The sequence below is a fragment of the Bos indicus genome, chromosome 16, assembly GCF_029378745.1.
Source record: "Bos indicus isolate NIAB-ARS_2022 breed Sahiwal x Tharparkar chromosome 16, NIAB-ARS_B.indTharparkar_mat_pri_1.0, whole genome shotgun sequence".
Taxonomy (NCBI): Eukaryota; Metazoa; Chordata; class Mammalia; order Artiodactyla; family Bovidae; genus Bos; species Bos indicus.
This window is the reverse complement of record NC_091775.1, coordinates 55,138,348-55,210,436: the sequence shown is the minus strand read 5'-3', so window position 1 is coordinate 55,210,436 and position 72,089 is coordinate 55,138,348. Positions and strand designations below refer to the sequence as shown.

The 72,089-nt window shown below is 41.8% G+C and overlaps 3 protein-coding genes across 3 annotated transcripts in view; 2 read left to right on the top strand and 1 right to left on the bottom strand.

The window, feature by feature from the left end:
- LOC139176280 (PRAME family member 8-like) overlaps positions 1 to 2,121 on the top strand; it is a 2,724-nt gene extending 603 nt beyond the window's left edge. Inside the window, exons 2-4 of the mRNA XM_070767683.1 lie at positions 148 to 720; positions 1,026 to 1,137; positions 1,444 to 2,121. Coding sequence (XP_070623784.1) covers positions 148 to 720; positions 1,026 to 1,137; positions 1,444 to 2,121 — 1,363 coding nt within the window. The remainder of the gene's footprint in view (positions 1 to 147; positions 721 to 1,025; positions 1,138 to 1,443) is intronic.
- A 17,536-nt stretch (positions 2,122 to 19,657) lies between these two features.
- On the top strand, positions 19,658 to 22,408 carry LOC109570179 (PRAME family member 8-like). Its single transcript, XM_019975969.2, has 3 exons — positions 19,658 to 19,944; positions 20,361 to 20,936; positions 21,835 to 22,408. Exons 1-3 carry the CDS (start codon positions 19,658 to 19,660, stop codon positions 22,406 to 22,408), a joined length of 1,437 nt encoding a protein of 478 aa, XP_019831528.2.
- Positions 22,409 to 49,195: 26,787 nt separating this feature from the next.
- On the bottom strand, positions 49,196 to 66,180 carry LOC109570178 (PRAME family member 8-like). The gene is given in 4 exon segments (XM_070767682.1): positions 49,196 to 49,371; positions 63,139 to 63,653; positions 64,901 to 65,473; positions 65,894 to 66,180. Coding segments are annotated over 4 exon segments (1,551 nt in total).
- Between the last annotated feature and the right edge of the window lie 5,909 nt (positions 66,181 to 72,089).

Sequence of the window (72,089 nt, the reverse complement as noted above, 5' to 3'; positions counted from 1 at the left end):
AAGATTAAGTTACAGCACAGGTAGGCAGTGTGTTTTCCCAATGGGAGGCTGTGGTTTTGTTTTTTTCGGTTTCTGTTTGTTTGTTTGTTTCTGACGGTGTGGATCGTACTACATCATTACCAATCTCCTTCTTCCTTCTTCTCCCAGGAGGTGCAAACTGCGGGTGCTAGATTTACGAAAGACGGGCCAGAACTTCTGGAGCATGTGGTCTGGAGCCAGCAGTTATGGGTGCTCAGGCTCACGGATGGCAGCAGTGGCTGAGCCCAGGTCAATGACGAGGCAGCCCTCGACTCCACTGAAGGTTTTTCTAGACCTGTGCCTGAAGAAAAGGACCCTGGACAACTTCCTCACCTACTTCCTTCGGTGGGTGGAGCAGAGAAAGTCTTCCATCCACCTATGTTGCAAGAAGCTGAAGATCGTCTCCATGCCAATGGACAAGATCGTGAAGGTCCTGAGCGCGGTGCAGCTGGACTGTATCCAGGAGGTGCAAGTGAGTTGCACCTGGAGTCTGTCCACCCTGGCCACACTCGCCCCTTTCCTGGGTGAGATGAGTAACTTGCAGAGACTCCATCTCTCCCACGTCCACGTGTCTGCCTTCAAGAAGCAGGAGCACGATCACGTTGTGCAAATCACCTCCCAGTTCCGGAGGCTGGGCCACCTCCGGGACCTCCATCTGGAGTCTCCTTCCTTCCTTGAAGGCTGCCTGGACCAGATGCTCAGGTGAGTGTGGTAACCTTAAACACAACATTAGAACGTCCAAAGGACCGTCTCTCACGGTGCTCTGTCCTGGGGTGTGGTGTCCCACAACCCCGCAAGTCAAGGGAGGGGGTGAAGCTGATCGAGTGGGGCCCGTGAGGTGGTAGAGAGTATTATCTGGGGGTGTTGGCCTCCCAGAGTCGGTAATTTCCTCCTAACTCGGAGGCATCTATGTTATCATGGTAAACATAGGGAAGCGAACAGGACACTGAAGTGGGGAAACGACATCAGATCAGAGCATCCCTGAAGAGAAGCTCCATGCTCCCCAGGTCGGTGCCCTCAGTGAACCCTGTTGTAAAGGCCCTGTCTGTAAGAGATGGTGTGGTGCTCTACAGTTGGTTCCTGAGGCACGTCTCCCTAGAGCCTGGCCTGGCCAGAGATGTAGGATCTGGGGCTCCACCTGGGGCTGAAGGAAGCCTTACCCGAAACCATTTTTCGATCTCCTTCTCACGCTAATATTCGATAATGTCCACACTCGATGGAGGTGCTCTATGGCTCTCCTCACAGCATGTTCTTGCGATGCCATGATCTTCACTCGTCCTCAGAAGGAAGTGGAGCACGTGGTACTCCGCTCCATAGATGAGGAGAGAGTGTCTTTGAGACACTGTGCAGGGATTCGGTGCCACAGTGAGGCTGAGAGCCCTCAGACTAGAATGAGACGGGGCAAATCGGCATGTTGACCCTCAGTGGATGGTCAGACTCATATCAGTCTTTGTAGCAACCTTTTGTCTATCAGCTGTATGCAACCTGGCACCCGGTTCCCAAGAACTAATTGCTTGGTTTCTCCCCAGGTGCCTGAGGTCCCCCTTGGACAGCCTGTCAATAACCAAGTGCCGGCTTACAGAATCAGACTTGACCCACGTGTCCCAGAGCCCAGACATCAGTCAGCTCAAGAGCCTGGATCTCAGCGGTGTCCCCATGACTGACTTTCGGCCTGAGCTCCTCCAAGTTCTGCTGGAGAAAGTCGCAGCCACCCTCCAGGAAGTGGACTTGGACGCGTGTGGGATCACGGACTCCCAGCTGGAGGCCTTCCTGCCTGCCCTGAGCCGCTGCTCCCAGCTCAGGGCCGTCAGCCTGTGTGGGAACCTCCTGTCCACGGCCGTCCTGGAGAAGCTGCTGCGACACACCGCTGTGCTGCCCTGTTTAAGGCAAGAGCGTTATCCCGCCCCTCAGGAGAGTTACAGACCTCGGGGTGTTCTCCTGGAAGCGAGACTTGCCCGGCTTCGGGCTCAGCTGTTGGAGATTCTCAGAGACTTGGGACGTCCCAGGATCATCTGGATAAGCCTCAGCCCCTGTCCTCGCTGTGGGGAGGATGTATGCCATCACATGGAGCCCATTGTATACAGCTGTCCTGCCCCTGCCTAGGGGGTGGCCTGTATCAGAAGCTTTCTTCTGTGCACCTTGCAACTGAAATCTAGAACTTGAGGACTTCATGAAAGGAACACCGACTAAGGTTTTAGACATCTTAATGCGATTTAGAAAATAAAGGGCGATAGTGGAGTTGGTACAGGTTTGCAGGCGGAATGTAGATTCTGGAAGAGGATGGGACTTTCATGGACGTGTGCCTCTAGAATCTGATATGACCTGGGTGGTTACAGGCTGGAGACCCACGTGTTAGATTTTTCCCTGGGGAGATTGTTGTAAAGCAATGGTCAGGAAATATCATAAGACACCCCTTGTATATGGAGTCTACAAAGAAATGATACAAATGAACTTACTTGCAAAACAGTCTCACAGACTTAGAAAACGAACTCATGGGTTGCCTAGGGGAAAGGATGGCAGGGGACTTTAGGAAGTTCATGTACCTACAGCTATGTAGAATGATAACCAATAGGAACTATTGTATAGTACATGGAGCTCTGCTCAGTGTTATGTGCCAGCCTGGATTGAAGGGGGGGTTTGAGGGATACATGTATGTATATGGCTGTGTCCTTTCACTGTTCATCTGAAACTATCACAACATTGTTAATAGGCTATACCCCAATACAAAATGTTTTTGGTGCTAAAAACATAAAAATACAATTCAAAAAAATTAAAAAAAAAAAGAAATTGTTAGGAATAAAGAAATCCTCTTGGTGAGTTAAACAGGAAAGAAATTTAAAATGAGACTGGATAAATGTATAGATGTGACATTTATTTTGTTGTAAAAGAACATAATGTGACATTGTCCAATAAAAAATAATTAACAGAAATAAATAAAGAGACAATCATGGAAAATCAACTGCTGTCCTCCATGATGTATTATTCTGTGTTCAATTTATGACTCCGTTATCTCCAGCTACTGATAAAATTAGGCACACTGTTGTCCGTGATTCAAAACCTTACCATTCCTATAATTTCTTTATTCTGTCTGGGGCATCTCCTGTGTTTGTGTGTGTGTTTGTATATGTGTGTGTGTGTGTGGTTAGTCACCTAGTCATGTTTGGCTCTCTGGAATCCCATGGACTGTAGCCCGCCAGGCTCTTCTATGCATGGGATTCTCCAGGCAAGAATACTGCAGTGGGTAGCCATTCCCTTCTCCAGGGTGTCTTCCTGACTCAGGGATCAAACCTTGGACTCCTGCATTGTGGGCAGATTTTGTACTGTCTGAGCCACCATGTAAGCCTTGTGGGGCAATTCTCACTTCTGTGCTTATTTCTTTGGCTGTTTAGTGCATTAATAACACAAACGGGAACACAAAGTGTATCCATTGACCCACTGGAATGAAGAGCTCTTGGCAGGGCTCTCACTGATGACTCAGGCCATGACCTGGGGCATGGGTATTCTTCATGCTTGTACCAGTGGATGTGTACATTGCAGTCGCTTGCGTTTCTGTATGTTTCACTGCCAAAGGCAAGCTCCTCAGTTCTGCAAGATGTTTTCCACACTGCCAATAAGGTTGAATCTGGTTCCTACCATTCCATGCTTGTCATGGGTGAGTAGTGGTCCTCATGGATATAATCTAGTTGTGGCCAGGCATCCAAATTCCTTTTAGTAAATTGCTAAAAGAGCAAAAACATTTAACGTGCATTTATTATTTCCATACCACATTCCATATATATATACCATTTTGGGTGATTGGTCATATTGGAATAAATTGATAATTCACATTACAATTCCAGTCCTTCCCTAACAGAAAGGTCAAAGATAGCTTGTCTGGATATCAGAATGTTCAAATATACAACAAATATATGTTATGTATTACATATACCTCACAGTTGGCTCTCCCTATCCTCAGCTTTATCGTCCTCAGATTCAACCAACTACATATGATGCAGACTAAATTCACTGTTAAAAATATCCTTGTCTAAGTGACCCTGAGCAGTTCAACCATGGGTTGTTCAAGATTCACCTGTTATACAGACAGGTGAAGAGAGGCTGATTACAGCCTCTGATTACAGAGGCTGAACAGTCTCACTGTCTGCTGTTTGTTGCTTAGAGAACTAGGATAGATTATGGTAAAATTCAGACATTAAGGTTGAAAATCAGGGAAATGATGGTGTAGCTCTAAGTTAAGGCTCAAGGACAGAGATTTAGGGCACCACTTGTATATGTCCTGGAGTTTCAAGGTTCAGGAACCAGAAACTCCAGTATTCATGGCCAAGAAGAGAGAGAGGGAGAGCAATTGCCCTTGTTCCATTCAGGCCCCCAGAGGATAAGACAATGCCCTCCCACACTGGTGAGGGCTGATCTCTTAACTCAGTCTACTGATTCCAATGCTAATCTTCTCTAGGAATTCCCTTGCAGATTCCCTCAGAATGAATGTTTGACCCGAGATCTGGGCATCTCATCTCACAGTGAAGTTGACACATAAATTTAATCCTCACAGTGCGTCTAAACAGAATGAAGCCAAATAAAGTTTCACTGAGAAGCATTCAGAGGCTGCAATTGTTTATTCTGTGGAGGAAGGGGATATAGGGATGAAATATAGCTCTTAGGCAGATCTTTGTTTCCCCCACAATGAATAGAACGATGCACACACAGTTTATGAGATTTTTAGTAGGATCCAGTGAGATATTGCTTGTTGAGGGATTGGCTCTAGAGTTATTTAGAAAGATCTCCTTATCATGAAAGAACTCCATGACTCTTTCCCCTCCCCAATCCATCTTCTCCTTCCTAGTGAATAGCATAAGTCTTTATCCCTCTATTGCTCACAACAGGGAGGAAAGCAAAACCCAGGGACAGAAATTGGACTCACATATTTCAGGGGGTCACCAATGAATCAGGGTTCACCTAGGCTGTTCCAGTAGCCAGTACAGGGAAACTGGGTGTGGGAGGAAATAAGAGAGACTGGATTCATCTTCAGTGATAGACATTCTGAGCCTTAGATCTCCTAGGTCACACGCTGGTAGATCAGGCCAGAGGACAGAAATCAATTTCCTAATCAGGACTGTATACTTTAGAATTTTTAATAACTCTTGCTATCCTGGAGCTTCCCTGGTGGGCCAGTGGGTACAACTCCATGCTCCCAATGCAGGAGGCCCGAGTTCAATCACTGATCAAGGAACTATATCCCATATCCTGCAACTAAGCATTTACCTGCCACAACTAAATAATCCCTCAGGGGCGCAAGGGAGATCAACGATCCTACATGCATGATTAAGACCCAGTGCAGTCCAATAATCAAAATAATAAATATTAAAAAACAATTATGCTGTCCCGTAAATGCCACTTGAGTACAAATCCTTGCACAGTGATGTAATCCTCCAATCTAGCAGATGTCGCCATTCCCTGCGGTGATTGCTGAGGAGCTGAGAATGAAAGAAGCAGCCATCTGTCATGTCTGCCACTGCCTAAGGTGAACAAGGAGACAGGATTTGGCCCCAGAGAGCTGAGGTGCACATGAAAGGAATGGATTTAGTGAGCCCAGAGGCTTGCATCTTTCCATACATACAAAACTAAATTTAACTTGATACCTGACTTTTCTTACCTCACAGTAATCTTTGATATTCAGACTGCCTGCTCCCTTTGTTACAAACTTGTATATAGCCTGACTCTCCTTCCTTCCTCCTTGGAGTAGTTTTCTCAGAGTTTCTGAGATGCTGTCTCCCCAGCTTCGGTCCTAAACATTTCCACCAAATAAAATAACTCTCTGCTTTCAGGTGGTGACTAATGTTTTAGCTGACAGTTTCCATGTAACCCCTGGAACTCAGGTGAATGGGAAAAGGACACTGTGGATTGGGAAAATGTCTTGGAAGAGCATGTAAAATGATAAGAAATACAGAACCTAAAATAGGACAAATGTTTTATTTGGTGAATTTACAGAAGATTTTAGCCAGAAAGGTGGCTTCTCATAAGGGGAGCTAGAGTACATAAGGTCATTTGCTGGAAAAAAATTCAGAAAATATCAAAAGATTACTGCATATTATAAAAATGATACATTTCAAATTAATGCTTTTCATGCTTTTTAAAATTGTTATTTATTTTTATAATTTTATTTTACCTTTTTTTGGTGGGGGGGGGCTCTGCTGGGTCTTCCTTGCTGATCACAGCTTTTCTCTTGTTCTGGTGAGCAGTGGTTACTCTCTAGTTGAAGTGCATTGGTTTCTCATTTTGGTGGCTTCTCTTATTGCAGAGCACGGGCTCCAGTGCATGTGGGCTTCAGTAGTCATGGGTCCCAGTCTCTAGTCGAGTGCTCAGTGTTTGTGGGGCATGGGTTTATTTGCTACACAGCATGTAGGATCTTCCTGGACCAAGGATCCAACCTGTATCCCTTGCACTACCAGGTGAATTCTTAGCCACTGAACTTCCAGGGAAGTTCCTTCTCATGGTTTTTTATGTATGGAAAGAGTCTGGACTTATTGAAGTCATCCATACGATATGCATCTTAACTACTTCAGGAAACCATCCTGTTTTCTCCTTCTTGAATTACGTCAGGGCAGACTATCTTGAGGGAAGGGGAACTGCAGTGGATAATGGCCTTTTGGCTGCAACACCCTTTGTTTACTGAAATGTCAAGTGAAATATTGTCCCCAAGAAAAAGCTTAAGAGAAGATTGGAAGTGGAACTGAGTTGTTGTTCAGTCAGTCAGTTGTGACTGACTCTTTGTGACCCCACGGACTGCAGCACACCAGCCTTCCCTGTCCTTCACTATTTCCCAAAGTGTGCTCAAACTCATGTCCATTGAGTTGGTGATGCCATCCAACCATCTCATCCTTTGTCACCCTCTTCTCCTCCTGCCCTCGATCCATCCCAAAAGACCCCATCAGGGTCTTTTCCCATGAGTTAGCTCTTCCCATCAGGTGGTCAAAATATTGGGGCTTCCATTTCAGCATCAGTCATTCCAATGAACATTCAGGACTTATTTCCTTTGGATTGACTGGTTTGATCTCCTTGCCATCGAAGGGACTCTCAAGGGTCTTCTCCAACACTACAGTTCCAAAGCATCAATTCTTTGGCGCTCAGCCTTCTTTTATGGTCCAACTCTCACATCTGTACATAACTACTGGAAAACCATAGCTTGACTCTATGGAACTTTGTCAGCAAGGTGTGCTTTTTGATATGCTGTCTAGGTTCTTCATAGCTTTTCTTCCAAGGAACAAGCCTCTTTTAATTTCATGACTGCAGTCACCATTCACAATGATTTTGGAGCCCAAGAAAATAAAATCTGTCACTAGTTCCATTTTTTCCCCATCTATTTGCCATGAAGTGATGGGACATAATGCCACAATTGCAGTTTTTTAAGTGTGTTTTATGCCAGCCTTGCCACTCTCTTCTTTCACCTTTATCTAGAGGCTCTTTAGTTCCTATACACTTTCTGCCATTAAGGTGTTATGATCTGCATATCTGAAGTTATTGTTATTTGTCCTAGCAATCTTTATTCCATCTTGACCTTCAACAAGCCTGAAATTTCCCATGATGTACTCTGTGTGTAGATTAAATAAGTAGTATGTCAATATATAGCCTTGACGTACTCCTTTCCCAATTTTGAACCACTCTGTTGTTCCGTGTCTAGTTCTAAATGCTGCTTCTTGACCTGCATTCAGATATCTGAGAAGGCAGGGTAGGTGGTACGGTATTCCTATTTCTTTAAGAATTTTCCACACAGTTTGCTGTGATCCACACAATCAAAGTCTCCCTCATAGTCAATGAAGCATAAGGAGATTTTTAAAAAATTCCCTCAATTTTCCTATGATCCACCGTTTGTTGGCAATTTTATGTCTGGTTCCTCTGCCTTTTCTAAATCCAGCTTATACAACTGCAAGTTCTTGGTATATGTACTGTTGAAGCCTAGCTTGAAGGATTTTGAGAACTAGCTTGCTAACATGTGAAATGAGTGTGATTGAGCAATAGTTCGAACATTCTTTGGCATTGCCTTTCTTTGGGATTGGAAAGAAAACTGACATTCTCCAATCCTGTGGCCGCTGCTGAGTTTTCCAAATTTTCTGGCATATTGAGTGCAGCACTTTAATAGCATCATCTTTTTGGATTTTTAAATAGCTCAGCTGGAATTCCATCACTTCCAGTAGCTTTGCTTTAGTAACACTTCCTAAAGGCCACTTGAATTCACACTCCGGGATGTCTGGCTCTAGGTGAGCCATCACACCATCATGGTTATGGGTCACTAAGACCTTTTTGTACAGTTTCTCTGTGTATTCTTGCCACCTCTTCTTAATATTTTCTGCTTCTGTTAGATTCATACCATTTCTTTCCTTCCCTGTGCCCATCTCTGTATGAAATGTTTCTCTAATTTTCTTATAGAGATTTCTAGTCTTTCCCATTCTCTTGTTTTCCTCTATTTCTTTGCATTGTTCACTTAAGAAGGCTTTCTTTTCTTTCCTTGCTATTCTTTGAAACTCTGCATTCAGATGGGTTTACATTTTCCTTTCCTCTTTGCCTTTTGCTTTTTTTCTTTTCTCAGCTTCCTCAGACAACTACTTTGCCTTTTTGCATTTCTTTTTCTTGGGAATGGTTTTGATCACTGCCTCCTGGTCAATGTTAGGAACACTGAATGAAGGGGTTCTCTGGGCTCAGTACACATTCTATTGCTTAGCTTTAAATCCATCTACTCCTTTCAAGGCAGTTGACAAGGTGGAGGGACAGTGGTTGGGGGTGGAGGTGAGATAAGTGGTTGTCAGAGCCTATGACTGTCTGCACATCCCCCAGATGTGGTAGGGGATGGGGAAGGTTTTCATTAAACACCAATGTTGGTCCTTCTGTGTTTCTGAATGAGTAGATCTGAGGAAAAGCTGAGAATCACTTCTTTTAAAAATTCTCAAGTGATGCTGATGCTGCTGGTCAGGGGACTAGTCATTGGGAACCACTGCAGTAAGTAGAACTACTACACTTTTATTTTATCTGCCTAGTTTTTGGAATAACAGATTCTGAAGAGAAAGCAACATGGTAAATACCTGAACCTCATGCTTGTTCATTCTCCCTTTTATAAGAGAGGAAATTATGACTCCAGTATTTTATTACAAAGCTCACAGTGGTCAGTCGACACACTGGAGGGCGCTGGGACAGCACAGTTTGATATTCAGAAGCACTGACAACAGAACTTCAAGTTCCACCATCAGTAGGCTGTGTGCCTTGGGAGAAGTTACTGCTCTCCATTGAGTCTCTCTCTCACTGTATTGAATGAGTACCATATAATCCCTAACTCATAAAAACGCACTGAGCCAAGTGCATGATGCAGAATAAATTCTCCATAGATGGCAGGGCTGTTGTTTGACCTAAAGGCTGCAAACATAATCAAGACCATAACCAAGGCCACAGTGACTATCAGAACCTGAGGCAGAATCTCACAGGTCAGTCATTCCCTCTGCCAAGGTGTGATGCTTTGATTACAGAAGCCAGCACTTTAAAGGTCACCTTGGGTGTCTCTGCCTGGAGTTCAGCCTATTGGCTGGGACAAGCCTGTCCTCTGGTGGTCAGTTTGACGATTCTTTCCATTGGCTGTGGCTTCATACTCAGGATTTCTTTGATTGGCACTAACTCCATGGAGCAGAGGAGAAAGAAAATCCAGATCAGATTTCCCCATTCAATGACTTTCTTTTTTTTTCTTGAAAAATTTCTGGGGTCTTTAGTTGATCATAGGTATAGGAATGCTCAGAGAATGGTAAACTCTGTTGACTTACAAACCCTTTGGAGCTCCCTGGGAGTTTCCAGTAACTTTCTGGCAGCTCATTTCATGCCCTGGGTCTCTGGTTCTTTATTGGAAAAATAAATTGTTTTTGAGGTTCTTGTGACAATGTAGGTGCCCTGGGTCCCTCCTGAATCTGCCTTTATGTTGTTGTTGTTTTTAAAAATGCTTGATTTGAACTCCCATAGCTATTGGAAAAGAATCTTGGGTAAATGTGGTTTGTGAAACCCAAGATCCCAACTCACACCAGAGGGTCGTCCCCTCCATTGCCCACTGAAGTTATGGGGAAAACAGTATTATTCTCTTCCTGTTACAACACCCCAGCTTCAGGTCAAATTGTCTGGCATTTTTCTCCATGAGAAAGGAACCCCACATTCCCCAGGATCAGGTTGGGTGAGTGAAGGATGACAGAGGAGCAGGGAGATCTGGAGGGCATGGGACCCCACATCAGTGAGCTGCTTTTTAATTAATGCCAAGTGATGCCGTTTAGGAAATTGGGACCAGTGTTGCTACATTTTTCTTTAAATGTTTTTCCACCAAGGGACAGTGCAGAGGAAATTTAGTATAAAACTTTTTTTTTTCTTTGTCTCTGACAACAAACTTTCTTTGTTAAAACATTGTGTGTGGGATATATTTGGGAACCCTATAGCCTCTGATATGAGAAAAGTGTTCAGCAAAGAACTCTTAAAAAAAAAAAAAAACTCTAATATGACCCACAATGACCCTCAAAAAATCAGAAGGGAAAATGCATGTCTTTGTTGTTCTAGACCTGAGACCTACATTGGTTTGTGTGCCTGGTTTTGATGATGTTGGCATTGAAATTGCCTTTGCACCTCCACAATCCTGCTATGCCAGGTATAAAGTTGAAATTTTGAAAGAGGAATTTACCATTAGCTCTTGAATGAGTATGCATATAATTTTACATCAATAGGATTTTGTTGCAAGTGCTATTTGGTACTTGATATTTCTTTTTACTTAATGTTGTAACCATATCAAGTCTAATATGACCTAACAGACTCCTGTCCGTCTCTCCCATCAGAAAGCTTCCATAAGCCTCTTATCCTTATCCATCAGCGGGCAGACAGAATGAAAACCACAATCACAGAAAATTAATCAAACTGATCACAAGGGCCCCAGCCTTCTCTAACTCAATGAAATTATGAGCCATGCTGTGTGGGGCCACCCAAGGCAGATGGGTCATAGTGGAGAGTTTTGATAAAACGTGGTCCACTGGAAAAGGGAATGGCAAACCACTTCAGTATTCCTGCATTGATAACCCCATTAACAGTATGAAAAGACAAAGAAAAAAAAAAATGACACTGAAAGATGATCTCTCCAGGTCAGTAGGTGCCCAAAATGCTACTGGAGAAGAGCAGAAAAAATAATTCCAGAAAGAAAGACAGAGCCAAAGCAAAAACAATGCGCAGTTGTGGATGTGACTGGTGATGGAAGTAAAGTCCAATGCTATAAAGAACAATATTGCATAGGAACATGGAATGTTAGGTCCATGAATCAAGGTAAATTGGAAGTGTTAAAACAGGAGATGACAAGAGTGAACATCGACATTTTAGGAATCAGTGAACTAAAATGTACTGGAATGGGCAAATTTAATGCAGATGACCATTACAGCTACTACTGTGGGCAAGAATACCTTACAAGAAATGGAGTAGTCCTCATAGTCCACAAAAGAGTCTGAAATCCAGTACTTGAGTGCAATCTCAAAAATGACAGAATAATCTCTATTAGTTTCCAACGCAAACCATCTAAGATCACAGTAATTAAAGTCTATGTCCCAACCACTAATGTCAAAGAAGTTGAAGTTGAAAAGTTACATGAAGACCTACAACCTTCTAGAACTAACACCAAAAAAGATGTCTTTTTCATCATAGAGGGCTAAAATGCAAAAGTAGGAAGTCAAGAGATACCCGGAGTAACAGCAACTTTGGCCTTGGAGTACAAAATGAAGCAGGGGAAAGGTTAACAGGGTTTTGCCAAGAGAACACACTGGTCATAGCAAACACCCTTTTCCAACCACACAAGAGACGACTCTACACATGGACATCACCAGATGGTCAATACCGAAATCAGATTGATTATATTCTTTGCAGCCGAAGATGGAGAAGCTCTATACAGTCAGTGAAAACAAGACCAGGAGCTGACTATGGCTCAGATCATGAACTTCTTATTGCCAAATTCAGACTTAAATTGGAGAAAGTATGGAAAACCACTAGACCATTCAGGTATGACCTAAATCAAATCCCTTACGATTATACAGTGAAAGTGACAAATACATTCAAGGGATTACATCTGATAGAGTCCCTGAAGAACTATGGATGGAGGCTTGTGACATTGTACAGGAGGCAGGGATCAAGACCACTCCCAAGAAAAAGAAATGCAAAAAAGCAAAATGGTTGTCTGAGGTGGCCTTAAAAATAGCTGAGAAAATAAGAAGTGAAAAACAAAGGAGAAAAGGAAAGATATAAGCATCTGAATTCAGAGTTCCCAAAGAATAGCAAGGAGAGATAAGAAAGTCTTCCTCAGTGATCAGAGCAAAAAAATAGAGGAAAACAATAGAATGGGAAAGACTAGAGATCTCTTCAAGAAAATTAGAGATACCAAGGGAACATTTCATGTAAAGATGGGCACAATAAAGGACAGAAATGGTATGGACCTAACAGAAGCAGAAGATATTAAGAAGAGGTGGCAAGAATACACAGAAGAACTATACAAAAAATATCTTCAGGACCCAGATAACTACAATGGTATGATCACTCACCTAGAGACAGATACCCTTGAGTGCACACTCAAGTGGGCCTTAGGAAGCGTCACAATGAACAAAGCTAGTGGAGGTGATGGAATTCCAGTTGACCTATTTGAAATCCTAAATGATGATTCTGTGAAGTGCTGCACTCAATTTGCCAGAAAATTTGGAAAACTCAGCAGTGGCCACAGGACTGGAAAAGTTCAGTTTTCCTTCCAATCCCAAAGAAAGGCAATGCCAAAGAATGTTCAAACTGCTGCACAATTGCATTCATCTTACACACTAGCAAAGTAATTCTCAAAATTCTCCAAGCCAGGCTTCAACAGTATGTGAACTGTGAACTTCCAGATGTTCAAGCTAGATTTAGAAAAGGCAGAGGAACCAAAGCTCAAATTGCCAACATCCATTTATCATAGAAAAAGTGAGAGAGTCCCAGAAAAACTACTTCCACTTTATTGACTATGCCAAAGCCTTTGACTGTGTGGATCACAACAAACTGTGGAAAATTCTGAAAGAGATGGGAATAGCAGACCACCTGACCTGCCTCCTGAGAAATCTGTATGCAGGTTAAGAAATAACAGTTAGAACTGGACATGGAACAACAGACTGGTTCCAAATCAGGAAAGGAGTACATCTAGGATGCATATTGTCACCCTGCATTTCACTTCTGTGCAAAGTATGTCATGTGAAGTACTGGGCTGGATGAAGCACAAGCTGGAATCAAGATTGCCAGGAGGAATATCAATAACCTCTGATATTCAGATGACACCACCCTTATGGTAGAAAGTGAAGAAAAACTAAAGATCTCTTGATGAAAGTGAAAGAGGAAAGTGAAAAAGCTGGCTTAAAATTCAGCATTCAAAAAACGAAAATCATGGCATCCGGTTCCACCACTGCTTGGCAAATAGATGGGGAAACAATTGGAACAGCGAAAGACTTTATTTTCTTGGGCCCCAAAATCACTGCAGATGGTGACTGCAGCCGTGAAGTGAAAAGACGCTTGCTCCATGGAGGAAAAGCTGTGACCAATCTATCAGTTCAGTTCAGTTCTGTTCAGTCGCTCAGTCGTGTCTGACTCTTTGCGACCCCATGAACCAACTTATACAGCATATTAAAAAGCAGAGACATTACTTTGCCAACAAAGGTCTGTTTAGTCAAAGCTATGGCTTTTCCCATAGCCAGAAAGCTGAGCACCGAAGAACTGATGCTTTTGAACTGTGGTGTTGGAGAAGATTCTTGAGAGTCCCTTGGACTGCAAGGAGATCCAACAAGTCAATCCTAAAGGCAATCAGTCCTGAGTATTCATTGGAAGGACTGCTGCTGAAGCTGAAGCTCCAATACTTTGACCATCTGACTTGAAGAACTGACTTCCTTGGAAAAGACCCTGATGCTGGGAAAGATTGAAGGCAGAAGGAAAAGGGGACAACAGAGGATGAGATAGTTGGATGGCATCACTGACTCAATGGACATAAGTTTGAGCAAGCTCCGGGAGTTGGTGATGGACAGGAAGCCTGGTGTGCTCCAGTGAAAGTGAAAGTGAAAGTGAAAATCACTCAGTCGTGTCTGACTCTTTGGGATCCCATGGACTATGTCCATGGAATTCTCTAGGCCAGAATACTGGAGTGGGTAGCCTTTCCCTTCTCCAGGTGATCTTCCCAAGCCAGGATTGAACCCAGGTCTCCCAAATTGCAGGCAGATTCTTTACCAGTTGAGCAAGAAGGGAAGCCCCAGAATACTGGGAGCACGTAACCTATTGCTTCTCCAGCAAATATTCCTGACCCAGGAATCCAACCAGGGTCTCCTGCTTGCAGGCAGATTCTTTACCAACTGAGCTATATATTCTTTAATATTCTTTACCTATATATGTATATAAAACTCATCTTTATTTTCATTCTTCTGTAGATAAATATCTAGGCTGTTTCCATTCTTGGCTATTGTAAATAATGCTATGAACATAACGGTGTGTGTATCTTTTTGAATAATAGATTTTTCTGGATATTTGCATAGAAGTGGGATGCTAGACCATATAGCAACTTTATTTTTAGCTTTGGAGGAACCTACATATTGTTTTCCATAATGGCTGTACCAATTTACATCCCATCAACAGTGTAAGAGGCTACAATTTTCATCACATACTCACTAGCATTATTAAGCAGATTTAAATTTCTTTTGATTTATTAGTCGACTGGAGATACTGACTACAAGAGGATGAAAGCAAGCCTTTAGAACAGTGCTCCTTTTGGATCTCACAGAAGCTGTGATCCCATAGAAACATTCCCAGCTTCAGTTCAGTTCAGTCGCTCAGTTGTGTCCGACTCTTTGCGACCCCATGAATCGCAGCACACCAGGCCTCCCTGTCCATCACCAACTCCCAGAGTTCACTCAGACTCACCTCCATCGAGTCAGTGATGCCATCCAGCCATCTCATCCTCTGTCGTCCCCTTCTCCTCCTGCCCCCAATCCCTCCCAGCATCAGAGTCTTTTCCAATGAGTCAACTCTTTGCATCAGGTGGCCAAAGTACTGGAGTTTCAGCTTTAGCATCATTCCTTCCAAAGAAATCCCAGGGCTGATCTCCTTCAGAATGGACTGGTTGGATCTCCTTGCAGTCCAAGGCACTCTCAAGAGTCTTCTCCAACACCACAGTTCAAAAGCATCAAGTCTTCATCACTCAGCTTTCTTTACAGTCCAACTCTTACATCCATACATGACCACAGGAAAAACCATAGCCTTGACTAGACGGACCTTTGTTGGCAAAGTAATGTCTCTGCTTTTCAATATGCTATCTAGGTTGGTCATAACTTTCCTTCCAAGGAATAAGAGTCTTTTATTTTTTATTTTTTTATTTTTATTTATTTATTTTTTTGCCGAGTCCCCACCTACCTCTTCCCTCCGAAGTCAAGAGTCCTTTAATTTCATGGCTTCAGTCACCATCTGCAGTGATTTTGAAGCGCCCCCCCCCAAAAAAAATCTGACACTGTTTCCACTATTTCCCCACCTATTTCCCATGAAGTGATGGGACCAGATGCCATGATCTGAGTTTTCTGAATGTTGAGTTTTAAACCAACTTTTTCACTCTCTTTCACATTCATCAAGAGGCTTTTGAGTTCCTCTTCACTCTCTGCCATAAGGGTGGTGTCATCTGCATATCTGAGGTTATTGATATTTCTCCCCACAATCTTGATTCCAGCTTGTGCTTCTTCCAGCCCAGCATTTCTCATGATGTACTCTGCATATAAGTTAAATAAGCAGGGTGACAGTATACAGCCTTGACGTATTCCTTTTCCTATTTGGAACCAGTCTGTTGTTCCATGTCCAGTTCTAACTGTTGCTTCCTGACCTGCATACAAATTTCTCAAGAGGCAGATCAGGTGGTCTGGTATTCCCATCTCTTTCAGAATATTCCACAGTTTATTGTGATCCACACAGTCAAAGGCTTTGGCATAATCAATAAAGCAGAAATAGATGTTTTTCTGGAATTCTCTTGCTTTTTTGATGATCCAGCGGATGTTGGCAATTTGGTCTCTGGTTCCTCTGCCTTTCCTAAAACCAGCTTGAACAACTGGAAGTTCATGGTTCACGTATTGCTGAAGCCTGGCTTGGAGAATTTTGAGCATTCCTTTTCTAGCGTGTGAGATGAGTGCAATTGTGCAGTAGTTTGAGCATTCTTCGGCATTGCCTTTCTTTGGGATTGGAATGAAAACTGACCTTTTCCAGTCCTGTGGCCACTGCTGAGTTTTCCAAATTTGCTGGCATATTGAGTGCAGCACTTTCACAACATCATCTATTCCCAGCTTAGACTTCTCAATTTCCAAATTTCCAGGAACATCACACAAAATCTCTCTGATTGTCATTTCCAACATTTAGGTTTCCTGGCAATTTGGCGGAGGAGGAGGGGGGAATGTTCTGATCCTGTCAACTACTTATTCTCTTCACTGAAATGGGCAATTTCTTCTACTTGGCAGTGACCTTGAATCAACAGCTTACACATAGGGAAAATATGAGTAAAGTTCAGATTTCCTCTTAAGGTTATCTGAAGGAATGAATAAAAAGTGCCTGCATGATTGTTCACCCAGTTTCTGTTCAATAACAGAGATGTTCATGCTTATTGTTGTTACTAATCTCAATCTAATTGCAAGTTATTAATAAAAGGGATTGATGGCCAGGGATTTAAATGTCACTTGAGTAGAATCCAATTTAATCTTCTTTTTTAATAGTTAAATCTGAAAAAGTTTTATTTTTTTTAATTTTTTTAAAATTGTAGTATGTAAAGGCCATTTATATACATGAGAGAAATATGGTGGAAGCCATCTTCCCGAAAGTGACCAAGACTGAGAACTACCTGCAGAGTGTCTTCACCTTGGTGGCCACAGGTGTATAAGAATAATTTTGGCATCAAATAACTAGGTGAGTGAGAGGCACTGAAAATTCTTAAAGGTGGACAAAGGGGCTCCCTTTATGTATGGCCATAGACTTCAAAGAAATCCTTGTATGATGCAGCGCAAAGTGGGAATTATACATGAATGTGGTAGAACATTAAACACCAATAAGTGTTTCCATATTTAGTGCAGAAAAGGTGTTGGCATTTATGACAAGAAAAGCAGTATTTTATTTCTGTGCCTAATGGTGTCACTTTGATCAGAATCTGTGCTGAACATGGCTAGTTATGAGTAAAACGGTAATGATCTAAATGCACTAGGAAAAATGCTAATGAAATTATGGTTTGTTTGGCTTCTTCTCCAATGTTCTCACCTGGAGAAACCCGTGGATAGGGGAGCCTGGTGGGCCACAGTCCATGGAGTTGCAAAGAGTTGATCACGGCCGAAGTGACTTGGCGCACAAACGCATGCGCTCCTGAAAAATGTGGGGAATTTGCCGTCTGAAAAGTGTCCTCAGTGAGAAAAATAAATAAATAAATAGGTAAACAAACCTCAGCTGGTAGCGCTTGCCCCTGGATGACAGGGTTATTTGGAGCTGAACAAGGTTTATTTCTTCTCTGGCTCCAAGTTCCCAAAGAACCCAGAGTGCCCACCTTCACTGCCTCTGAGTCTGGGAAATATCTGATTCCAGTATTCACATGCCTTCCTCTTCTCACACCTTAGATTTAATCTTTTCTTGCAGTTGGTTGTTCTGATCTCAACTTTTTGGGAAAAAATGCCGTCTATGATGACAGTGTCTCCTCTGAGCCACTCTCTTTTTACTGTATTTCTTCAGTTTATTTTATTTATTTATTCTTATTGCCCTGGGTCATCACTGCTGCGGGGGCCTTTCTCTACCTATATCGAGAGGGGGCTACTTTCTAGTTGCTGTGCATGGCCTTCTCATTGCGGTAGCTTCTCTTTTGTGGAGCACAGGCTTAACAGTTGTGGCGTGTAGACTTAGTTGCCCTGTGTCATATGGTATCTTCCCCAACCAGGGATCAAACCTGTGTCTCCTGCATTGGCGGTCAGATTCTTCACCACTGAGCCACAGGGAAACCCTATTTTGCTATCTTAATATCACCCAGAACAATGTTTTTAAATTTCCCTGTTTAAAAAAAAAATAAATAAATAAAAAATAAACCTCTATTTTACATTGCTGCTATCATTCACATTATCCCTTTAGGAATGCCCAGCTCCAAACTGTCCAGAACCACTCGTATTCTCACTGAAATTCCAGCCTGTCCACCTTCAGAGAAAGCTTGACTTAGGGCTGGAAAAACCACCACATCCCCAAAGCTCCTCCCTGGCTTCCTGAATGGGCACACAACCTCCTGTGTTTCCTACATAACTCCTCAGTGAAAAGCTGATATAGGGATGAGTGTATTTTGTTTTCTTTCATAACACACCACTGTTTTCATGAGACTGTTTTAATCATGGACATATTGCTAATGTTGATTTGACCGAAGTTCCCCCAACAAAATGATTCTGTCAACTTTTTTTCTTGTCCAGTGGTGGGGACCAATAATCCTTTTCCTGTCTGACCCTCAAAAATACAACTGTCCATATTGGTAGAATTCAGTCAGTTTTAGGGAAGTGACTGTGAATAGGTCCTGGATCACCCAGCCACACCATCATTCTTTTTGTTTCCTGACTGTGTATATATTTCAATCAACTACTCTAAAGAAATATGATAATCCAATCAGGATCAATCCAACAGGTCTTCTATAGTTAAATCAGTCCCTTTCTGATTGGATTAGCAGTGGGACAGAGGAATTATGGGACAAGAAAGGTGTATAAATATCTGAAGCACTGGAAAAGAGAGGCAGAATCTTCCTGCTCTGGAGACACCAGATGAGTTCTTCACAGCGTCTGAGGTCTGAGCACCCTGCCAGCAACATCAGACCAGTAAGTTACCTCCATCATATAAGAATAACCATTCCTTCCCCATGGTTAGCTAATCTTGAAGAGTGACTTGTAGTTCTGGGTGGCAGGGAGAGTTTTCAAAAAATAATTTCTTTATGATGAACCCATTTCAGGTTTTAGTTTTGCCTCTCAGTGTAGTTTTGCCTGAATCTCAAAACATTTTGATTAGTACTTTAGCTGGTATCATTTTTAAATGTCTTTACCCAGCAGATATTTAAACTATCTGTTTGGAGTTTTGTTTCATGAAATTTCAAATACATATTTTTTACATAAATGGCATTTGTGTTAAGGATAACTGAGGATGGAGGCTGTGTGGGTACACATGACCTTCCTCTTCCCATAGACTTAGGGCTACAAGTGGTGGTCTGACATATTCCACTCATAAAGACTGGAGTGAGCTTTCAGGCTCCTAGCTTCACACTTCTAGCTGGGACATGAATTAAGCAAAGCACTGGATTGAATTGAAATGGCTAGTGGTTGCCTTTCCTCCTTACTGGTCTTGTGAGAAGCTTGTTTTGAATTGAATAGGGAAAGAGTTATAACTTGGTGCCCGTTGAGGCCTGAATGTCTTATGGTCTAACTGAGGCACTCTCACCCCTGCCAGAGCTGGGACCTCAGTCCTGAGTAGATTTCTCTGAAGGGTTGGGGGATTGTCTTAGATGTGTTCCTCTTTGGCTTGACATGGATGCTTTATTTGTTGGCAGTTTCCACAAGATTCTTTTTGAAGCAGAGCCAGGATGAGTGTCCCGACCCCACCCAGACTCTTGGACCTGGCTGGAATGCACCTGATCAAGGAAGATGCCTTGGTCTGTTCTGCTCTGGAGTTTTTGCCCACAGAGCTCTTCCCACCCCTCTTCATGGACGCCTTCCGTGGGAGACACATCAAGACCCTAAAGGCCATGGTGCAAGCCTGGCCCTTTGTCTGCCTGCCTCTGGGGGGCCTCATTGACCTGCCTCATGTGGGGCCCCTACAAGCAGTGCTGGAAGCACTTGATGTCCTGCTTGCCCAGAAGGTTCGTTCCAGGTGAGTCAGATCTAGATAGCTTGATAGGGTTCTGGGCATCCTGGAAGAGACATCTGGGCTGGGCTAAGTGGATGGCCAATGGATGGGCCAGAGGGTTCTGAGGATGGCAATGAAGAAGCTCAGAGGCCTTGGCTCACTATGGAAAATACTTTACTGATGTGTAAATGTGCCTACCATGCAAGGGAGATTGAAAGAACATGCCCCATCTCCTTCCTATGATGCTTAATCCCACTAGAAGTGGAGAACTAGAAAGGAGAAAGGGAGTTGGAGGAAAGAGAGGCAGAAGAAGGCAAGGCAGCAGGTGATGAGATATGTGAAATAAAAGCACGGGTGGGCAGTCATTTGTCAAATTCTGAGACTGTGGTTGCATTCTGTGTGGATTTTAATGCATCCCTGTTAATCTCCTGTCCTTATAGGAGGTGCAAACTGCGGGTGCTAGATTTGCGGAATACTGGCCAGAGCTTCTGGAGCATGTGGTCTGGAGCCAGCACCCATGGGTTCTCAAGATTAGGAATGGCACCAGTGGCTGAGCAGAGCTCAAAGACCCATCAGCCCTTGGCTCCCCTGAAGATATACATAGAGCTTTGCCTAAAGAAAATGACCCTGGATAACTTCCTTACCTACCTTCTCAGGTGGATGGAGCAGAGAAAAGCTTCCATTCACCTCTGCTGTAAGAAGCTGACCATCTTTGCAATGCCTGTGGAAAATATCACGAAGGTCCTGAATATGGTGCAGCTGGACTGTATCCAGGAGGTGCAAGTGAATTGGATTTGGCATCTGTCCACCCTGGCCAAGTTTGCTCCTCTCCTGGGTCAGATGAGCAACGTGCAGAGACTCCTTCTCTCCCGCAGTCACGTGTCTGCTCTTGAGAAACAGGAGCAGCAGGAGCAAGTTGTCCAATTTACCTCTCAGTTTCTCAAGCTGCACCATCTCCAGGATCTCTATCTAGACTCTCCCTCCTTCCTTGAAGGTTGCCTGGACCAGATGCTCAGGTGAGTGTGGAACATTGGCTGGGTAACAGTGAACACATCACTGGCATGTGAAGCACACAGGGTCCCTAGCTGCTCTATCCTGAGCCATGGTATCACTTCACCACCGAAATCAAGGTAGAAAAACAAACACAGACACCGTACTAGAAAGCTGTGTATGGTGTGGCTTGGACCCAGTGAGGGCAGATTCTTTCTTAAGGAGGGAAATCTATGTAACATGACTTAGGAAAATAGGCAAGTGAAAGGAGATCAAAGAAGGGAAGCCACCTATAATCAGAGCAATTTTAAAGAGATGGTCTGGGGAATTACCTGCCAGTCCAATGGTTAGAATTCTGCTCTTTCAGGGCTGAATGCCCAGGTTTGATCCCTGGCGGGAAAAGTAAGATTGCACAAGCCGCACATGTGATATGGCCAGCAAAAAAAAAAAAAAGGAAAAGAACGTGAGGGACAGAGGGAGACAGAGACAGAAAGAAAAACTGCTCTCACAGGCGGATTCATGTTGATGTACGGCAAAACCAATACAGTATTGTAATTAGCCTCTAATTAAAATAAATAAATCTAAATTAAAAAAAAAAAAAAAAAAAACTTTGTGCTCTCCAAGTTTCTGAACTTGTCTCAAATTACCAGGCCCTAAATGTTGCCTTTTCCAGATAAGTTAGTAAATATTTAAGAAATGCGTGATTCTGAGACAATAGTAGTGAAGTATGACCAGAGAACATACAAACCACAGATGGTTTGCAGGTGATGCAGAGATGAATTGTCAGGTTTAAAAGGAGACTGATCATTCTGAGTACTGACCTTCAGGAGACAGTTAGTAGGACCCTGTCTTTGGGCCGATCACCTTCCCAAAACAGCTGCCTCTCCTGGGTTTCTCAGACTTCATCACTTTTTTTCTCCCCAGATGCCTGATGACCCCCTTGGACCACCTAGCAATAACTAACTGCCGGCTTACAGAATCAGACCTGACCCATCTGTCCCAGTGCCCGAACATCCATCAGCTCAAAGGCCTGGATCTGAGTGGGGTTACCATGACTGACTTTAGTCCTAAGATCCTCTGCATTCTTCTGGAGCAAGTTGCAGCCACTCTCCAGGAACTGAACTTAGAGCAGTGTGGGATCACAGAGTCCCGACTTGAGTCCATCCTGCCTGTCCTGAGCTGCTGTTCCCAGCTCAGGACCTTCAGTCTGTGTGGGAATGTCCTCTCTATGGCCATCATGGAGAAGCTGCTGAGTCACACCACTGGGCTGTTCTACTTAAGTGATGAGTTTTACCCTGCCCCTCAGGAGAGTTACAGCCCTCATGGAGCCCTCCACCTGGGCCGACTGGCCAAACTTCGGGATAAACTCATTGAGATTATGCGGGATTTAGGACGTCCAAGGGCCATCTGGCTTAGCTCCAGCCCATGTCCTCGCTGGAGCAATAAGACATTCTATCCTGAGGAGCCCTTTCTGTATCAATGTTACATGTCTGCCTAGTTGGATGCACCTGCCAAAGCTTTCTTCTGGGCATTTGGAAACTAAAACATGGGGAATAGATGCATCATAAAAGGAAAACTGATCCATGGTTTCAGACATCAGCTCAGTATGAATGGGAAAAGTTAAGATGATACAGTGGAGATGCAGGATTTCAAGGAGAAATGTAGACTCTGAGAGGTGTTGGGACCTTCAGAGACTTGGGTTTATAGCATCACAAAGATGAATCTAATTTTCTGGATGGAAATTTTGTATGCATATGTGGCATTATTTTTGAGTGGAGATTGTAAATAAATGGTCACAAATAAAGAAACCTTTGTACTTGTACCTGGTGCCCTTCTTGATATATTATTGTGTTTTGTCTGTTTTCACCTCAGGAATCTCCAGTTACTCACGACAGAAAACACACAGAATTTGTATGATCAGAAACCCCACTATCCCCACTAGTTCGCTATTCCGTTGAGAACATGTTACCTTCTTACTTACTTCTGTAGCTGTTCACTCGGTTACTTCACACAAGGGCAACACGCTCAGTGGCCACTGAATCACTGGAGTGAAGATCTCTAGACAGGGTACTCTGTGCTGACTCACCGTGACCCTCGATGTGAGCTGTCCTCATGGTTCTCCTGGTGGGTCCGTAGGTCTCAGTTCCTGGCCTTTCTGTGCTGGGAAAGGAGTTTAATACAAGTCGGGATCCTCCATTCTGGAAGACGTCACCCACGTTGCAGATGAACCAGAGGCCCTGTCCTCACCAATCCACGCTTGTCATGCATGTGTAGTTGTCCTTGAATTAAAGTAGTTGTGACCAGCAAAGATACACAGTTTTCTTTGCTGTTGTTTAGTCGCTAAGTCACACCTGACTGTTTGCGACCCTATGGACCGTAGTCCACCAGGCTCCACTGGGATTCCCTAGGCAAGAATATGGAGTGAGTTGCCATATCCTTCTCTAGGGGATCTTTCTGACCCAGGGATTGAACCCACATCTCCTGCATCAGGAGGAGGATTCTTTACCACTGAGTCATCAATACTATAATCATACAGGCATATGACATGGTTTTACTATTTCTAAACCACATTAAGAGATTGTATTCTTTTGTGGGAGTAGGTCATGTCATCGAGAGATTGACATACCTGTAACACCTACTATCTCTTCCTATCTGGGAAGACTAGTAACATGTTTTATCAACATATCAGCCTGCTCTCCAAAATAATTCTTATATAGATCTTATAGTCAATTCTCTCTGTCCTCAGTTCCACATCCTCAGATTTAATCACCTGCAGATGGGGTAGTATTACATTTACTGTAGAAAAATGTCCACAAGGAAGAGGATCTGAGCAGTTCAAAGTCATGTTGGTCAAGAGTGATCTGTATATGTAGTATGTATTAGAAGGGATTATTGTGGGAATGGGTTCAAAGGGGCTACAGAGATGGAGAAGTCCCATGGTCTACTCTAAGTGAGAAAACCAGCAAATCCAGTTTTCTATCTCAGGCCAGTGCTTAGGGCTGAAAACTGGGGGAGCTGGTGATGTAACTCCAAGTGTGAAGCTAAAGGCCTGAGAACCAGGGAAACACTTGTGTAAGTCCTGGAGTTTCAAGTCTCAAGATCCAGAAGCTGCTATGTTCATGGACAAGAAGAGGGAGAGAAGATGGTATCTTGTTCCATTCAGGCCCTCAGGAATTGAATGAAGCCCAGCCACATTGGTGAGGGCACATTTCGTCAGTCACTTGATGGGTTTAAATGCTACTCTCTTCCTGAAACACCATCTCAGAAACACCCACCCTTAAAGTCACATAAATGTAACCAACACAAAGACCATAAAAAAGGTGCACCCAAACGAAGGCCCTGCTGAGGATTCAAGGGCTTGTATTGTTGGCTCTGGGGATGGTGTGGATATTGGACTGAGGGATCTTAGGCAAGAGGCTCTGATTTCCATAAAATGGAAGTAATGATGCACCCACAGTGTATGGGGTTCCTGTAAATCAAGGAGATGAAACATGTTGAGGCCTTGGTACTGGAGCTGGCATACAGTCGGAGCTCAACAAAAGAGTCATTTCCTTCTTTTCCCTTTCTAGCAGACACCCCCAGGATTCTTCATTCCTCAAGCTTACTCTATATTTCTATGACAGAAAAGAATGAAGGAGGGCTCAGCATTTACATGAGGCCTTGAATGAATAAGAATTCCCCCAAGCTGCCCTAGTAGCCAGCACAGGGAGGGTCAGGAGGAGGTCATAGGAAAGAGTCCATTCCTCTCTAGTGATACACATTCTGAGCTTCGGACTCCTAGGCCACCTGCTGGGAGATCAGACCAGGTGCCATGAACTAATATTGCAAGCAGGTCTGTCGGGTTCAGCATCCTGTATACATCTGCTGCAATGTAAATGCTCATTTAATATACATATTTGTGCTGTGATTGATATAAATATAGAAGATAAACGTTGTCTTTTAAAATTATGAAGAAAATTTAGTGCTTTGAAAGAATGCATGTGGATATTTTTAAAAAGTACTTAACTTGATTTGGAATCTCAAAGTAAAAATACCTTTAAAACTGATTTTGAAGATCATTCAAACTAATAATTTCTTCTTAAAAATATTTAGAATAAGAAAATTTCAGAACTGGATTACAATTGTAAATTTTAAAGTAGACTTTCTACTGAAGAGCAGTTTTGTGTTCAGAGTAAAATAGAGGATACGGTACAGAGCATTTCCACTTAAATCCTCCCTCCACATGCATTGACCCCCAGCTATCAACAGTCTCCATTTGATTTGATTAGAATATTTGTTATAATTGATGAACCTACATTGACATAACATCGTCACCCAAAGTAGAGAGTTTACATGGAGTTTCCCCCTTAATGTTGTGTGTTCTATGACTTCTATCAAGTATATAATAACACTGCAGAATCACACAAAGTATTTGCTTTGCCTATTTATCCCTCCTCCATCTCAATCTCTGGGGAAAAAAAATCTGATTATTTCACTCTTCTGTGATTTTGCCTTTTGCAAAAATGTCCTGTATTTTGACTCACTTTATGTAGGCTTCTCAGATTGATTCTTTCACTTAGTAATAGACATTGTGATTTCCTCCATTATTTTTCATGGCTTGACACCATTTCATTGTCAGTATACATCACAGTTCAGTGGTTTTTTCACATACTAAAGGACAGCTTGGTTCCTTTCAAGTTCTGGCAAAGATGAGTAAAGCTGCTATAAGCCTCCATGTGCATATGTTCGCCTGGAAAGAATGTTTCAACTCATCTGAATGGAGCAAAATTGCTGGATTGTAAGATACTAATATGTATTAAAATTATTTTTTTTCTTAGCAAACTCCCAAGTTAGACAGATATTGTCCAATAAATGGTAGGGAACCATGCTCCTGTGGCCCATAACTGATCATGGAGAAAGGCAAGTAAATGGTTATAAATGCATGGTCCCTGGAAAACTTTACAGCATCAGACTTTACTTCCATCACCAGTCACATCCACAACTGTGTGTTGTTTTTGCTTTGGCTCCATCTCTTCTTTCTGGAGTTATTTCTCCACTCTTCTCCCATAGCATATTGGGCACCTACCGACCTCAGGATTCAGTGTCCTATCTTTTTGCCTTTTCATACTGTTCTTGGGGTTCTCAAGGCAAGAATACTGAAGTGGTTTACCATTCTCTTGTCCATTGGACCACGTTTTGTCAGAACTCTCCACTACGACCCATCTGTCTTGGGTGGCCCTACATGGCATGGCTCATAGTTTCACTGAGTTAGACAACACTGTGGTCCTTGTGATCAGTTTAATTAGTTTTCTGTGATTGTGGTTTTCATTCTGTCTGCCCCTCTAATATGGATAAGAGGCTTATGGAAGCTCAGTGCCCCTGACCCTGCATCAAGCCACCGCCGACCCACGCCTCTGCCAGAGATTCCTAGACACTCAAAGGCAAGACTGGGTCAGCCAACTTGGAGAAAATCAATGCTAACCAGCTGCTGATAACAGAAATATAAACATGCAGAAGAAATAACTTTTCTGGTCAATATATATGTCCATGAAAAAGGCTTATGAACAAAAACCCTATTTGTTTTCCATGTATTTCTTAATTTTCCCAAACAATAAGAAAAAAAACAACAACATTCTAGTACTACAGATAGAATAAGCTACTCCCCTGAACTTTCTCCTCATAAGTGTGTGTGTGTACAAGTACATATATGTATATGTGTGTGTGTGTGTATATATATATATATATAATTATGCCATGAAAAGAAGGATATCCTACCATATTCCACAAAACAGGATGTGTTTTGAGGGCATTATGTTCAGTGAAATATGTCAGAGAAAGATAAACACTGTATATTCTCATTTTCTTGTGAAATCTAAATAACTGAACTTCTTTTTTTCTTTCTTCATGCAAGTTTCTTAAACTCTCTTTAATTCTCCAATTCACTGTATGTTTACTTTTTTTAACATTTTAGTGTATTTTTTTAAAATACAAATTTATTTATTTTAATTGGAGGCTAATTACTTTACAATATTATTTTGGTTTTGCCATACACTGACATGAATCCGCCATGGGTGTACATGTGTTCCCCATCCTGAACCCCCCTCTTACCTCCCTCCCTATCCCATCCCTCTGGGTCATCCCAGTGCACCAGCTCCAAGCATCCTGTATCCTGCATCAAACCTGGACTGGCGATTTGTTTCACATATGATATTATACATATTTCAATGCCATTCTCCCAAATCATCCCACCCTTGCACTCTCCCACAGAGTCCAAAAGACTGTTCTATACATCAGTGTCTCTTTTGCTGTCTTGTATACAGGGTTATAGTTACCATCTTTCTAAATTCCATATATATGCATTAGTATACTGTATTGGTGTTTTTCTTTCTGGCTTACTTCACTCTGTATAATAGGCTCCGGTTTCATCCACCTCATTAAAACTGATTCAAATGTATTCTTTTTAATGGCTGAGTAATACTTCATTGTGTATATGTACTACAGCTTTCTTATCCATTCATCTGCTGATGGACATCTAGCTACTATGTCCTGGCTATTATAAACAGTGCTGCGACGAACATTGGGGTACATGTGTCTCTTTCAATTCTGGTTTCCTCAGTGTGTATGCCCAGCAGTGGGATTGCTGGGTCATATGGAAATTCTATTTCCAGTTTTTTAAGGAATCTCCACACTGTTTTCCATAGTGGCTGTACTAGTTTGCATTCCCACCAGCAGTGTTAAGAGGGTTCCCTTTTCTCCACACCCTCTCCAGCATCTATTGCTTGTAGACTTTTGGATAGCAGCCATTCTGACTGGCGTGAAATGGTACCTCATTGTGGTTTTGATTTGCATTTCTCTGATAATGAGTGATGTTGAGCATCTTTTCATGTGTTTGTTATCCATCTGTATGTTTTCTTTGGAGAAATGTCTGTTTAGTTCTTTGGCCCATTTTTTGACTGGGTCGTTTATTTTTCTGGAATTGAGCTGCAGGAGTTGCTTGTATATTTTTGAGATTAGTTCTTTGTCAGTTGCTTCATTTGCTATTATTTTCTCCCATTCTCAAGGCTGTCTTTTAATCTTGCTTAAAGTTTCCTTTGTTGTGCAGAAGCTTTTAATTTTTAATTAGGTCCCATTTGTTTATTTTTGCTTTTATTTCCAATATTCTGGGAGGTGGGTCATAGAGGATCCTGCTGTGATTTATGTCAGAGACTGTTTTGCCTATGTTCTCCTCTAGGAGTTTTATCGTTTCTGGTCTTACGTTTAGACCTTTAATCCATTTTGAGTTTATTTTTGTGTATGGTGTTAGAAAGTGTTCTAGTTTCCTTCTTTTACAAGTGGTTGACCAGTTTTCCCAGCACCACTTGTTAAAGATATTGTCTTTTCTCCATTGTATATTCTTGCCTCCTTTGTCAAAGATAAGGTGTCCATAGGTGTGTGGGTTTATCTCTGGGCTTTCTATTTTGTTCCATTGATCTATATTTCTGTCTTTGTGCCAGTACCATACTGTCTTGATGACTGTGGCTTTGTAGTAGAGCCTGACGTCAGGCAGGTTGATTCCTCCAGTTCTATTCTTCTTTCTCAAGATTGCTTTTCTGAAAGGATGATACCTTTATTTTCAACACTGGTCATGAGAAAGAATCTGATAATAGAGAATATTCAATAAAATACAAAAAGTTGAACAGAAACACAATAAAAATTCCAAAGAACTTTGCTATCACCAGCACTTTTATCATAATGATAACCCTCTGGACATTTCAGCTGCTGATTAAGATGATCACAAATATGAATTATGATATTCTGTTACTAGGCCAGTTTAATTTTCCTTAGAGTAAGCAAGAAAAACCAGAAGATTCTGAGATTTGAAGAGAAGATACTTGCTTCTTGGATGGAAAGCTATGAGAAATCTAGACAGCATGTTAAAAGGCAGGGACATCGCTTTGCTGAAAAAGGTCTGTATATTCAAAGCTATGGTTTTCCCAGTAGCCACGTATGGATGTGACAGTTGGACTATAAAAAAAGTTGAGCACTGAAGAATTGATGCTTTTCAATTGTGGTGCTGGAGAAGACTCTTGAAAGTCCCTCAGACAACAAGGAGATAATCAATCCTAAAGGAAATCAATCCTGACTATTCATTGGAAGGATTGATGCTGAAGCTGAAGCTGAGGCTCCAATACTTTGGCCACCTGATGAGAACAGCCGACTCATTGGAAAAGACCCTGATGCTGGGAAAGACTGAAGGCAAAAGGAGAAGAGAGTGGCAGAGAATGAGATGGTTAGATAGCATCACAGACTCAATGGACATGAACTTGAGCAAACTCAGGGAGATAGTGGAGGGCTGGGTAGCCTGTTGTGCATGCTGAAGTCTATGGGGTCACAAAGAGCAGGACAGGACTTAGTGACTGAACAACTTCAAAGATCAAATGCTCTGTGGAGCAAACTTTCTAGAAGGAAACACTCTCAAAGACAACACTGTATCCTCTGAGCCACTCTCTTTTACTTTCCTAATATCACCCAGAATAACTTCTTTAAATCTACCTCTTTCGTAAAAGAGAAAAAAAACCCAAAACTCTATTTTACATTGTGGATCATTCATGTGGACCTTCTATGAATGCCCAGATCCAACCCAGCCAGACCCACTCTTACTTCTCACTGTAATTTTGACCTGTCTACCTTCAGAGAAGGCTTGGCTTAAGGCTAGGAAACCAACCCCCAACCCCCTAAAGGTCTTTCATGCTGCCTAAATAGCCTCACAACCTCCTATGCTTCCCACATAACACCTGAGTGACATTTTTATCAGAGACCTCTGTATTTTGTTTCTTTTGTGAACAACATGACTGTTTTCATAAAGCTGTGTTCATTCAGGGACATTTTTATAATTTTTATATGGCAAAAGTTCCCCCAGCAATGATACTTTCCACTTTGGTTTTTTCTGTCCAATGTTAGAAATCAATAATTTACTTTTTTGTTCATATTCAGGAAGTAACTGTCCATATGACTGGATCTTCACTTTTCTCCAGATTGGTTGATTGAATCAGATATACCTGCAGGGTGCAAAAAAAAAAAAGATGGAGGGGGAATCAAGTGGCTTAAAGCTCAACATTCAGAAAACGAAGATCATGGCATCCGGTCCCACCACTTCATGGGAAATAGATGGGGAAACAGTGGAAACAGTGTCAGATTTTATTTTTCTGGGCTCCAAAATCACTGAAGATGGTGACTGCAGCTATGAAATTAAAAGACGCTTACTCCTTGGAAGGAAAATTATGATCAACCTAGATAGCATATTCAAAAGCAGAGACATTACTTTGCCAACAAAGGTCCGTCTAGTCAAGGCTATGGTTTTTCCTGTGGTCATGTGTGGATGTGAGAGTTGGACTGTGAAGAAAGCTGAGGGCCGAAGAATTGATGCTTTTGAACTGTGGTGTTGGAGAACACTCTTGAGAGTCCCTTGGACTGCAAGGAGATCCAACCGTCCATTCTAAAGGAGATCAGCCCTGGGTGTTCATTGGAAGGACTGATGTTAAAGCTTAAACTCCAGTACTTTGGCCACCTCATGTGAAGAGTTGACTCATTGGAAAAGACTCTGATGCTTGGAGGGATTGAGGGCAGGAGGAGAAGGGGATGACAGAGGATGAGGGCAGGAGGAGAAGGGGATGACAGAGGATGAGATGGCTGGATGGCATCACCAACCTGATGGACATGAGTTTGAGTGAACTCCAGGAGTTGTTGATGGACAGGGAGGCCTGGCGTGCTGCGATTCATGGGGTCGCAAAGAGTCAGATATGACTGAGAGACTGAGCTGACTGACTGAACTGACCATAGTTAAGGTGGGGCTGAGAGTTCTTCCAATAGCAGTGTAGTTTCTGAGTCAGCCCAATGGATAAAAAGTGACATAAGAAGAGTACACTCAAAGGTGAACCACTCCAGATGAGGAAAACTCAGTGACTACTCTCCCAGTGGGAATGTTCCAATCAGATCACAAACACAGCTCAGGAAAAGATATGAAGGTCTCTACTCCAACAACTAGGGAGCAAATCTGGCTCCTGACAGGGCAGTGACAACCACAGACCAAAGGGGCAGTCCTGCTTAATATCCAGTGCAGGCTCAGGTCATCGCAACCTCAGTCACACTTCCTTTCAATAGGATAATGGCCTTCATACACAGAGGAAAGAGGAGGCATATATACATATTAAAAACAGCTTTTGCACCACAAAAATATTAAACCCACACAGGCTACACAGTGACATTCCCACATAGAAAATAGCCCTCCAAGACAAGAGGAAGAACTCACAGAGCATTTGGCTTTGAAGGCCAGTGGGGCCTCCGTGCATGAGTGCCACAGGGCTGGGAAAAACTGAATTTTCACTCTTGGAGCATGCACGTAAGAACTCACAAGCACTGTGACACAGCATATAGCTATACCTCCACAGGAATCAGGGTAGACCTAATTCTTGGAGAGTCTCCTGGGGTAGTGGGGGTTGTTAGTGACTCACTGTGTGGGCAAGGACACAGGCAGTAGAGGCCCCAGGGAATATTAGTCAACATGAGCTATCCCAGAGGTCCTCATTTTAGGCACCAAGCCTTGATCCCACCCAGTAGTCTATAACAACAGACTGGTTCAAAATTGGGAAAGGGGTACATCAAGACTATATATGACCACCCTGCTTGTTTAACCTATATGCAGAGTACATCATGCAAAATGCCAGGCTGGAAGAATCACAAGCTGGAATCATGACTGCTGGGAGAAATATTAACAACTTCAGATATGCAAATGATGCCCCTTTAATGGCAGAATGTGAAAAGGAACTAAAGAGCCTCTTGATGAAGGTGAAAGAGGAAAGTGAAAAAGCTGACTTAAAATTGAACATTCAAAAAACTAACACCATTGCATCTGGTCCCATCACTTCATGGCAAATAGATGGTGAAAAAGTGGAAACAGTGACAGATTTTCTCTTCTTGGACTCCAAAATTACTGTGAATAGTCACTGAAGCCACAAAATTAAAATCTTGCTCCTTGGAAGAAAAGTTATGACACACCTAGATAACCTACTAAAAAGCAGAGACATTACTTTGACAACAAAAGTTTATCTAGTGTCTCGTCAAGGCTATGGTTTTTCCAGTAGTCATGAATGGATGTGACAGTTGGACCATAAAGAAGGCTAAGCATGGAAGAACTGATGCTTTCAAACTGTGGTGCTGGAGAAGACTCTTGAAAGCAGCAAGGAGATCAAACCAGTCAATCCTAAAGGAAATCAACCCTGAATATGCACTGGTTGGATTGATGCTGAAGCTGAAGCTTCAGTACTTTGGCACCTGATGTGATGAGTCAACTCATTGGAAAAGATGCCAATGCTGGGAAACATTGAGGACAGGAGAAGGGGCAACAGAGGATGGGATGGTTGGATGGCATCACAAACTCAGTGCACATGTGTTTGAGCGAACTCTTGGAGACAGTGAAGGACAGAGAAATCTGGCATGCTGTAGCATGCAGTAGTGAAAAGTCGGACAAGACTTAGTGACCGAACAACAACAAGGGGAGATGGAATATCTCAAACCAAAAAACCAGCAAGACAGGAACTGATGCTCAGCAAACAAGCTGTCTAAAGTCATACTGAACTAACAGCTACCTCAAAACACACTCCTTGACATAGCCCTTCACATCAGAGGAACAAGGTCCAACTTGACCCATCAGAGGGCAAGCATCAGTTCTCCCCCATAAGAAAGCCTGCAGCCTTGGACCAACCTCACCCCCAGGGGGCAGACACCCACCAGGGGGCAGAAGCAAGAGGAACTACAATCCTGCAGCCTGCAGAAAGGAGACCATGAACACAGAAAGTTCAACAAAATGAAACAATGAGAAACACATTGCAAATGAAGGAACAAAATAAAACCCACAGAAACTAAATGAAGAGGAGATAAACAGTCAACCTGAAAAATACTGTAGAATAATGATCATAAAGATGATCTCAAATCTCAGAAAAAGAATGGAGGCACAGATCAAGAAGATACAAGAAATGTTTAACAAGGAGCCAAAAGATTTAAAGAGCAAACCGAGATAAACAATAATAAGTGAAGTGAAAAAATACACCAGAAGAAATCTATAGCAGAAACTTAGGCAGAAGTATGAATAAGTAAGCTAGAAGACACAGAGGCAGAAATCACTGCCACAGAACAAAATAAAGCATATAAGAATAAAAATAAAGGAGAATATACTCAACGACGTCTGGGACAACATTAAATACACCAACATTCCTATTATTGGGGTCTCAGAAGAAGGAAAAAAGAAAGTTCCTGAGAAAATATTCGAAGAGATTTTAAAGCTCAACATTCAGAAAACTAAGACCATGGCATCCGGTCCCATTGCTTCATGGCAGATAGATGGGGAAACAGTGGAAACAGTGGCTGACTTTATTTTTCTGGGCTCCAAAATCACTGCAGATGGAGATTGTAGCCATGAAATTAAAAGACACTTACTCCTTGGAAGGAAAGTTATGAGCAACCTAGACAGCTTATTAAAAAGCAGAGACATTACTTTGCCAACAAAGGTCCATCTAGTCAAGGCTATGGTTTTTCCAGTGGTCATGTATGGATGTGAGAGTTGGACTATAAAGAAAGCTGAGCACAGAAGAATTGATGCTTTTGAACTGTGGTGTTGGAGAAGACTCTTGAGAGTGCCTTGGACTGCAAGGAGATCCAATCAGTCTATTCTAAAGGAGATCAGTCCTGGGTGTTCATTGGAAGGGCTGATGTTGAAGCTGAAATTCCAATACTTTGGCCACCTGATGTGAAGAGCTGACTCATTGGAAAAGACACTGGTGCTGGGAAAGATTGAAGACAGGAGGAGAAGGGGACAGTGGAGGATGAGATGGTTGGATTGCATCATTGACTAGATGGACATGGGTTTGGGTAAACTCTGGGAGTTGGTGATGGACAGGGAGGCCTGGAGTGCTGCGGTTCATGGGGTCACAAAGAGTCGGACATGACTGAGCGACTGAATTGAACTGATAGCTGAAAACTTCAGTGACATGAGAAATGAAACACTCACTCAAGTCCAGGAAGCACAGAGTACCATAGAGGGTGAAACTAAGGAAGAATATGTCAGCATATATTAATCAAACTGAAAAAAATTAAAGACAAGAAAAGATATTAAAAGCAACAAACAGCATACAAAGAAATAACCCTAAGGTTATTAGCTGATTTTTCAGCAGAAACTCTGCAGGTCAGAAGGGAGTAACATGATATATTTCAAGTGATGAAAGGGAAAAACATAAAACCAAGAATGCTCTACTCAGCCAGGCTTTCATACAGATTTGATGGAGAAACCAAAAACTTTACAGAGACACAAAAGCTAAAAGAATTCAGAAGCATCAAACCAGCTTTACAAAACAAATGCTAAAGACTTCTAAATTAGAATTTCATGAGAACTGGAAATAAAAAAAACTACAAAAGATACACAAACAAACAAAAAAAGAAAAATAAAAAGCAATCCCAACAGAACACTAAAGATGGCCATCAAATCACAACAGCAGAAAATAGAAGAGGAAGAGAAGAAAAAAGTTCAACAAAAACAAGTTGAAAACAAAAAACTGTTAATAGAAACACACATAGCAATAAATACCTTAAATATAAATGGATTAAATTCTCCAACCAAAAGACATAGACTGGCTGAATGGATACAAAAACAGGACCCATATATATGCTGTCTACAAGAGACCCACTTCAGACCTAGGGACAAATATGGACTGAAAGTGAGGAGATAGAAATAGATAGCCTATGCAACAGGCTTTTTTTTTTTCTTGTTTTTTTTTTTTTGTTTTTTTTTTTTAGAAAAGCTGCAGTAACAATACTTATATCAGAAAATATAAACTGTTACAAGAGACAAGGAAGGACACTATATAACGATCAAGGGATCAACCTAAGAAGAAGATATAGCAATTGTAAATATATATGCAACCCCAAATAGGGGCACCTCAATAAATAAGGCAAAGACTAAAAGCCATGCTGCTGCTGCTGCTGCTAAGTCACTTCAGTCATGTCCGACTCTGTGCAAACCCATAGATGGCAGCCCAGTGGCTCCCCCGTCCCTGGGAGTCTCCAGGCAAGAATACTGGAGTGGGTTGCCATTTCCTTCTCCAATGCAGGAAAGTGAAAAGTGAAAGTGAAGTTGCTCAGTCATGTCCAACTCTTTGCGACCCCATGGACTGTAGCCTACCAGGCTCCTCCGTCCATGGGATTTTCCAGGCAAGAGTACTGGAGTGGGTTGCCATTGCCTTCTCCCAAGAGCCATAAAAGAGGATATAAACAGCAACATAATAATAGTGGGGGACTGTGACATCTGATATATATCAATGGACAGAGAATCCAGGGAGAAAAATCAATAAGGAAACACATGACTTAAATGGCACATTAGACTAGATGAACTTGATATTTGTAGAACATTCCACTCAAAAGCAGCAGAATACACCTTCTTTTCAAGTTCACATGGAACATTCTTTAGGATAGATAACATCTGGGGCCAAAAATCAAACCTTGGTTAACTTAAGAAAATTGAAATCTTATTAAGCTTCTTTTCAGATCATAGTCCTATGATATTAGAAGTAAAATACATGGAAAAAGAAACCTAAAAAAAAAAAAACCACAAACTTTTTTTTTGTGAGACTAAACAATATGTTACTAAACAACCAATGGATCACCAAAGAAATCAAAGAGGAAATTAAAAAAAATAGCTAGAGACAAATGACAATGAAATCACAATTATCTAAAACCTATGTGATATGGCAAGAACAGTTCTAAGAGACAAGTTTATAGCAACACAACCTAACCTCAGGAAACAAGAAAAATCTCAAATAAATAACCTTACCTTAAACCTAAAGCAAACCCCAAAGTTAGTAGAAGGAAAGGAATAATAAATAATAGATGAGAAATAAATGAAACTGAGATGAATAAAACCATAAAAGAGATCAGTGAAACTAAAAGTTGATTTTTTAAAAAACTGATAAACCTTTAGCCAGACTCATCGAGAAAAAAGCAAATAGGGCTCAAATCTGTGATAATAGAAATGAAAAAGTAGAAGCTACAACTGACACCACAGAAATATATAGAATTAAGAGACTCCTGAAAGCAACTATATGCCAATGAAATGAACAACCTAGAAGAAATGGACAAATTCTTAGAAAGTTACAACTGTCTAAGACTACACGAAGGAAGAAATGGAAAATATAAACAGCCCAGTCGTAAGTACTATGATTGAAACTGTGATTATAGAACTTCCAAAAAATAAAATTCCAGGACCAGATGTCTTTACAGGCAAATTCTATCAGATATTTAGTGAGGAGTTAATACATATCCTTCTGAAACTAGGAGAAGACTGAGTATAACTGGAAGGAAAGTCTACTTTAGTCCTATAGGAGAAGTGACATTGGTGAGCTCCAGAAAGAGAGGGCTGCTGATTCAGCTCATTCTGGGAGAGGGAACTGGCTGCACAGAAACATTTTAAACTCCAGTGGAAGGACTGGGGAGCAGATGTTTTGGAATCTCATGTGGAATACTGTGACTGGAGAATCAGGACGGAACAACACTCTAACGGGCTAGGACACTGCTCTGACCTGGGTGGCAAGCAAGGTCATGAGGACAGACAATCAGAGGAGGAGAGAAATGCCAAATCCAGAGTCTCACCAGACCTGGGAGTCCTACTGGTCCAGAACTGGATGGGAAGGTTGCACCTCTGGGCACATGGTCTCCCTCTTACTCCTCCTTGAAACAGTGTGTTTCCTGAGTATAGTCTCTGTGTGGAACTGAACAGGGGAGGTTAAACTCTTCTCAGGGGTAAGGGGAAGAGCTGAGCTTTTATAATTTCTAGAACATTTCAACACTTTGAACCCTTCTACCTCCTTGAATATCAGGGACCCTGGGATCCCCAACATGGACTCTGCAATTTCTTAGTATCAACTGACATCACATGAAGTCTGTCCATCAGTCCATCCTAAAACTTAGGTTGTTTGATAGCTCCACGGATGTTCTGAACCCCTCACCTGAGGGAATCTACCAATTATTGACTATGTGGAATTGGGCAGGTGTCTGTTCCAAGCCCAGGCTCAGATCCACCAGGCTAAAAATGGGGAAAAGCAGTGAACTTTACATTTTCTGTGAAGATTATTTAAAGTAGTGGATGAAAATTACTGGCATCGTTGCTCACCCAGTTTGTGTTCTGCAAACATAGGTGTTTATTATTGTTGTTACTAATCTCAGTTTACTGCAGCTCATGAATAAAAGTGATTGGTAGACTGAGAGTTACAAAGAATATTGAGTACAATCCAGTTTAGCCCAATTCTATGCAAAGGCCATTTATACCCATGGAAGAAATGTGGTGAAAGGAATCTTTTGGAAGGTTAACAAGATTTAGAACACTACAAAAATCCTAGTCCTGGTAGACTGATTTATAATTGAATTACTTGGACATCTCAGTGAACGGAGGAAAGAAAGGCATGGGGATTTCTTGGAGATAGAGGGAGGGTCATGCTTTCTTTGCATCCTGAAACTGCAAAAAATCTCTGGGTGATACATCCTAGGGTAGGAGTCATTTCTGAGCATGGCAGATCCTTAGGATAGAAAGATAGGTAAATACATAGACAGATAGATTCTGAATTTTGTAGGGAAGAGTGTTGGTATTCGTGAACAGTGCTTAATATGAGAAAAACAGAATTTTATTTTGTGGCTAATGGCATCACTTTAGTCAGAATTTTTTTTGAATTTTCTTAATTTTGAGGAAATAGCATTATTTATATGTACTTGGAAAGGTTTATGGAATAGGATTATGGTTCAGCTGCCAGTTCAGTTCAGTCACTCATTCATGCCTGACTCTTTGCGACCCCAGGGACTGCAGCATGCTAGGCCTCCCTGTCCATCACCAACTCCTGGAGTTTACTCAAACTCAGGTCCGAGTCGTTGATGCCATCCAACCATCTCATCGTCAGTCGTCCCCTTCTCCTCCAACCTTCAGTCTTTCCCAGCATCAGGGTCTTTTCCAATGAGTCATTTCTTCACATTAGATGGCCAAAGTATTGGAGTTTCAGCTTCAGCATCAGTCCTTCCAATGAATATTCAGCACTGATTTCCTTTAGGAAACTGGTTAGATCTCCTCTATTCCAACACCACAGTTAAAAAGCATCAATTCTTCATCATTCAGCTTTCCTTATAGTCCAACTCTCACATCCATACATGACTACTGGAAAAACCAAAGCTTTGACTAGATGGACCTTTGTTGGCAAAGTAATGTCTCTGCTTCTTAATATGCTGTCTAGATTGGTCATAACTTTTCTTCCAAGGAGCAAGCGTCTTTTAATTTCATGGCTGCAGTCACCATCTGCAGTGATTTTGGCTGTGCTGTTTTCATTGCTTCACTTGGGTTTTCTTTAATATCACCTAGCAGGGGCTACTCTTCATTACAGTGCACAGGCTTTTCACTGTGTTAGCCTCTCTTGTTTCAGAACATAGGCTCTAGGTGCACAGGCTTTAGTAGCTGCAGGATGTGAGCTCAGTAGTTGTGGCACACTGATTCAGTTGCTCTGCAGCAGGTGGAATCTTCCCAGACCAGGGATTGAGCGATGTCCCCTGCATTGGCAGATGGATTCCCATCCACTGCACCACCAGGGAAGTCCCTAATTAGTTCTTTACTGATTAACAGATTTAACGCTTTAATTTTCTTCTCAGTGTAGTTTTGCCTCTTTCTCAACATTTTGATTTGTCCTTTGGTTTATATCATTTTTAACTATCTTAACCAAACAGATTCTCCTTTTGATTAAAATAGCTTACTGTTTGGAGCTTTATTTCTTGACATTTAAGATATGTAGTTTGTGCAACAGCATTCATTTTAGGGGTATGTCCTTCATCTTTCCCAGCTCAGTTAACTGTGGGAATTGATGAAAGTTGAGTTGCTCCTATTCAATAGTTTTAGGGCCCTAAGAAAGTGTCTATAAGTTTCCATCAAAACTATTAGGGTCAATCTTCAGGCTGGGAGTACCCACTTCCCAGTTCATCAAAGTAAAGCAAAGCAGTGAATGGAAATGAATAGACAAGTGGTTGGGCTTCTTCCTCCTTGGTACTTATGAGATGCTTGCTCTGGTTCCCATAGAAGTAGCATTATGGATTTGTGCCCATAGAGATTAGAGTAGAATTCTGGTAAACTGGGAGTCTTCTGGGCTTCCTTGGTGGCTCAGATGGTAAAGAATCTGCCTGTAATGGTGGAGACCAGGGTTTTATTCCTGGGTTTTCCAGCCCTGTAGGAGGAGTGGAATATGGCTATAAGTTGGCTCCTCTGAAGAGTGGGGAGGCCAATGAAGGGGTGCTCATGCTTGCCTGAGAGATATGCCTTGTTCCCTGCAAGTTTCCACAGCATTCTTTTGGAGCAGAGTCAGGATGAGTGCCTGGAATCCACCCAGACTCCTGCACCTGGCAGCAATAAGCCTGCTGAGGCACGAGGCCTTGGTCATCACTACTCTGGAGTTTCTGCCCATCGAGCTCTTCCCCCAACTCTTCATGGAAGCCTTCTATGGGAGTTGCAATGAGACACTGATAGCCATGGTGCAAGTCTGGCCCTTTGTCCACCTGCCTCTGGGGGGAACTGATGGAGATGCCTCATCTGTGAACCTTACAAGCAGTGCTGGATGGACCTGACATCCTGCTTGTGCAGAAGGATCACCCCAGGTGAGTCTGATTCAGGTAGACTGGTAGAGTTAGGGGAGTCTTTCAAGAGACAGCCAGGGTCAGAGGCTTCTGATGATGCCAGTGAGGAAGTACAGAGACTTGGTCATTGCTGAGCACCCTTTGGGGAAAGTTTGAGGAAGTGTATGAATGCTTAATGTGCAAGAGAACCTGAAAGTACACTCTCTGCCTCCTTCTAGTGATGCTTATGGAAGATATTAGAAATGGAGAACAGGGAAGGATGGAAGGGGAAAAGGAGATGTAAGAAACTGAGACAGAAAAAAAAAAAAAAAAGAAACTGAGACAGAGATGGAAGAAGAGGGAAATGTTAAGAATGTGAAGTAAAAGCCCAGGTGGGATGTCTGAGTGTTGCCTAAATTCTGAGGCTGTGGTTCATTTTAGTGGATCTTCAAATAATTGCTGCCAATCTGCTATTTCCCCACAGAAGGTGCAAACTGCGTGTGCTGGATTTAAGAAATACTGGCCAGGACTTCTGGAGAATGTGGTCTGGATCCAGTGTCCAGGTGTCCTCAAGCTCATTCATGTAACCAGTGGCTAAGAAGAGGCCAAGGACACAGTGGACCTTGGTTCCCTTGGAGGTGTTCTTAGAACTTCACATCAATGGAAGGACCATGGATGGATTCCTCGCCTACCTCATGAGATGGGTGGAGGAGAGGAAAGCTTCCATACACCTGTGCTGTAAGAAACTAAAGATAGAGTCAATGCCCAGAGACAATATTATGAAGTTCCTGAGTATGGTGCAGCCAGACTGTGTTGAGGAGGTGGGAGTAAATTGCACCTGGCATCTGTCCAGCCTGGCTATGTTTGCTCCTCTTCTGGGCCAGATGAGCAATGTGCAGACTCCTTCTCTCTCACAGGGACATGTCTGCACTTGAAGATCAGGAGGAGCAGAATGTTGTCCAAATTATTTCTCAGTTCCTCAGGCTGTACCACCTCCAGGATCTCCTTCTGGTATCTACCTTCTTCTTGGAAGGATGCCTGGACCAGATGCTCAGGTGACTATGCACCACTGGCCAGGTAACAGTGAACACAACTCACCACCCTCCACCCCTCCAGGCACAGAACTCAGTTTCACTGGTATCTGAGTTGGGGAAGTCTGTGCTGTTGCTCTTAGAGCCCAGGGGCCAGGGCAGGGACAACAGAGGATGGGATATGAAAGGAGAATTCCTCTAGGATTTTCATGCTGTTCAGTCACTCAGTCATGTCCAACTCTTTGCAACTCCATGGACTGCAGCACTCCAGGCTTCCCAGTCCTTCACTATCTCCTGGAGTTTGCTCAAACTCATGTCCATTAGGTCAATGACGCCATTCAACCATCTCATCCTCTGTCAACCTCTTCTCCTCAGAATTTTTGTAGGCCTCCAAATGAGAGGTGGGCTATAACATATAAATGCACAGTATTTCTTTATCTACATCAGGAGAAAGTCTGGGGTAGGGGGACTTGCAAAGGTTGAGGCACAGTAGCTGGCAAAGTTGAGAAGCAGAAAGCAGAAGCTCCAGCTTGACATTTTGTGCCTAGCCTCTGGGGAAAGAGTTCAGGCACCCAAGGAAGGGACAGTCAAACCCCTGTCACAGGAGCCTCAGATGAGCTGACTTGGGGAAGGTGCTGAAGGGTCCAGAACCCAGGCATACCCGGACTATTTAAAAAAAAAAAAAAAAGTTTTTTGGTTGGTCAAAACAAAACAAAAAACCCTCTAGAATGTCAAACAAACTGTCTCCTTTGTTGCTCTATCCTGAACTGTGGTATCACAGATCAGATCAGATCAGTCACTCAGTCGTGTCCGACTCTTTGCGACCCTGTGAATCGCAGCACGCCAGGCCTCCCTGTCCATCACCAACTCCCAGAGTTCACTCAGACTCACGTCCATCAAGTCAGTGATGCCATCCAGCCATCTCATCCTCTGTCGTCCCCTTCTCCTCCTGCCCCCAATCCCTCCCAACATCAGAGTCTTTTCCAATGAGTCAACTCTTCGCATAAGGTGGCCAAAGTACTGGAGCTTCAGCTTTAGCATCATTCCTTCCAAAGAAATCCCAGGGCTGATCTCCTTCAGAATGGACTGGTTGGATCTCCCTGCAGTCCAAGCATAACCACCCAAATCAAGGCAGGAGTCCAAACTGGATAGAGGCTCTGGAAAGGGACATCTTGTAGGTTGCTATCAACTAAGGGTTAGGATCTAGTGGAGTGGGAATATGATTTCTTCTTTAGGAAGAGATATCTTAGTTTAGATGACTTGAAAATAAGTAAGGGAAGGGGGAAATTGAAGATGGAAAACTCTGTGTCTGAGCATTTCTAAACCAAAGCTCTGTGCTCAATACTTTTGTGACCATAATGAGTCTGTCTCAAATTCCCTGTCAGTAAAAGGCTTTTTGCTGCAGATAGGATAATTGATACATGGGAAATGCATGATTCTGGAGGTGATGGTAATAGAACAGGAGCAATGGGGATAAAACTGGTAGATGAATATTTTTTATGAAAATAAAAACTGGTAGATCGTTTGCAGATAATGTAGGGATGTAAGTGAGCTCCTGGAAACTGCCATCTTTGAGGGATGTTGTGGGTACATGCCCAGGCTGGTCCTCTATGCATGTCACCCAGAAGCCTTACCTGGCTTTTGGGCATGAATGCCTGGGGCCCAAGCATGGGTGGAAGGAAGTCTGAGTAGGAAGCATTTTAAGTATGTCTTTTACTATTAACATTTGTGATGCCCATTGTTGACTGAGACAAGATGTCAGGCTCTGCTGTGAGCTTGTTCTAGTCCATTCTATTATCTTATTCATCCTCATAAGGAAGTGGAATGTGTTTTACTCTGCCACATAGATGAAGAAAGAGAGATTTCCAGGTTCTGTGAACTTGACCTAGTCATACTGTGAAGGTTAGAGGACTCAGGCTTAAATGAGACTAGGAATTCTGGATAATGATCATCATCAGATGGTCAGACAAAACTTGGCCTTCAGCAAATCTCTTGTCTGTAATCTTTAGGTCACCTTCACACCAGTTTCTAAGAGATAATAACTCTATTTTTCCCCAGGTGCCTGACAAACCCCTTGGACACCCTTGGAATAACTCTCTGCCTCTTACAATTTCAGACTTGACTCATCTTTCCCAGTGTCCAAAAACAGTCAGGTAAAAGGCCTGAATCTGAGTGGATTCACCCTGTTCTATTCCATTCCTGAGCTCCTTCCAAGTCTACTGGAGAAAGTTGCAGCCACACTCCAGAAACTGTACTTAGATCAGGTGTGGGATCATGGATTCACAACTCGAGGCCATCCTGCCTGCCCTAAACCACTGATTCCAGCTCAGTTTCTTCAGTGTGCTTGGGAGCTTCCTCTCCACGGCCATCATGAAGAAGATGCTGTGATGTACCTCCGGTTGCCTAGTTTAAGTCAAGAACTCTACCCTGTCCCTCAGGAGAGTTTCATCTCTCTAGGAATCCTCCAAATGGGGAGACTTGCCCAGGGTTGGGCTGAACTGCTTGAGATTCTGAAGGACTCGGGATGTTTCAGGACCATCTGGATTAGTTCCAGTGTCTGTCCTCACTGTGGCAAGGACACACTCAATCATCCTGAGCCCATCACATATGGCAGTAACACCTCTGCCTAGTTGGGTGCATTGATCAAAAGCTTTCTTCTGAGCATTTGGAAACTGAAATCTATGATACTGGTACTTTGTGAAGGGAAAACAGACCCATGGTTTCAGACATCTGCTCAATGTGTATGTGAAAAGGAAAAGTGATCCTGCAGGGGTGCAGGACTGCAGAGGGAATAGCCAATGCTGAGTGGTAATGGAACTTTGTGTACATGTGTCCTACAGAGTAAGACCTGAATTTCTGGTTTATAAACCTGAATTTCTGGTTTATAAACCTGAATTATAAATCTGAATTTCTGAAGGTGGATACAGGCTTGAGACCCACATGTTGGAGTTATCCCTGGGTAGATGGTTGTAAAGAAATAATCAGAAATAAAGAGATGCTCAGTATAAACCAACTGCTGCCTTCCATGTATGAGCTTTTTTTCCCCTCAGTTTACCTTGCAGGAATCTCCAGATACAGATGAAAAAAGAGTCAGAGTTTCTGAGTTTCTACCATTTCCACCCATTCTTTATTCTATCTGAGGCAGCTCATTGTTCTTTTTCAGATGCAAATTTATGTCCTACTCCTTGGGACCTCATGGTTTGCAGCACTGCAGGCTTCCCTGTCCTTCACTATCTCCCAGAGTTTGCTCAGATTCTTGTCCATTGAGTCAGTGATGCTATCTAGTCATCTCATCCTCTTCCATCCCCTCCTCTTTTCTCTTCAATCTTTCCCAGCATCTGAGTCTTTTCCCGATAAATCAGGTCTTCATATCAGGTTGCCAAAGTATTGGAGCTTCCACTTTAGCATCAGTCCTTCCAATGAATAGTCAGGGTTGATTTCCTTTAAGATTGACTTATTTGATCTCCTTGCAGTCCAAGGGACTTGCGAGAGTCTTCTTCAGCACCACAGTTTGAAAGCATCAATTCACTGGCGTTCAGCCTTCTGTAAGGTTCAACTCTCACATCCATACATGACTACTGGAAAAACCATAGCTTTGACTATGCAGACATTTGTCAGCAAAGTGATGTCTTTGATTTTTAATACACTAATTTGCCATAGCTTTCCTTCCAAAGAACAAGAGTCTTTTAATTTCATGGCTGCAGTCACTGTCCACAGTGAATTTGAAGCTCAAGAACATAAAACCTGTCACTGCTTCCACTTTTTCCCCATCTATTTACCATGAAGTGATGGGCCTGGATGCCATTCCAACTAAATGATCTTAGTTTTTTGAATGTTGAGACTTAAGGGGCATCTCTTACCTCCTTACATATTCCTATGTCTGTCCAATTGGTTAATATACAGAAGGGTGAACATACTCAGTGTCCAATGAGCCATTGGAGTGAAGAGTTCTTGGCAGGGCCCTCATTGCTGACTCAGTCCTTGATCTTGGACATGAGTAGTCCCCATGTTTCTCCTGATAGGTCTATAAGTCTCAGTTCTTGGCCCTTCTGTGTGTTGGGAAAGGGCTTTTTTCCACAAGGCATTGTTCACAGTTCTGGAAGTGGTCATCTGCACTGTAGATAAGCTGAGCCTCTGTACCTCACCAACCAATTACCCCAGTGAGTAGTAGTCCTTGAATTATTCTAGTTGGACCAGTGAAGTTATACAAATTTCTCTGAACAAAAAACTAAAACTATACAGGCATGTAACATGGTTTTTGTATATCTCATTAAAAATTACATCTTTGGGGACTAGATTATATTAATGGAAGACTAACTTAAATCCCATGGAACCTTCAGTATCTCCCCATTAAGGAAGATGAGAATAGCGTGCTTTGACCCCAGATATCAGTCAAAACACTGAAAGGATTGCTTCCTTGTCTGTGGTAAGACACTGTAGTTGTTAGGGTTCTTCTGAGTAAAAAATACTGTACAGCTGATTGTTAAACAATGTGTCAGTGAGGGGTGCTACCCATGCTCAGATGAAAATCTTCATATAATTTATTGTCTACCCTCCATTTCCTCATTTCCACATCCCTGAATTCCACCAACTATATCCTGTATAATGACATTTACTCTTGAAACATGTTTGTGTGTAAGTCAATCTGAGCATTTCAAACCAGTGTTTTCTAGGGTCACCTGTATATACAGATATATATAGGAAGACTTTTGTTATGCTAATGGACTTGCTTGGTTACACAGTCTGAAAAGTCCCACAGTCTGCTATCTGTAACCTAGACAACCTGAGATGCCAGTGCTATAATTCAGACTGAGGATTAAGGCTCAAAATCAGGTAAAGTAATGGTGTTACTCCAAGTCTGAGACCAAAGACCAAAGAAGCAGGGGACCACTGTTTAAGGTTCACAGCATGGAGACTTGAGAGCCAGAAGCTTCAATGTTTGTGGGTAAGAAGAGAGAGAGGAGAGAATTTTCCCTCCTTGTTTCATTTAGAACCCAAGGACTGCATGATGCCCATCCACATTGGTAAGGGCAGATCTCTTCATTCAGTTGTTTCCAATGCTAATTTCTTCCAGAAACATCTTCAACCAGAACTCATGTTTTACCAGCACTTTTTTTTTTTTTTGCATAGGAACATTTACACAAGAAAATTAACCATCACATTGACCCTAAACAGAGGGCATTCACAGAAAAACAGTCTGCTGAGGTTTCATGGACTGGTGATGCTGATTCAAGGAGAGAGGGGATATTGGAAAGAAGGTGTGTCAGGCAAGAGCTCAGTTTTTCTGTTCTGTGTGTGTGTGTGTGAAGGAAGACAATGATACAAACCTAGGTTCTGGAATTTTCTAGGAATCAATGAGATGATGCACTTGAGAGTTTGGCACCCAACTTGGCATATAGCAAGACACTATTAAATGGGTCTTTGCCTACTTTTTCCCTCCTAGCAGAAATCCCCAGGATATTTTAGTCCTCTAGCTTACCCTCTATTCCTTACAATAGAAAGGAGAACACACCCAGGACCTAAAGTGGGACTCACCTTTGACATATGGCCACCAATTCATGCGCACAGTCCAGGGAATGCTCCGGGCCAGAATACTGGAGTGGGGAGCCTTTCCCTTCTCCAGGGGATCTTCCCAACCCGGGGATCAAACCCAGATCTCCCACATTGCAGGCGGATTCTTTACCAGTTGAGCCACCAGGGAAGCCCAAGAATACTGGAGTGGGTAGCCCATCCCTTCTCCAGCAAATCTTCCCAACTCAGGAATCGAACTGGGGTCTCCTGCACTGTGGGTGGATTCTTTACCAACTGAGCTATCAAGGAAGCTTTTTCCAGAAAGTTATATAATTGGAATTGTCCAGTAGGCAGGCTTCTCAGTTAGTAATATACATGTAAGTTCTGTGTCTTTTCCTGTTTCATGTTGAATTGTTTGAATGTACCAGACATTATTTATTCATTCATCTACTGAGAGACATCTTAGTTGCTTCCTTGGTTTGCCACTACAAGCATCTGTGTGCACGTTTTATGTGGACATGTTTTAAACTCATTAAATATCAAGGAGAAAGATAGCTGGATTAGTATACTGTATTTATGTTTTTCCTTCTGGCTTACTTCACTCTGTATAATAGGCTCCAGTTTCATCCACCTCATTAGAACTGATTCAAATGTATTCTTTTTAATGGCTGAGTAATACTCCATTGTGTATATGTACCACAGCTTTCTTATCCATTCATCTGCTGATGGACATCTAGGTTGCTTCCATGTCTTGGCTATTATAAACAGTGCTGCGATGAACATTGGGGTACACGTGTCTCTTTCCCTTCTGGTTTTCTCAGTGTGTATGCCCAGCAGTGGGGTTGCTGGATCATAAGGCAGTTCTATTTCCAGTTTTTTAAGGAATCTCCACACTGTTCTCCATAGTGGCTGGACTAGTTTGCATTCCCACCAACAGTGTAAGAGGGTTCCCTTTTCTCCACACCCTCTCCAGCATTTATTATTTGTAGACTTTTGGATCGCAGCCATTCTGACTGGTGTGAAATGGTACCTCATAGTGGTTTTGATTTGCATTTCTCTGATAATGAGTGATGTTGAGCATCTTTTCATGTGTTTGTTAGCCATCTGTATGTCTTTTTTGGAGAAATGTCTATTTAGTTCTTTGGCCCATTTTTTGATTGGGTCATTTATTTTTCTGGAGTTGAGCTGTGTCATTAAAACAAAAAAAAAAAAAAAGAAAGATAGCTGGATTATATGAAAAGGGTATGTATTGCAATTATTTTTCTCCCTTGACAATCTTACCTGTTAGAGATTATCCCATAAAAGGCAGGAACTCTCTCACCCTGTGGTCCCACAGATGAACAAGAAGCCTGATGAGCAGTAAAGGTGTATAACATCCTGAAAACCTTTAAAGTCAGTTTATAACCAAATGTTATTTTGCACTGAAATGCAAATCTTGGGAAATTCAACACTAGTTGGTTATCAATATCACAAATAGGTTGGATATGGAAGAAATAACACTTGTGGTCAATACAGTGCACAATGTAAATTGTATATGAAAGTGTAACAAAACAGGACCCTACGGGGCATTCCTGGACTGATCCTCCACCAAGTTCTCCTCCTGCCTCTTGTTTGTAGAGAACCTTTAGGCTTCTAGGCCTTCCTCAAGTTCCAAAGAATAAATATAAACAGAAAATATGAGAAAATGGGGAAACAGGGGGGAACAATCAAGCAACAGATAATAATTTAGCCATTAATCTGGAGAAGACAATTGCACCCCACTCCAGTACTCTTGCCTGGAAAATCCCATGGACGGAGGAGCCTGGTAGGCTGCAGTCCATGGGGTCGCTAAGAGTTGGACACGACTGAGCGACTTCACTTTCACTTTTCACTTTCATGCATTGGAGAAGGAAATGGCAACCCACTCCAGTGTTCTTGCCTGGAGAATCCCAGGGACAGAGGAGTCTGGTAGGAGGCTGTCTATGGGGTCGCACAGAGTCGGACACGACTGAAGTGACTTAGCAGCAGCCATTAATCAAATTCAAGGATCTTTAAAACCACTTCAGGGGCTATAGATAATATTCTGAGCCATATTCTTGAGCCATTTGTATATACTGAAACTCCCACCATGTGGAAGAAGTTAACTGCATGCTGACCAGAATCGAGTAGACCACAGAGCAGCTGGAAGAAGAAGGCTGATGAAGTTGGCTTCTAATTACATCACCACCAACCAATCAGAAGAATGTTCAGGAGCTGCTCTCCACAACACTCTCCCTCACCTTGTCTTCAAAAGTCTTTTCCTGAAAGTCATCTGGAAATTTTGTCCTTTTGAGTAACTGGTTGTCCCTGTTCTTTTCTTAGTTCCTGTAGTAAATCCTGCACTTTTCTCTGCCATTCCCAGTTAGTATATTAATTTCACTGCTTTGTGGTGAGCAAGCAGGTTTGGTTCAGCAATTAAAGAAAACTTTTTTTGTTTTCCATGCTTTTGTTGATTATGCCCAAGGAGTACAGGGCAATATTCTCATTGTAAAAAATCCCAGTAATACAGACAGAATGAGGATTTCCACTTACTTCCTCCTCATCCAAGGCCCTTCTCCAGTTTGCATCTCCTGTGGAGAAATAGCAGATTGGGTGTAATGGTTTAAGATTCACATAGAATGAAATCACAGTCTCAGAATTTTAGGCAACACTCAAACTTCCCATGTGTGCTTTTACTTCACATTCCTAACATCATCTGCTGCCGTGCCCTCTTTTTCCTTCTCCACCTCACCTTTCTCCATCTCCTTTTCTTCTTCCATTTTCTCTAGCTTTCTACTGCTAGTACCCTTAAGGAGGAGGCCGGGACATGTACTTTCAGGTTCCCTTGCATCTTAGGCACTCCTGCACTGCTGGAAAGCATTTCTCAAAATGAACTGAGCAATAGCCAAAGCCTCTGAGCTTCTTCATCAGCCTCATCAGAAGCCTCTGGTCCATCCCTTGGCCATCCACTCTTATGACACCAGCTATCTCTTCAGGATGTTTAGGATCTTACCAGGATACTTGGATCAGACTTACCTGGGGTGATCCTTCTGGGCAAGCAGGCCATCAAGCCCATCCAACACTGCTTGTAGGTTCCCTCTGTGAAACAACTACATCAGACTATCCCCCAGAGGCAGGCAGACATAGGACCAGGCTTGCACCATGGCCTTCAGGGTCTCACTGTGTCTCCCAAAGGAGGCTGAAATAAACAGTGGTAGGAAGAGCTCAGTGGGCAGGTACTCAAAAGGGGAGATAGCTGAGGCCTCGTCCCTCCACAGGCTCATTGCTGCCAGGTCCAGGAGTCTGAGAGGGTTCCAGACACTCGTGCTGACTCTACTCCAAAAGGAATCCCATGAGTATTTTTAGGGAATAAATCATTCTTCTCAGGCCAAGCGTGACCTTCATGTGTCTCCTCACACTGCAGAAGAACCAAATTGTGGCCATAGTTACTCCTCTGGCAGTAGTGGAAGAGCCTTAGTTTACACAAGTTATACTCTGGGCTCTGTTGACAAAATTGTTGCAGGAAAGGGAACACCTTCCAGGGCCTGAAACTGGGCTCTTGTCTAACACTTGGAAATGAATTGTCAGAGGAAACACATATGCTGACAAAGCAAGAGATTTTACTGGGAAAGGGAGCCTGGGCGGAGAGCAGTAGGGTAAGGGAACCCAGGAGAACTGCTCTGCCACATGGTTTGTGGTCTTAGGTTTTATGGTGATGGATTAATTTCCTGGTTGTCTTTAGCCAATCATTCTGACTCAGAGTCCTTCCTGGTGGTGCATGCCTTGTTCAGCCAAGATGGATGCCAGAGAGAAGGATTCTGGGAGGTGGTCGGACATATGGTGTCTCCTTTTGACCTTTCCTGAACTCTTCTGGTTGGTGGTGGCTTATTAGTTCCATGTTCCTTACCAGGACCTCCTGTCGTAAAACAACTCATGCAAATGGTTACTATGGTGCATGGCCAGGGTGGGCAGTTTCAATCAGTGTGCTTCCCCTAACAAAATGACATAGGTCTACCATTTCTGGAACCTCAAGTAGTGTCTCACAAGTACCATGGAGATGGAAACATCAGTCACTACCTTATCCATTTTTTCCATATCTTTGCTTAATCATGTCTTACTGGGAGGTGGGTACTATGAGCCTGAAACCTGATCACAATCTGTTTTGGGGGAACACTCTCAGACCATCACTTACAGCCCTAACCTATGGGAATAGGGGAGTCATGTGGGCCAAAAGAGCCTCCATCCTCAGTTCCCACAGTAAACTGGCTGGGAAAGATTAAGGAGATACCACTAAAATGAATGTTATTTGTGCACAAACTAAATATTTTAAATGTCAAGAAATAAAGTTCCAAATAGAGATTTTTCATTAAAAAGTAAATCTAGTTGGTGTAGGTATTTAAAAATGATATACATCAAATTGCAGATCAAAGTATTATTAAAGGTAAAGTTACCCTTAGAGGCAAAACCAAAACCTGAAATCTATTCATTGAAAAGGAAGAAAAAGGAAAATCTCCCTGAAATCCCTAACTGTATGCCATCATTCATGACCAGATTACCATAAGGGAGACCTGGGTGTCCTTAGACTGTTATCTTACCAGCTCTGCTGTGACTGGCAGGGTATTCAGACTTCAGTTCTGTGGAGAACCCAGGTAGTGACTACAGAGCAAGGAAATTTTGCATCTTTTCCTGGGTAACTGGGTAAGGGGTAAGGCTTTTGTAGACCTTTCTAATCACATTATCTGTCTTTTCAACTACTACCTTCCAATCAGGAAGTTGTACCTAATTATATTCTATCAGATTGGGCTTCCCTGGTGACTCATATGGTAAAGAATCCACCTGCAATGTGGGAGACCCGGGTTCAGTCCTTGGGTTGGGAAAATCCCCTGGAGGAGAACATGGCAACCCACTCCAGTATTCTTGCCTGGAGAATCCCCATGGACAGAAGAGTCTGGAGTGCTACAGTCCATGGGGTTACAAAGAGTCAGACACAACTGAGAGACTAAGCACACACACAGCCCATCAGGTTAATCCTGAGTGTATATTTGTCTTTATTTAGATGAAATGATAGAACCACATATTCATTCAAAAAAGAGAAAAAATGGGGGACAGGGGGTCATGGCAATCAAGGAATCATTTCTGGATTTAGTCCACAAACATTGATTGGGTTTTACTAATAGGTACCCATGTAGTCCTAGATGTGAAATAAGGAGAGTTTAATGTCTTCCTGAATGAGACTAATAATAATAATAGTAAACAATTACCAAAAGCAATAATCAAAATGTCCCAGAATTAAAACTCTTTCTAAAGACAATGGTTTCTTAAGAATGGCAGCTGAGTGTATCTGCAAGTGTTAAAGAACACTCCTGACAATGCAGGAGACATAAGAGATGTGGGTTCAATCACTGGAATCAGGAAGATCCTTTGGAAAAGGAAATGGCAATCCACTCCAGTATTCTTGCATGGAGAATCCCATGGACAGAGGAGCCTGGCAGCATTGCAATGAGTTGGACATGGCTGAAGTGATTTAGCAGGCACTCACATATCTAAAAGTACCCAGTGAATGACCCAAACAGTGTAAAATATTTTATTCCTATTTTGTAAGATCAAGATTAAATTTTTTCTCTGGATGGAGTCTAGAAATTTGAAGGGAGTAACTATGAGGAGACAGTGTTAATTTTGAGCTCCTTACTTCCCATAAGGATGGGATCAACTCAGCAAATTTACTTAAAAACACTAACTATGAGAGTGTGAGTGGAGAGTGAGTCATCCAATCCTGGGAACTCGTACCTTTCCAAGCCTGAGAGCCACTGAGGATGAATAGTGTGGGATCTTTGGGAACTTGGAGCCAGGGGAGACATAAACAAGAGTCAGTTGCAAATAGCCCTATCCTCATCATGGCAGCTGTTACCAGGACATATTTTCTTCTAGATTCTTCCCACAGGAGATGCTTCCCAATTGGCAATTAGCAGCAGCCATTTTCCAGGGATCCTGGGAACCCAGCCATAATCCCATTGGCCCTTTCCATGTACATATATTTAAAAAATGTTTATTTATTTGACTGTATTGAGTCTTAGTGGTAGAATGCAGGATATTACATGTGCAGTCTTACATGTGCAAGCCCATCATTTTGGCACACAGACTTAATTGCCCCACAGCAGGTGGGATCTTAGTTCCTGACCAGGGATCAAACCTATGTCCCCTGCATTAGAAGGTGGATTCTTAACCACTGGACAACCTGGGAATTCCCCCAAGTATATTTTGATAATGATTGCTTCTTCACACTTAGCTAAGTTTAATGCAATTTCTGATTGAGGCAATGCAATTAAGAATAGAAATAAAATTCTGTTTTTCTCCTCATATTTAGCATGCTCACAAATTTCACCACCTTTTCCCTAAGAATTCAGAAGCTATATTTGGTGTTTGTCTACTATTTTCAGTGGTGACTGCCACATTGGGTTCCACACAGTGATCCTTTTGAAATTTCAAGACATAAAGTGAGAATCTCCCTCAACTCCAACGAATTCTCCATACCTTTCTTTCCCCCATTCAGAGCGATGCCCAAATATTTCTGCACCACTGGCTGCCAAAGCTGAGATTCTCTTAAGGGTGTTCTCCACCTTGGTATATTTTGAAAAGATTTCATTTACTACATTTCTACTCTGGGTATCAAGGTCTTTGCATTAAAATGAGTTCAGCTGGATTGTACTAAATAGACTTTTAATAACCAGTTCTTCAATTCTTTATTCATGAGGTACCGTAGAGTGAGATTAGTATCAATAATAATCATAAACATCTCTGTTGGTTGAACATCCATTGAAAGGGCACTTATCATCCACTTCTTCAAAAAATCTTCACAGAAAATATAAATGCCACTGCCCTTTTCCCTCTTTTTAAGCTGGTAAACTCTGATCTGAGCCAGGGAGTAGAGACTGCCCTCTTCCAGGAAGTGAGTGATTGGTAGATTCCCTCAAGCAGGAGACTCAGAAGGATCCCCTCCACTGAGCTGTCGGACATCCTAATTGTTGGAAAGGACTGACTGACAGACCATCACGTGAATGTCAGTGGAAGTGGGGAAATTCGTGAAGTCAGAAGGTACATCAGAGGCTGTCAAGACCTGAGACATTTGTGAGAAAATGGGGCATTGCTCTTAGTGGGTATAGAGTTTCTTTGGGGGTGATAAAAATGTTCTAAGATTTTGGTGACAGCTATGGAGTTCTGTAAGTATACTGAAAAACATTGAATTGCATACTTTAAGTGTATATTTTGTAAAATATATAAATTGTATGTGTGTGTGTTAGTCTTTATGTGACCAAATTTATGTGTCCAACTCTTAATGACCCCAAGGACTGTAGCCCACCAGGCTCCTCTGTCCATGAAATTCTCCAGGCAAGAATACTGGAGTGGGTTCCCATTCCCTTATCCAGAAGATCGTCACAACCCAGGGATTGAACCTGTGTATCTTGCATAGCAGGTGGACTCTACCATCTGAGCCACCAGGTGAGATTAACTGGATGTTTTATAAAATATTTAAATTACATCCCAATAAAATTGTTAGTTTTTTTAGGTATGACTCTTTTTTAAAAAATATAAATTTATTTATTTTAATTGGAGGTTAATTACTTTACAATATTGTATTGGCTTTTATATTATGCTCATTTTTTTGTAAAACATAACCACTTTTGGTAAAAATATGAAATAGGTTTGAATTGGTATGCATAATTGAGTTAATAAATGAGTTTTTAAGCATCCTTCCACTTTAACTAATATGATTAATATTGATAGACATACCCCACATACACAAAGCTCTTTAGGATCCTCAATACATTTTAAGAATATAAAGGAGTCTTGAGACCAGAACTTTGAATACTGCTAATCTAGGAAGAAAGTTTACCAAAAATAAGGGGTAGTTTTCCTCTATTGATGAGAAAGTTAGGTGACAGATCCTTCCTCCTTAAATTGGTATTTAATCACGTCCATGCCACCCAGTCACACTTGGTTTTGTCTGAGTGTTGAAGATTAGTACAGGATCACCCAGCAACACTTTCTCTGCTCCATCTCAGCTGGCCATTTCAGTTTATGCAGCTGAATCAATCAGAAATACAAATATTTGTTACTGTTTTCATAGTAAAACCTTTGTCTCTTTTTTTCTAGTTTCTCTTTTGGCATATTTTCTCAGATTACATTTTTTCCCATGTTTATTAAAATACAATTGACATATAGCATTGTATTTATTTTGTGTGTATATGTAAATAATTTGATATATATATTTAAAAATGATCATCACGATAAATACTTAACAACCATTATGTCACATAGTTATAGTTTTTTCTTGTGGTGAGAACTTTTATGACCTACTCTTTTAGCAGTACTCAAATGTAAGATATAGTATTAGTAATTTTTATCCCCACACTGTACAGTACATCCTTATGACATTATTGTATAACTGGGAGCATGGAAAACACATGGAGTTTTGTTTTATAGGTAATTCACATGGACATATATATTAACTGCAGTATTATTTCTTTTATATCTTACATATTTATATTCAGTTCAGTTCAGTCACTCAGTCGTGTCTGACTCTGCGACCCCATGAATTGCAGCACGCCAGGCCTCCTTGTCCATTGCCAACTCCCAGAGTTTACTTAAACTCTTGTCCATCGAGTCGGTGATCCATCCAGTCATCTCATCCTCTGTCGTCCCCTTCTCTTCTTGCCCCCAGTCCCTCCCAGCATCAGGGTCTTTTCCAGTGAGTCAACTCTTCACATGAGGTGGCCAAAGTACTGGAGTTCCAGCTTTAGCATCAGTTCTTCCAATGAACACCCAGGACTGATCTCCTTTAGAATGGACTGATTGGATCTCCTTGCAGTCCAAGGGACTCTCAAGAGTCTTCTCCAACACCACAGTTCAAAAGCATCAATTCTTTGGTGCTCAGCCTTCTTCACAGTCCAACTCTCACATCTATACATGACCACTGGAAAAACCAAAGCCTTGACTAGACAGACCTTTGTTGGCAAAGTAATGTCTCTGCTTTTTTTTTTTTTTTTTCTAATTTTATTTTATTTTTAAACTTTAAATAATTGTATTAGTTTTGCCAAATATCAAAATGAATCCGCCACAGGTATACATGTGTTCCCCATCCCGAACCCTCCTCCCTCCTCCCTCCCCATACCATCCCTCTGGGCCATCCCAGTGCACCAGCCCCAAGCATCCAGCATCGTGCATCGAACCTGGACTGGCAACTCGTTTCCTACATGATATTTTACATGTTTCATTGCCATTCTCCCAAATCTTCCCACCCTCTCCCTCTCCCACAGAGTCCATAAGACTGTTCTATACATCAGTGTCTCTTTTTTTTTTTTTTTTTAATATAATGTGAATAACCATTGTTTTTTCAATTATTTACCCTGTTAAATAAGACTAGAGTCATTTTTTATTTAGTTGAGTGTGCATTTCTTTTTTTTTTGTTTGTTTTTTCTCCAATTTTATTTTATTTTTAAACTTTACATAATTGTATTAGTTTTGCCAAATATCAAAATGAATCCGCCACAGGTATACATGTGTTCCCCATCCCGAACCCTCCTCCCTCCTCCCTCCCCATACCATCCCTCTGGGCCGTCCCAGTGCACCAGCCCCAAGCATCCAGCATCATGCATCGAACCTGGACTGGCAACTCGTTTCCCACATGATACTTTACATGTTTCATTGCCATTCTCCCAAATCTTCCCACCCTCTCCCTCTCCCACAGAATCCATAAGACCGTTCTATACATCAGTGTCTCTTTTGCTGTCTCGTACACCGGGTTATTGTTACCATCTTTCTAAATTCCATATATATGCGTTAGTATACTGTATTTATGTTTTTCCTTCTGGCTTACTTCACTCTGTATAATAGGCTCCAGTTTCATCCACCTCATTAGAACTGATTCAAATGTATTCTTTTTAATGGCTGAGTAATACTCCATTGTGTATATGTACCACAGCTTTCTTATCCATTCATCTGCTGATGGACATCTAGGTTGCTTCCATGTCTTGGCTATTATAAACAGTGCTGCGATGAACATTGGGGTACACGTGTCTCTTTCCCTTCTGGTTTCCTCAGTGTGTATGCCCAGCAGTGGGATTGCTGGATCATAAGGCAGTTCTATTTCCAGTTTTTTAAGGAATCTCCACACTGTTCTCCATAGTGGCTGTACTAGTTTGCATTCCCACCAACAGTGTAAGAGGGTTCTCTTTTCTCCACATCCTCTCCAGCATTTATTATTTGTAGACTTTTGGATCGCAGCCATTCTGACTGGTGTGAAATGGTACCTCATAGTGGTTTTGATTTGCATTTCTCTGATAATGAGTGATGTTGAGCATCTTTTCATGTGTTTGTTAGCCATCTGTATGTCTTTTTTGGAGAAATGTCTATTTAGTTCTTTGGCCCATTTTTTGATTGGGTCGTTTATTTTTCTGGAGTTGAGCTGTAGGAGTTGCTTGTATATTTTTGAGATTAGTTGTTTGTCGGTTGCTTCATTTGCTATTATTTTCTCCCATTCTGAAGGCTGTCTTTTCACCTTGCTAATAGTTTCCTTTGATGTGCAGAAGCTCCCTATCAAGCTACCAACAGTATTCTTCACAGAGCTAGAACAAATAATTTCACAATTTGTATGGAAATACAAAAAACCTCGAATAGCCAAAGCGATCTTGAGAAAGAAGAATGGAACTGGAGGAATCAACCTACCTGACTTCAGGCTCTACTACAAAGCCACAGTTATCAAGACAGTATGGTACTGGCACAAAGACAGAAATATTGATCAATGGAATAAAATAGAAAGCCCAGACATAAATCCACGCACATATGGACACCTTATCTTCGACAAAGGAGGCAAGAATATACAATGGATTAAAGACAATCTCTTTAACAAGTGGTGCTGGGAAATCTGGTCAACCACTTGTAAAAGAATGAAACTGGACCACTTTCTAACACCATACACAAAAATAAACTCAAAATGGATTAAAGATCTAAACGTAAGACCAGAAACTATAAAACTCCTAGAGGAGAACATAGGCAAAACACTCTCCGACATACATCACAGCAGGATCCTCTATGACCCACCTCCCAGAATATTGGAAATAAAAGCAAAAATAAACAAATGGGACCTAATTAACATCAGTGTCTCTTTTGCTGTCTCGTACACCGGGTTATTGTTACCATCTTTCTAAATTCCATATATATGTGTTAGTATACTGTATTTATGTTTTTCCTTCTGGCTTACTTCACTCTGTATAATAGGCTCCAGTTTCATCCACCTCATTAGAACTGATTCAAATTGTCTCTGCTTTTGAATATGCTATCTAGGTTGGTCATAACTTTCCTTCCAAGGAGTAAGCGTCTTTTGATTTCATGGCTGCAATCACCATCTGCAGTGATTTTGGAGCCCCAAGAAACAAAGTCTGACACTGTTTCCACTGCTTCCCCATCTATTCCCAATGAGGTGGTGGGAACAGATGCTATGATCTTAGTTTTCTGAATGTTGAGATTTAGGCCAACTTTTTCACTCTCCTCTTTCACTTTCATCAAGAGGCTCTTTAGTTCCTCTTCACTTTCTGCCATAAGGGTGGTGTCATCTGCATATCTGAGGTTATTGACATTTCTCCTGGCAATCTTGATTCCAACTTGTGCTTCTTCCAGCCCAGCGTTTCTCATGATGTACTCTGCATATAAGTTAAATAAGCAGGGTAACAATATACAGCCTTGACGTACTCCTTTTCCTATTTGGAACCAGTCTGTTGCTACATGTCCAGTTCTAACTGTTGCTTCCTGACCTTCATATAGGTTTCTCAAGAGACAGGTCAGGTGGTCTGGTATTCCCATCTCTTTCAGAATTTTCCAATTTATTGTGATCCACACAGTCAAAGGCTGGTATTCAATAATATGACATTGATCTTCCCCAAATCGACTTTTCAATAAAAAATAACATTTGACCATAAACTGATGATAAAGCTTTCCAGGGATCATGCAGTTGTAATTATTTACTACCTTAACAGCCTTGTGGTCTGATATGGACCATAGGGTAGTAGAGACACTGTTCCTACTCTTCATGGAAAGGTATCTGTCTAACAGGGGGGATTGTCAAGAAAAAAATAATTTTAATATGTACTCTTATCCTACAATCCAACAGTTTCACTCCTTGGTATCAGTCCATTCTGTCCATACAAAAAAAGCATACATATGGAAGCTTATAGCAGCTTTATTCATTGTTGCCAAAACTTGAAAGAAGCCAAGATGTCCTTCAAAAGGTGAAAGAACCAGTGAACTGTGATATATTCAAACAATGAAATGGTATCAAACCATGAAAAGACATGGAGGTATCCTCAATGTCTATTACTAAGTGAAAGAACCAATCTGAAAAGGCTACATAAGTGAGTCCAACTACATGACAATTATTTTTTTTATGAATATTTTTTTGCAAAAAAAAAATTTGCAAAAGGCAAACTCTGAGAATGGTGACATAATCAGATTTTTCTCCGGGTTGAGGTGGAGGAGGGATAAATAGGCAGAGCAAACACTCTGTGTGATTCTACAATGTCATTATGTACTTGACAAAACTCAGAGAATGCACAACACCAAGAAGGAACCTCAATATAAACTATATATGTAGGGGGGATAATGATACATCAATGTAGGTTCATCATTGATAACAAATATACCAATCCAGTGGGGAATGTTGATAGCTCAGAAGGCTATGCATGTGCTGAGGGCAGGATTTACATAGGAAGTCCCTTACTTTCTGCTCAGTTTTAGATAGAAGATAAAACTTCTCTAAAATATAAAATGCATTTTTAAAAACACAATTGTAATTCTTCCAGCTCTGAAATTTTGCTATTCTAAATATTTTTTAAAGTTATTGGAGATTGTCTTTAATCCATTGTGTATTCTTGCCTCCTTTGTCAAAGATAAGGTGTCCATATGTGCGTGGATTTATCTCTGGGCTTTCTATTTTATTCCATTGATCAATATTTCTGTCTTTGTGCCAGTACCATACTGTCTTGATGACTGTGGCTTGTAGTAGAGCCTGAAGTCAGGCAGGTTGATTCCTCCAGTTCCATTCTTCTTTCTCAAGATTGCTTTGGCTAGTTGAGGTTTTTTTGTATTTCCATACAAATCATGAAATTATTTGTTCTATCTCTGTGAAGAATACCGTTGGTAGCTTGATAGGGATTGCATTGAATATATAAATTGCTTTGGGTAGTATACTCATTTTCACTATATTTATTCTTCCAATCCATGAAGATGGTATATTTCTTCATCTATTAGTGTCCTCTTTGATTTCTTTCACCAGTGTTTTATAGTTTTCTGTATATAGGTCTTTAGTTTCTTTAGGTAGATATATTCCTAAGTATTTTATTCTTTTCGTTGCAATGGTGAATGAAATTGTTTCCTTAATTTCTCTTTCTATTTTCTCATTATTAGTGTATAAGAATGCAAGGGATTTCTGTATGTTGATTTTATATCCTTCAACTTTACTATATTCATTGATTAGTTCTAGTAATTTTCTGGTGGAGTCTTTAGAGTTTTCTATGTAGAGGATCATGTCATCTGCAAATAGTGAGAGTTTTACTTCTTCTTTTCCAATTTGGATTCCTTTTATTTCTTTTTCTGCTCTGATTGCTGTAGCCAAAACTTCCAAAACTATGTTGAATAGTAGTGGTGAAAGTGGGCACCCTTGTCTTGTTCCTGACTTTAGAGGAAATGCTGTCAATTTTTCACCATTGAGGATAATGTTTGCTGTGGGTTTGTCATAGATAGGTTTTATTATGTTGAGGTATGTTCCTTCTATTCCTGCTTCCTGGAGAGTTTTGATCATAAATGGATGTTGAATTTTGTCAAAGGCTTTCTCTGCATCTATTGAGATAATCATATGGTTTTTATCCTTCAATTTGTTAATGTGGTGTATTACATTGATTGATTTGCAGATATTGAAGAATCCTTGCATCCCTGGGATAAAGCCCACTTGGTCATGGTGTATGATCTTTTTAATGTGTTGTTGGATTCTGATTGCTAGAATTTTGTTAAGGATTTTTGCATCCATGTTCATCAGTGATATTGGCCTGTAGTTTTCTTTTTTTGTGGGATCTTTGTCAGGTTTTGGTATTAGGGTGATGGTGGCCTCATAGAATGAGTTTGGAAGTTTACCTTCCTCTGCAATTTTCTGGAAGAGTTTGAGTAGGACTGGTCAACCACTTGTAAAAGAATGAAACTAGAACACTTTCTAACACCATACACAAAAATAAACTCAAAATGGATTAAAGATCTAAACATAAGACCAGAAACTATGAAACTTCTAGAGGAGAACATAGGCAAAACACTCTCCGACATACATCACAGCAGAATCCTCTATGACCCACCTCCCAGAATATTGGAAATAAAAGCAAAAATAAACAAATGGGACCTAATTAAACTTAAAAGATTCTGCACAACAAAGGAAATTATAAGCAAGGTGAAAAGACAGCTTTCAGAATGGGAGAAAATAATAGCAAATGAAGCAACTGATAAACACCTAATCTCAAAAATATACAAGCAACTCCTGCAGCTTAATCCCAGAAAAATAAATGACCCAATCAAAAAATGGGCCAAAGAACTAAATAGACATTTCTCCAAAGAAGACATACAGATGGCTAACAAACACATGAAAAGATGCTCAACATCACTCATTATCAGAGAAAGGCAAATCAAAACCACTATGAGGTACCATTTCACGCCAGTCAGAATGGCTGTGATCCAAAAGTCTACAAGCAATAAATGCTGGAGAGGGTGTGGAGAAAAGGGAACCCTCTTACACTGTTGGTGGGAATGCAAACTAGTACAGCCACTATGGAGAACAGTGTGGAGATTCCTTTAAAAACTGGAAATAGAACTGCCTTATGATCCAGCAATCCCACTGCTGGGCATACACACTGAGGAAACCAGAATTGAAAGAGACACATGTACCCCAATGTTCGTCGCAACACTGTTTATAATAGCCAGGACATGGAAGCAACCTAAATGCCCATCAGCAGATGAATGGATAAGAAAGCTGTGGTACATATACACAATGGAGTATTACTCAGCCATTAAAAAGAATGCATTTGAATCAGGTCTAATGAGGTGGATGAAACTGGAGCCTATTATACAGAGTGAAGTAAGCCAGAAAGAAAAATACCAATACAGTATACTAATGCATATACATGGAATTTAGAAAGATAGTAACAATAATCCTGTATACGAGACAGCAAAAGAGACACTGATGTATAGAACAGTCTTTTGGACTCTGTGGGAGAGGAAGAGGGTGGGGAGATTTGGGAGAATGGCATTGAAACATGTATAATATCATATATGAAACGAGTCGCTAGTCCAGGTTCGATGCATGATACTGGATGCTTGGGGCTGGTGCACTGGGACGACCCAGAGGGATGGTATGGGGAGGGAGGAGGGTTCAGGATGGGGAACACATGTATACCTGTGGTGGATTCATTTTTATGTGTGGCACAACCGATACAATATTGTAAAGTTAAAAAATAAAATTAAATTTAAAAAATAGTTATTGGAATCACATGGCTCAGATTTTTATTTTGACTTATTTAATTTAAAAACATTTATTTATTCATTTATTTATTTGGCTGCTCCAGGTCTGGTTGTGGCATTCAGGACAGTCCATCCAACTCCATTGTGGCATGCAGGATCCATCTTTAGTTGCAGCACGGGAACCCTTAGTTGCAGCATGTGGGATCTAATTCCCTGCCCAGGGATCCAATCGGGGCCCCTTCATTGGGAACATGGAGTCTTGGCCACTAGACCAACATGGAGGTCCCTATTCTAATTAGTTTTTAAAGAAGAAACTGTTCTTTTTGAATGATTATTAAAATAATTTATTTTCTTTGGTGGCTCCAAACGAACTCAAGCATTTTATAAAATTATCCACGTGCATTAGTCAGAGAACTACCTAGTATTATAATTTAGTTTTTAAAAACAGTTTTCTCATTTATTTCCTCATGTTAATCGCTCAGTCCTGTCCAACTCTATGGGACCCCAGAGGACCCACCAGGCTCCTCTATCTGGGACTTCCCTGGTACCTCAGGCAGTAAAGAATCTGCCTGCAGTGCAAGAGACCAGGGTTTGATCCCTGGGTGGGGAAGAACCCCTGAAGAAGGGAATGGCTACACACTCTAGTAGTCTTGCATGGAGAATTCCATAGGCAGAGGAGCCTGGCAGGTTACAATCCATGGGGCCTTTCATGCATTTTTTTAAGTACTCAACTTTTTTTACAGTTTTGAAAGATGGATCTTATTTATATAAATCACAGCACAAATATTTGTACTAAATGAACATGTACATTACAGCAAATGTTTATAGCATGCTAAAATCTACAGTCCTGCTCACCATGTTAGTTCATGTCACCTGGTCTCATGTACCAGCAGGTAACCTAGGAGTCTGGAGGCTCAGAATGTCTATCTCTAGAGAGAGGACTGGACTCTTTCCCTTGCTCCTCCCTGTGCTGGCTGCTAAAGCAGCTTAGGTGAACTATAATTCTTTGGTAGCTTTGTATAAATGCTGAATCCAAGACAGAATGGAGAACTAGTGGGAATAGTAAGGTTTCAGATAATGGATAATTCATTGCATTTTCTTTCATCAGTAACTAAATATCTTGAGGTGAAAACAGAGAAAATGATTCTGTATCCTGGAGGGCACCAGTCCATATATACTGAAGATTTCTTTATTTCTGACCATTTCAGTATACTCAGAAAATTACATTCTGTATTCTTATGCTATTTAACCCATGTCATTGAAAGTGCCATCATTTTCCAGAGTCTACATTTCCCCTTACAATCTTGAACTTCCGCTGGATCATCTTTTCTTTGCCCATTCACATTGAGCTGATGTCTGAAACCATAGATTTTCATGTTATGAAGTACACATGTCCTAGATTTCTGTTTCCAAGTGCCCAGAAGAAAGCTTTTCATAGAGACAACCATCAAGGCAGGGGTACTATAGCTATATATAATGGGCTCCACATGACAACATAAGTCTTCACCATTGTGCGGACAGGGACTTAGGAAAATCCTGATGATCCTGGGCTGGCCTAAGTCTCTCAGAATCTCTAACAGCTGAGTCTGAAGGTGAGCAAGTCTGCCTTCCAGGGGGACACACTGAGGGCTGTAACTCTCCTGAGGGGCTGGATACCACTCCTGACTTAAACAGGGCAGCCCAGTGGTGTGTCACAGCATCTTCTCCATGACAGCCATGGAGAGAAGGTTCCCACATAGGCTGAAGGAACTGAGCTGGGAGCAACGGTTTAGGGCAGGCAGGATGGCCTCAAACTGGGAGTCCATGATCCCACACTGGTCTAAGTACAGTTCCTGGATGGTGGCTGCAACTTTCTCCAGCAGAACTTGGAGCAGTTCAGGACTAAAATCAGTCATGGTGACACCAACAATTTCCAGGCTTTTTAGCTGACAGATGTTCGGGCACTGGGACAAGTGGATCAAGTCAGATTCCGTAAGTCAGCAATTGGTTATTGAGAGGTTGTGCAAAGTGGTCTTCAGGCACCTGGGGAGAAACCAAACAATTAGTTCTTGGAAACTGGGTGCCAGGTGGCTACACGGTGGTGTGGTACTCAGTTGCTAAGCCGAGTCTGACTCTTGGCAACACTGTGGACTGTAGCCCACCAGGCTCTTCTGTCCATGGCATTTTCAGGCAAGAATACTGGAGTGGGTTGTTGTTTCCTTCTCCAGGGTACCTTCCTGACCCAGGAATCCGATCCGAGTCTCTTGTGTCTCCTGCACTGGCAGGCGGGTTCTTTACTACTAGTGCCACCCGGGAAGCCCCATGGTGGCTACATGTGATAGCAAATGGTTTCTTCAGGGCAAAAGTTAAGTCTGACCATCTGATGAGGGTCAATACACTGATTGCCCAGTCTCAATCTAGGCTCAGTCCTGTTACCTTCACTATGTGATTGAGTCAATTCATAGAATCTTGAAAGTTCTCTCCCTCATCTATCAAGCAGAATACAACATACTCCACTTCCTTATGAGGATGAATGAGTATAATGGAAGGCACTAGAACATGCTCAGAGGAGAGCCTGACACAGAGCCTCGATCAAGGGTGGTCATCACTGAATTTTATTGCTAGGTGGATGAAATAAAAAATTATTTAATCTAGGGATTCCTTCAGTCCAACTTTGGGCTCCAGATGCCTATATCTTTGGCCAGGTGTGGATCTAGAGAGAACTTCATAAAGAATACACTTACACAAGATTCTACAACATCAAATGTGATGCCAGGCTAATGGGCTCACTTACATTCCTGGATCATCTACAAACTTTCCATCACTTTTTATTATCCATTTGGCTCAGCTGGATTAACATAATCTCCAGAATCATCACTTTCCCTTATATTAATTACCTTGTCTGGAGCACAAAAAAACAAGTTATACAGACAGATAGTTTAAGACAAGCTCATTGTGGCCACAATCCTGGTGAACATAGAGCTTCTCTTCAGAAATGCTCTGCTCTGATGTGATTCCCCAACAGAGTCCCCTTTATTTCCTCTATTTTGAAGTCATTTGAACATAAACACCTTTGCTGAATGAAGAAATTACAAACCCTCCAGGGCCAGATCCAAACATCCCAGTCAATAATCTATACCTTCACAGCAAGGTGTCCCTTTCAAGAGCCACTATAACAGTTTAGCAGGCAATCTTTATTTCCATGGTCATGGGACACCACCCTTCAGTGACAGTGACTTTGACATTCTAATGTTATGTTCAGTGTTACCCAGACAGTGGTGCACACTCACCTGAGCATCTGGTCCAGGCAGCCTTCAAGAAAGGAGGGAGACTCCAGATGAAGATCCCAGAGGTGGCCCAGCCTCAGGAACTGGGAGGTAATTTGCACAACGTGATCCTGCTCGTGCTTCCTAAAGGCAGACAAATGGATAGGGAAGAGAACGAGTCTTTGAAGATTACTCATGTGGCCCAGGAAAGGAGCAAAAGTGGCCAGGGTGGACAGATGCCAGGTGCAATTCACCTGCACCTCCTGGATACAGTCCAGCTGCACCAAGCTCAGGACCTTCACAATATTTTCCATTGACATTGAAAAGATCTTCAGCTTCTTACAGCACAGATGTATGGAAGCTTTTCTCTGCTCCACCCACTGGAGAAGGTAGGTGAGGAAGTTTTTCAAGGTCCTTTTTTTCAGGGAAAGGTCTGTGAAAACCCTCAATGGCACCAAGTGCTGCTTTGTTATCGAGCTGGGTTCAATCACTGGTGCTCTTCCTGAGCTTGTACATCCATGATTGTTGGCTCCAGACCACATGCTCCAGAGTTTATGACCAGTGTCCTGCAAATCTAGCACCTGCAGTTTGCACCTCCTATAGAGAAAAAGGAGATTGGTAGAGATGCATTAAAATCCACCCAGAAAGAAAAAATAGCCACAAAAATTAAGCTCACACTGCTCTCCTCCGCTGTAATTTCAGATTACTGATGTCACCTGCTGTCTTGCCCTCTTTCCTCTCTGACTTTCTTCCATCTCGCTTTCTTTTCTTGTCCTTTCTGAATCTTCACTTCTAGTAACTTTAAGGATCACTAAGAGGAGAAGTACATGATATTTCAGGCTCCTGTTCATTACAGGCACTCTTATGCTTCCAGAGGCACTTCCCTTAATGAGACAGGCCTTCTTCATTTCCATCTTCAGAACCCTCTGGTCCATTCCTTTGCACCCACATTCCCTCACCCCAGCTGTCTTCTCTGGGACACCCAGGATTTTACCAGGTTCCCCAAGTCAGGCTCACCTTGAGGGAACCTTCTGGGCAAGAAGGACGTCAAGTGCTTCCAGCACTGCTTGTAGGGGTCCCACATGAGGCAGGTCAATCAGGGCCCCCAGAGGCAGGAGGACAAAGGGCCAGGTTTGCACCATGGCCTTCAGAGTCTCAATGTGTCCCCCTTGGGATGCTTCCATGAAGAGGGGTGGGAAGAGCTCCGTGGGTAGAAACTCCAAAGCAGAAATGACTGAGTCCTCCTCCCTCAGCAGGCTTGTTCTTGAGAGGTCCAGGAGTCTGGGTGGGGTTGGGACATTCATCCTGACTCTTCGCCAAAAGGAATCCTGTGGAAAATGCCAAGCAACAAAGCACCCATTTCAGGGCAAATGTGAGCACACCATAGACTGTCTCCCAGCCCTTCAGAAGAACCTAGTCAAGGCCAAGATCTATGCACTGGCAAGGGTGGAAGCCCTTCAGTTGTTCCTTTTGATACTGTGGGTTCACTGGGCACAAAGCTGTAGCTTTTCCCCTACTGGTTTCAGTAACAAGCATCTCAACCACTAGTACATTCAGATACATCCACTTCTTTGTTTAATTCATGTCCCACTGAGAAGTGGTTACCAAGAGCCTGAAAGTTGACTCCAAACTTTATTTGGGGAAGACTTTCAGATGATCATTTAGTCTATGGGAAGAAGACTGTCATGTGGAGCAACACAGCCTCCATCCTGTTACTGCAGTTACAACGAATAGTAAATTTGAAAAAATGCTCCTACATGAAAGTCAGGTGTACACACAAAAAAGTATTTTACATTTCAAAAAATAAATTTACAGATATTTTTATTAAAAATATCATCATGGTAAAGCTATCTGAAAATGGTATCAGCTACAGCATGAATCGAAATAATTGGGATTCAGGGTAAATACAAGTAGAGGCACAATGAAAACCTGAAGTATTATCATCTAAAGAGAAATAATTAAAAAAACACAAAACCTCTCTGTGTCATTTTGAGTTCCATGCCACCCTTAAGGTCAGCTAAAGATGTCTGAGAACAGTCCTGACAGTAACTTACCACTGTGATGTTGGTGTGGTGCTCAGACCATAGGCCTTGTGGAGGACTCAGCCAGTGACTCAGGAGTCAGAAGATTCTGCATCCTTTCTTCAGAGGCCAAGACTTTTACAGGTTTTTCTAATCCCATCATCCCTCTGTCCAACTACTAGCAAAATCAGAAAGGGGTGCCTGATTAGATTATAAAATGCCCACTGTATTGATTTTGATTGGATCTTCATTTTTCTCCACATTAGGTGACTGAATCAGATATACATTCAGGAAACAGAATAATGGTCGGGGAATCAAGAACTCACACATGGATTCACTCCACAAACATTGGTTGATATGCACCAATATGGACAATTATATCCCTGGGTTTGGTCATGGAACAATTTATTGGTTCCTGACATTGAACAAGAAAGAAAATAACTTGAAACCAACTTTGTTGGGGGAACTTTGGCCCAGTCAAAATTATCAGAATGTCCCAGAATTAACACAGCTTCATAAAAACAGTCCAGATATTCCCAAAAGATACAAAAATAATAAAAAAGTGTCCCTGTATCAATTTGTCACTTAGGTGTTATGTAGGAAACATAGAAGATTGTGAGCCTATACAGGCAACAAAGGAGATGTAAGAGTGGATCAGGAGAGTTTTGAACTGGGCATTCCTAAAGGGACCTTGTGAATGATCCCAACAGTGTAAAATACATGTCTTTCTCTCCTTTATTTTAAGAAAAAGGATGATTTAAAGCTGCTATTCTGGGTGATATTTTGAAATGAAAATATGGTGGCTCACAGGGGACAGTGCCATCTTGGAGGGTGTTTCCTCTAGAAATTTGGGATCAGTCCAGCAAACAACATTAAAAGATGTAATCTAATATGTGAGAAGAGGGAGAGGTGGAGTCCTGGGATCAGACATTTCCAAGACTGACAGTTACTAATGGTGGGCACTGTGGACTCTTCGGGAGCATGGCACCAGAGGAAAATAAATGTGGGTCACTGGAAAATAACACTGTCACCCAGGGACAGGTGCTATCAGAAGAGGTTTTCTTAAGATTTTTTTCTCACTGAGGACAGCTTCCAGATGGCTAGCAGCCTGAACCATTTTCCAGTGGTCATGGAAGCCAAGCTATAATCTTATTGGCCCCCTCTTTTTTTTTTTTTCTTTTTTTTTTTATTGAAGGATAATTGCTTTACAGAATTTTATTGTTTTCTGTCAAACTTCAACATGAATCAGCCATAGGTATACATATATCCCCTTCCTTTTGAACTTCCCTCCCATCTCCCTCCCGATCCCACCCCTCTAGGTTGATATAGAGCCCCTGTTTGAGTTTCTTGAGCCATACAGCAAATTCCCATTGGTTGTATATGCTACATATGGTGATGTAAGTTTCCATGTTACTCTTTCCATACATCTCACCCTCTCCTCCCCTCTCCCCATGTCCATAAGTCTATTCTCTAGGTCTGTTTCTCCACTGCTGCCCTGCAAATAAGTTCTTCAGTACCATTCTTCTAGATTCTGTATATATGTGTTAGAATATAATATTTACCTTTTTCTTTGACTCACTTCATTCTGTATAATAAATTTATTTATTTTAATTGGAGGTTAATTACTTTATTGGTTCTGTCACACATCAACATGAATCCACCTTTTTTATAAGTGTATTTAGACAGTTACTATTTCTTCAAACTTAGGTAAGTTCGATACAGATTCTGGTCAAGGTGACTCCATTAGGTACAGAAAGAAAATTGTGTTTCTGTGCTCATTAAGATCAACACTTTTCTGGGAACTTCCCTGGTGGTCCCAAGGTCAAGAATCCGGTGTTTCAAGTTGTGCCACAATCAGGGGTGACTCCCACCCGAGGCTGCACCACACAGTTTCTTTTGAGTGTAACGGCACCCATGAAAGGGAACCTAGCTTAAACAATTTCCTTGCCTCTCTCCCACCCCATTTATTTGATGCCCAAACTATTCTTGTACACCTCTGGCCACCTTAGTGATGACTATTTGAAAGCTGTTCACTCCTTTGGTCACTTTCCTGAAGATTCCATTCACCATGTTTCTTCTATGGGTTTGAATGCCCTTTGCATAAAACATGGTTAAATTGGATTCTACTCAACAGACATATTAAATCCCAGGCCATCAATACATACTTCCAATAGAGTGAGATTAGTAACAATGATAATCATAAGCATCTCTGATTTTGAACACAAACTGGGGAGCAACCGTGTGGGCACTTTTATATAACCTTTAGATAACCATCAGAGAAAACCTAAACCTAACTCATATTTTCCCCATTTGTAGGCAGATGAACCAAGGTCACTGTCAAGCAGGGGAATCTTCCCAGAGAATATTTAGCTGACAGTATCCAAAGGACCACTGTCTGCTCCAGAGCTGACGGGAAACCTAAATGTTAGAAAGGACTGTCTGAGAGACTTCACGTGATGTTAGTAGAAATTTTGAAATTTCAAAGTCTAAGGTTGGGATGATTCTATGGGATCAAAGCTTCTATGAGATCTAAAAAGAACACTGTTTTAAAGGCTCACCTTTCATCCCCTTGCAGTCCAGCACCTTCAGTTCAATGATAAATAAAAGGGACTTTAAATCGAATTAATAAATGCCCGTGAGCCTCTGAAGAATAGGGAATCCTCTTACACTGTTGGTGGGAACGTAAATTGTGCAGCCACCAGGGAAAACAGTATGGAAGCTCCTCATAAAACTAAAAATGGAATTCTCATGTGATCCATCAACCCCACCCCTGGGCATATACCCAGAAGAAAAAATTGTAATTCAAAAATATATGTGTTCCCCTGGGTTCATATTAGCATCATTTAAAATACCCAAGACATGGAAACAACCTAAATGTCCACTGACAGAAGAATGGATAAGGAAGATGTGATATTATTGAGCCATTAAAAAGAATAAACTATTGCTGGTTGCAGTAATGAAGATGAACTTAGAGATGATACTAACGAAGCAAGTGAAAAAATGAAAGACAAATACCCTATGTTGTCATGTATATATGGAGTCAAAGATGTGGCACAAATGAGCTCACCTATGAAAATGAAACAGAATAAAAGGCATAGAGAACAGACTTGTGGTGGCCACTGGGGAGGGGTGTGGGGAAGGGGAGGTTTGGATTGGCAGATTCAAACTGTCATATATAGTTGTTCAGTTGCTCAGTTGTGTCCGAATCTTTGCAACCTCATGGACTGCAGTGCTCCAGGCCTCCCTGTCCTTCACCATCTCCCAGAGCTTGCTCAAACTCTGTCCATTGAGTCAGTGATGCTACCCAACCATCTCATCCTGTGTCGTCCCCTTCTCCTCCTGACTTCAATCTTTCCCAGCATCAGGCTTTTTGCCAATGAGTCAGCTCTTCACATAAGGTGGCGAAAGTATTACAGCTTTACCTTCAGCGTCAGTTTTTCCAATGAATATTCAGGGGTGATTTCCTTTAGAATTGACTGATTTGATCTTCTTGCTACCCAAGTGACTCTCAAGAGTCTTCCCCAGCACTGCAGTTTGAAGGCATCAATTCTTCAGCACTTAGCCTTTTTATGGTCCAACTCTCACATCCATACATGACTACTGAAAAAACCATAGCTTTGACTATACACATCTTCGTAGGCAAAGTAATGGCTCTGTTTTTTAATATGCTATCTAGGTTTATCATAGATTTTCTTCCAAGGAACATGGGTGCTAAGTTGCTACAGTTGTGTCTGACTCTTTGCAACTCCATGAACTCTAGCCTGGCAGGCTTTTCTGTCAATGGGATTCTAAAGGCAAGAATACTGGAGTGGATTGCCATGCCCTCCTCCTGGGCTTCCAAGGAACAAGCGTCTTTTGATTTAACGGCTGCAGTCACCATCTTCAGGATGCGTAAGCAACAAGATTCTACTGTGCAGCAAAAGAAACTATATTCAGTATCCTGTTATAAAGTGTAATGGAAAATAATATGCAAAATAATGTATGTGTATATATATATGTAAAACTGAGTCAGTTTGCTATACAGTAGAAATTAAACACAGCACTGTAAATCAACTATATTTAAATTAAATCTTTTAAAAAGAAACTAATTATATGAAGAAACATCTTGAGCTGATATAGAAATCTACAACAGTGGACAAGCTCCAAGTTGGTCATTCTCAGATATGTGGGAATCTCGGGGATATTCAGAAGGACCTTTGCTCTTGAGCAGTAATCTGCTGGGAAATTGTGCCAAAAATAAAAATCAGCAACTGACACAGGTGTAAGTGGTAAAGGCAAATTTAATTCAGAACTATGACAATAGAGGAAAATATTTTCCATCATGTAAATGGACTTCATTCACAATTCAGCAGATACAGGCAGCGATTTAAGCCAAGAAGCACTATGCTTCCTGGCCCATAAGTTGCTGAGAGGAAGCATTAAATCTGGGCAGTATTCTGGTTGTGAAAGTGAAAGTCACTTAGTCATGTCCGACTCTCTGAGACCTCATGGACTATACAGTCCATGGAATTCTCTAGGCCAGAATACTGGAGTGGGTAGCCCTCTCCAGTGCCCACTCCAGTGAACAATTGGTGCTTTTGAACTGTGGTGTTGAAGAAGACTCTTGAGAGTTCCTTGGACTGCAAGGAGATCAAACCAGTCAATCCTAAAGGAAATCAGTCCTGAATATTCATTCGAAGGACTGATGCTGAAGCTGAAACTCCAATACTTTGGCCATCTGATTCTAAAAACTGACTCATTTGAAAATACCCTGATGTGGGAAAGATTGAAGACAGGAGAAAGCGACGACAGAGGATGAGATGGTTGGATGGCATCACCGACTCAATGGCCATGAGTTTGAGCAAGCTCCGGGCATTGGTGATGGACAGGGAAGCCTGGCATGCTGCAGTCCATGGGTTCACAAATAGTCAGACACTACTGAGTGACTGACTGAACCGAACTGAACTCTGCTTCATTGCCTGCACTAAAGCTTTTGACTATGTGGATCACAACAAACTATGGAAAATTCTGAAAGAGGTAGTACCAGACTACCTTACCTGTGTTCTGAGAAATCTGTATGTGGGTTTAGAACCAACAGTTAGAATCCGACATGGAAAAACTAACTGGTTGAAAATTGGGAAAGGAGCTTGATAAGTCTGCATATTGTCACCCTGCCTGTTTTTGCTTTCAAGAGTTTAATCATGTGAAATATC

What these genes read in the sequence shown, in the direction of transcription:
- LOC109570179 (XM_019975969.2), top strand. Translation starts at nt 19,658, where the DNA reads ATGAGTGTCCCGACCCCACCCAGACTCTTGGACCTGGCTGGAATGCAC. An exon ending in GCCCAGAAGGTTCGTTCCAG is followed by an intron (nt 19,945 to 20,360) that starts GTGAGTCAGATC and finishes CTGTCCTTATAG; the next exon opens with GAGGTGCAAACTGCGGGTGC. An exon ending in TGCCTGGACCAGATGCTCAG is followed by an intron (nt 20,937 to 21,834) that starts GTGAGTGTGGAA and finishes TTTTCTCCCCAG; the next exon opens with ATGCCTGATGACCCCCTTGG.